At 36.8% G+C, this 72,089-nt stretch overlaps 1 protein-coding gene across 3 annotated transcripts; it reads left to right on the plus strand.

The window, feature by feature from the left end:
- The first annotated feature begins 3,337 nt into the window (after window positions 1-3,337).
- LOC149777609 (uncharacterized) lies at window positions 3,338-33,004 on the plus strand. 3 transcript variants are annotated; one of them, XM_089942263.1, is made up of 6 exons: window positions 3,338-3,623; window positions 11,638-11,774; window positions 12,734-12,828; window positions 16,774-16,860; window positions 21,692-21,821; window positions 25,155-25,220. In XM_089942263.1, exons 1-5 carry the CDS (start codon window positions 3,603-3,605, stop codon window positions 21,745-21,747), a joined length of 396 nt encoding a protein of 131 aa, XP_089798389.1. In that variant the 5' UTR covers window positions 3,338-3,602; the 3' UTR covers window positions 21,748-21,821; window positions 25,155-25,220. The 3 variants fall into 3 exon arrangements, with proteins under 3 accessions (XP_089798389.1, XP_089798388.1, XP_089798387.1); XM_089942262.1 differs by lacking the exons at window positions 3,338-3,623; window positions 11,638-11,774; window positions 16,774-16,860 and adding exons at window positions 27,786-27,890; window positions 30,019-30,152; window positions 32,262-33,004 and having other exon boundaries at window positions 12,736-12,828; XM_089942261.1 differs by lacking the exons at window positions 3,338-3,623; window positions 11,638-11,774; window positions 12,734-12,828 and adding exons at window positions 27,786-27,890; window positions 30,019-30,152; window positions 32,262-33,002 and having other exon boundaries at window positions 16,775-16,860.
- The last annotated feature ends 39,085 nt before the right edge of the window (window positions 33,005-72,089 follow it).

Below are 72,089 nucleotides of genomic sequence, written 5' to 3' on the forward strand. Positions count from 1 at the left end.
CACAGTTGTTACTTAATTTAATAATGAAGTGGATGAAGTGTGTCAAGTTGTATTTGGTAGCACCAAGTGTAGACGATCAACGATGCTACAAAGATTTTAATGAAAGTGCAAAATCATTAAATGAAAACGGTGATGATGTTGTTGAATTTATAACTGACATTAATGAAGCGCCAAGTATTGATGATATTGATGGATTCATTAATAATTTAGTCGTGTATGATGATGTGATGTTGGATAAACAATCAAATCCTGCCAGGATATTTTCCAGAGGTAGGCACAAAAACACAGATGTGATTTATGTAACCCAAAGATACACCCAAATACCGAAAGTGATCAGGGATAACTGTAATATTCTTGCAGTGTTTAACGGAGTTGATACACACACGTTACGAAATATACATCAGACTTGGTGCAGTGGTGATATGGATATAAATAAGTTTAGAAATTTATTTAGTCATGCCCAATCAACCCCGCACGGATTTATAACAATACATTTACATAATCCTCGAACACGATCTCGAGTCGGGTTAGATACGATTTTTGGAGGATAGCAGCAGCAGGGCGATCTTTTTTTTTATTTTGTAAAATAGTTTGTTTACCTTAGTGGTCAAAGCCTCAGTTTGCGACGCGAAGGTATGTAAGAATTTATTTTGTGTACATGCGACTCGAAGGCCTTTGTAAAATGGTCTGTTCAGCCCCCTGCTGCTAGCATACACACACTATAGCATACGCATGTAGCATACGTGGGACATAGGCGACCTCTAGCAAAGGTCAACTACATAACTAGGGAAGGAATTCCGAGAAAGGTGATTAAAACCTATCTCGGATGAACAACCCTAAATAATACATTCAGGAAATGGAAAAAATATTCCAACATTTTTTTTTTTGATTTCTTTTTTTTTCGAGCAATGAGAGGGACGTTAGGTCGACTTCCTTGCATAATCAGCCAATGAAAAAACATGTACTAAGTTTTGTACTTAGTCTGGTGCGCGTTTTGAAATTAGGCCTAGTTTTGTATCGTTTTCAAATTTATAGGATTCGACGGTAAAATTCTGCCTCATTCTTGGATGAAATATTAAGATATATAATAATAAAATTATATAATCAACTTCAGTAACACAATCTGATTGTAATCAGATCTAAAGAGTCGTACGTATAGTTAGTACTAATATTAGTACCCATACTCCTACCTCGTGGACGGGCTATGCACTCTATAATGGAGACCTGAATTTCTGATCGGCAGTGACAGAAATTAAGTGATAGTTGTCAGAAGTATCATACGTTAGCTATGTTTTGGTCTAACGTTGTAGGACTAAGTGATAAATGCAATGTAGGTCGCCTCCCTGATATTTGTGTTTTTGGGGACGCGATCCCCAAAACACTTACTATCCGCAGGGAAGGCATGTAGTCCTACATGTAAGACCTCGACGCTGATATTTATGCTGTTGGCGTCAAGCACTAAAAAAAAAACCAACATGTGCTATGTCTTACACTGTAGGACTGGGAAGGCATGGTACATTTTGTACACAGGGGTTCGTTACAAAGAAAATTAGGAGTTTACGTCAATGAATTGATGGCTGTAGTCTAACCTGTAACAATATAACACGGGTTAGACCCCCCACCCCATCGATTCATTGACGGAAACTTCTAATTTTCTTTGGAACGACTTCTAGCCTCTGTGATTTTGTAGGACCATTACAAGTGATCACATGCGCCCTCGCTCTGTCTAAAGACCCCAAAAACTGTCCCAAAACACTTTCAGCGGATACATTTATGCATTTTAATCCTACCCCCAAAGCCTACATTATTTACAAAATTAATGAAATTCCTGTACTGTCTAATTATCAAGTAACTTCATGCAATTGACTTTCGTGGCTGTCTCTCTTTTTAGATAATAATACAAGTATTCTACAAAATTAGAAATGAACCAGTTCAAAATGAACCATGCTTATATGACAAAGAGCGGTACACTTATTTTAGAATCATGGAATGGCTACCTTACTATTTCAGAAAGCTATTTTATAATATTTGATATGACAAATAGCATATGCTGAATAAGTTTGCACCAAAGAGCACTATGTTTATACTTCTTAAATTCTTTATGGAATTTATTAATTCATTTTATATGATGAAGGTGCAACATTAAATTTCTAATTTTATTTTTATTTACAAAACTTAGAACCTTTAGTGACAAAGACAGGTGGGATATATGCAAATTATGTTGCACTATATTAATAATACTTAAATTCTTTATAAAATCTGTAAGAATAAATGGTGAAGGTTAATATGCAAGAGACTGTTTTATGAATGAGAGCAAACTGCTATGCAGAGCACTATCACAGTGCACTGCATATTGTTTTCATCATCTACAAATACAGTTCCTGTAGGTACAGGTAACATTTAAAGTTCAATGGTGAATTTTACATTTGACAATGAAAATAATTATGTATAAAAATCAGAATTATATGCCACTACATTTATAATTATCATTCAAATGGTCAAGTGCATGAGTATCATGGTGTCTGATGCACTGTTCAATCAAAGTTTGTTTCTTGATTTTCTACTACAGTTTGGGAATGTGTAATGCGACTTTAAATGGTTAATGTGTATTACAGTAATCTTATATGATATCGAGAAGAAAAGGAAAGAAATTAAAAAGAATTAAGAAAAGTAAAATGTAAATACAGTACTTATTCTAATAGAAGCCTGCCCCCTCTAATAAAAGCATCCCCCTCTTTTTTTTTCCAAAAAAGAAAATCCTACCTTATCAAGGCTTATAGATCCATATATATATCCATTATAATATGTCCAATAATTAAAACAGCACACGATTAATCCAATGACTGTTAGAAAAAAATCAAAACAACTTCATTTGCGAATGTTTCCAGTCAAACAGTAATATATGGCATTTAAAAGAAATCAAGACATTCCTCTGCAAATTTCTCTGTCCTCAGGGTATCTATTAAAATAACTGCAGAATATATAAATATATGTTGAATTCCAGAAAAATGTTAGCATGTATGTACAAAAAAGAAAAAAGGAATGCAAAAGAAAAGAAATTAAAGGGCCATGGATGGAGTGCATCCTTGTGGTTTGGTCTGGATACATGTACCTAAATGAACAAAAAAGTGTCTTCCATTACTTTGCAGTGCATTTGGTATTCATTTATCCACATATAACAAAATGCTCTTATTCAGTACATAGATACAGATACACAAACAAGTGTGGCACTAGGTAATCAGTTTAAAAACATTTCTTAGATTTTGAATTGTAAAGTTTTGGGTATTAAAGATTCAATTGTGATTTCTGTTCATTTGGATAAGAGAATCTCAACTGTAAAACATACCTAAAGGTGTTTTTTTTTTTTTTCAAGAGACTTGGAGTAATTAGGCAGTCCCAGGAACACTTATCATTCTTTATAATTATCAGATCTTGAGATGGATGAAAGAGAGAATAAAAGGGAAGAGGGAGGAGGAAGAATCAGGTGAAAGTGTTGATGAAGATAATGAGGAGGAAGGAGAAGTAGATGAAAATTTCAGACAGGCAGTGAAGGCAGCTCTGGTTGATACAGCTGCTGGCAGTTATGATGTTGCTGAGGTACCATGTTACCCAGAGATCCTCAGGTGCCCATCTCTGATTTCCATTAAAGTTTTATCTGGTGTATACCAATGTAAATGATGCATGCATACAAAATTTAAGTAAAATAGTCCATTTACTTATAAAGTTATGGTTGACTGAAGTGTTGAGTGCTAGCTTAGTTTTTCCCTTGCAAACTCATTGGTTTACAACGAAGAATCTTTATCTGAGCTACAAATTTTCATTATCTTATAGAGATATACACCCCTAAAGTTCATTATCGATTTTTACTTCAGATATTAAGGTAGCACTTTTACCTGGTCATCCATCACAAAGTATCATTTTATTTTGAAAACTATATCTCAAGAGGATTGTGCCAAATTAATAAATATGAGATTCAGGTTCTTTGTTAAGCTGTACCTGAGGTCAGACTTGAGACAAATCACAGAATGAAAAAATTGTAGCCTCATAATAGAGGTGGTTTGACCATGTGGGCAATTATCTGGCATAGACCATGTGGGCAGTTATCTAGCATATACCATGTGGGCAATTATCTGGCATAGACCAGGTGGGCAATTATCTAGCATAGACCAGGTGGGCAGTTATCTAGCATAGACCAGATGGGGAATTATCTAGCATAGACCATGTGGGCAGTTATCTAGCATAGACCATGTGGGCAATTATCTAGTATAGACAATGTGGGCAATTATCTTGCATAGACCATGTGGGCAATTATCTAGCATAGACCATGTGGGCAGTTATCTAGCATAGACCATGTGGGCAATTATCTAGCATAGACCAGGTGGGCAATTATCTAGCATAATGATTTTTAAAAATATGATCAGGATGCTTATCTTAGCTGCATTTGTTACAAATTTCAACTATGTGTCTTGGTGTTTTCACCCTTAAATCATTTTGTGTTGGTACCCCCTATTCCAGGATGGGATTAGTACTGAAAATCCTCATATGTAGTACCACAAGAAAGCAGTCAACCCTTGTAATTGTTTTCAAATTAGTAGTTTCTTTTTTATTTAATTACTTGCATGCATATTAAATATAAATAAGGATATATATTGATAAAATTATTACAATATATGCATATCAAATCCACAGATGTGTATGATGGCCTCTCTTAGCACCATTTTATTGCCAAAGCTCAATCCAGCTGCATCAGCAAACTAAAGGAAGATTTTGATAAAGCTATTATCTTACTGGACTTTGCTGAAAACTACAGCATACAGATTCATTTTCCTGGATGTTGTACAAGGCCATCACTGGGACAGCTGACAAGCCACACACTACCCATTTGTGGTATATTAGAGAATGGAGGGAGAGCTAAAATGCTGGAATGTTTGTATTGTTTCAGATTACTTCAAGCATGGCACTATGATTGTATCTTCATTTATCTCAGCCCTGATATTCAGTCTCAGGACCATGTTAACATCCATTAAGAAGATCATTTATTTCAGTAATGGGGTAGGTCGCAAATATAAAAATGTCAGGAACTTGACTAATCTGTACCAGCACAAAAATGACCATGGACGTGAAGCAGAATTATGTTTTTGTTTTGGCTACAAACCATGGCAAAATTATCTTTGATATACATTAGTACAGTTTGTCACCTAGTTCCGTGAGTGACCATGCAAGTAAGGGCAAATGGAAACATTCATGGGGTGAAATTTTATTATGTGGCTGCTGATGATGTTGCAAGCAGTGCAACAAAGTTTCATTTGTCTGAGTGCTGTGCTTAAGTAAAGACTGTTGCAGGGACCCATTCTCATCACTGCTTTATTGCAATGTCTGAAGTGGAACTGAACATGAATAGGATCTCTGCAGACTGTGATTTTACCCGAGTCACTTTAGATAAAAAGGAGACAACAGTAATAAAAAATTCACCATTGTGATGCCAGCACAACTAAATGGTTTACTTCATACTTAAATGAGATAAAACAACATATTTATTATATAAATGATATTTTGTTAGAACCTGGAATAATTAGATAAGGAGTCCTGCAAGGTCCATTACTATCTATATTATTTATTAAGGACCTACCGCTAGTTTGGGAGGGGATTTGATTTGATAAAATGATTGAGATGAAGCTGACACAACATTATCGGACACCAAAACATACAGCATGAATTGGAAATTTCTTTACAGGCTGTCCTAAACAAACTGGACAACTGGTGCACAAATATTGGCTTGGCAGTTGATGATGGTAAAAGAAAAAATTACTTATATCACAATGGCACAAAAAATAATATTGGATGGCAATGAACTTTCTTATAAGAATGGACTGTTATGATAGAGTACCAATTTTTTTTGTAGATAATGATATATCTTGGCCTGTCAGAACAAAAAATAAATAAATCAGTAAAACGTTAGTTCAAGTTTATGGCTTCTCAGTAGGATGAGACATTTTCTCCCAGAAAGGCACACAAAACTACTTTATAACAGTTACATGTATATACAACCCTGTTTAGAATACTGTGTGTGGTATAATTTAATTCAGATGATAAAAAAATAGCAAAGATAGCACATTTTCATCAAAGTTTTCAGGTTAATATCAATCCAAACAGAAAACTTAGTAAGTTCAAAAATATTACCAATTAAAGACTGAGTCCCTTTGAGAAAAGTTAAAGCACAAGCTATCCAATATCCAATGTCTGTTTGCAATCACTGTTCCGGTATAGGCTACGTGGTATAGTAAAACCTGTCACAAGCTATCCAATATCCAATGTCTGTTTGCAATCACTGTTCCAGTATAGGCTACGTGGTATAGTAAAACCTGTCACAAGCTATCCAATATCCAATGTCTGTTTGCAATCACTGTTCCAGTATAGGCTACGTGGTATAGTAAAACCTGTCTTGAGTAACTTCTGCTGTGAGTGACTACCTGTCATTTACAACCACAATTGTCATGCATAGATCAATTTTATTATATCAATGCACTGTTGCCAGCGACCTTCTGCAGAAAGTGACCAGCAACCATGATTTTCTTCCAAAAATGCACTTTGACACTGCTATGAATGATCATTTCACAAAAACAATTGAACACTGCTGATCTCTATTTAATCCATTGTAACAATGACTGCTTAGAGGTGTCTGCAGATGAAGTGTAGATTGTTCTAAAACAAAATTACTATCCTTGGCTGCATCACAATAAAAACATAGATACCACTTACCTTTATTTAATCATTTTGAAGTCTCTCTCATTAAAGAGTGATTGTTCTATCGAAAAACAAGAAACAAAGGCAGTAGCAGAGTCTGGTTACCAGATGTAGATGGTGCTGTTGTATGCTAAAGACCATAAACCAGGCTAAGGTACATGTCATTAACTGCCATTGCTGAAGTCCTGCACATCCCCAGTTTGATTATCCATTGTTTCTTTAAGAGGAGATTTCACATATATGCATAGTCAATTCAGAAGTTTACATTGTGTATTTATCTTTTATGAAAACCATAAAACCCCGACATTGATCAGATGAGAACTCTTTTGAAAGTGCTGAATTGTAGCAGTCAAATTTTGTTGTAATTTGAGTCCATCTGTAATGGCTGGTGGTGATTAATAAGTGACTATTGTTTTCTAGATTTGTTTTGCGTTGTAATTTTTTTTATATGACTGTTATTCAAGCCCATGCCAAGTCATCAATAATTCACAGCGGTGTAGTCCTGTTGCACCATTCCTGTTACAAGCTTTGTTTATTGAGTTAATCTCTTGGCGTTTTCAGTGAATTAAGTGTTTTTTTAACTTTAATAAATTTGTTTTGTATCTAGATGGGTTAATTATGTATTTTGATTTCATTCATCAGTATATATACATTCCAAATTATCAGAAGATTGATCAGAGTTGCTGCTGGTAATTCATATACAGGATGAACAGGTGTCATTATAATCAACTGTTTAGTTCTTATGCTACCACTGAAGTACACCTGAAATTTATGGATCTGTCATGGTAACTTATGGACAGGATAAATAAATATATCCTCACTAATTTGCTAAGTCATATGCTAACCTACATGTACACATCATTATCAAATATAATTATAAATGTTTTATGAAAAATGTATGTCTCTTTTGCTATACAAAATTATTTTGAGATGAAATAAATGCAGAAACTATTAATAATGAATAAAATGCTTGTACAACAATTGTGAAATATTTTCCTTTAAACCAGTACTTTCACCTTGAAAAATGTTAATCTTACACAAACCTTTTATTGGAGACCACCTGTCCTGAGAGACTGCTTGTTGTTGGCAGAAGTGGTGGTCTCACAAGACAAGTTTTACTGTAACACTCTCCACCTGAGATACAAGTCCCCAAGCAGTAGAAAATTCTCAAACAAAATAAGGAATTATTCATAAGAACTATCCAATACTCAGTCCTGTACTTTGCCCTATAATATAGTATTCCAGTTGAAATTAGAAATATCCACTCTACTGCCTTCTTCCAAACTCATTATATCCAGTGGCTTTAGAATGTTAAAATGAAAACTGTATTAGCATTCATGGATGCCCCTGAACATCATTAATATACTACCCATCTATTTGTGGCTTCATAGGTATCAATGATTGTTGTTTGGTGGGGGGGAGGAAAGGAAAGAAATTTAATGTATTTTTGTATATTCATGTTGCTATGTATTTTGGATGCATATGTTTGTGTGTGTGTGTATATATATATATATATATATATATATATATATATATATATATATATATATATATATATATACACATTCCTTTGTATGAGGGACTGTATACACACATTCCTTTGTATGAGGGACTGACAAGGTAGATTATTTCTTCAGCTAATTTTGGGTTACCCTCATTCTGATAATAATAATAATAATAATAATAATAATAATTATTATTATTATTATCATTATTATTATTATTCCCAGTGTACTGCCTGATTTCACACACCACATTAGTTTGCAGACAAGTATAATTAATCCCAAATACTTGAAACTTGTGACTGTTTGCAGCTTCTGTCCACTGACCTTTATTTCTGCACTGAAGCCATTGGTGTTGTTTGGCATCAGTTTTTTTTTCCCCGGTGCTAATCTCGATACTGTATGATATTGAGGCTGTGTTGAGGCACTCATCCAAGTCAAGCAGTTTCTTTTTCATCTCCTGCTAACCCATCAATATCATCTGTGAAGTGAAGGTTGGTGATTGTTCTTCCTCCGATGCTGACAGTGTCCTTGTGGTCGTGCAAGACATCCCTGTCTGACTCCAACTGTTATTCAGAACCAACCTCCTCTGCTGCCATTGATGAGGACAGCACTTGTAGCTTTGTGCTCAGAAACCTACACCAGGTTTGAACTGATGTACTTCCTCATAGTTACCCATAATACCACATGCCATACCCTATCAAAGGCTTTCTTGAAATCTATAAAGACATTCCTTTGGTGGCTGATCAGACTGATGATTCGGTGGTTTGCTATAGCTGTAGGTTTACTTCTTGGGAAGCATGATGACCAAAGATTGAGTCCATGTTGTGGGCCATTTGCATGTATGCGATATCTTGTTCCATCATGTAGTTATTTCAGGGCCAGTCTCACATTTTCTTGCACAGATGAGATAATGTGAATATTTACTATTTAATGCAAGTTTTGGAAATAAGGAATTATTATTTGTATTCTAACTTTTTTATCAGTTGCTTTAATAATAATATTTGTCCATATCATGGATTTACCTATGTCCTGGTCCAGAGTTAGCCTTGCAGTTTGTTAGAGTGCCAACTTGGAACAATGGTTTTTCAAAGATTGTTTAGAAGCATGTCCCCGATTTTATGGTTAATAGGTATTAATAGCTAAAAATGCAACTTGTGAGAGTTCTTTGATAGGTCTGTGTCTGGAAAAAAAGGCTATCATCACCAATTATTAACTACCAGGAAGATTTAGTTCCAAGTGTGACTGATTTTAAGAAAATGTAGCACCCACATCTGGAGTTTATGCTATGTTGTTTACATGACAATTACAGGAAACTCGATACATATTGTTTGGCAGGGCCTTGGGTGGCTGAGTGATCTAAAGTGCTCACCTTTACTGTTTACTGCAATCTCGCCTCTGGGTGGGTTTGAGTGTTTAGCTCGACCATTGTGGGTTTTGTGAGAAAGCTGCCAGTAGCTTCCCATGGATCAGTGGTTCTTACCAGGGTTTTCCTGGGTTCTTCCTCCACCATTTATACTGGTTGCCATGTATAGCCTATCGTGTGCTGAGAAGTGGCATTAAACCCCAAAACAAAACAAACATATTGCTTGGCAAACAATTAAATGGACAGAAAGAATTGTTCTGAAATTATTCTCTTTTGTTGATTTCTCAAATATTTTGATGCATGTCACCAATTTGAAGGTGACTACATGGTAATTGTTTAGTAAAAGAATAAAATATTGTTCACAAGTTTTGAGTATAATAAATCATTATAAACAGTCTTGCCTTAATTCTCTCTCTCTTTCTCTGTGTCTCAAAGTTCTGTTTCCAAAATATTTTCTACCCATGTCCATTTCTATACATGTACATACCTGGTTTTGCTCTTCCAGCTATATCTGTATTTTAACTCATTCTAATCTATGTGTATATTTACATATATATTTATGGATAACTAATTATCGGCATATGGTTTTAACAGTTACAAAGGAAACTAAAGTATCAATAAATAAAATGCAGTTTCTTTGACATATACCATAGTTTATCTTCTTAATTTACTCCTTTTGGGACATTATATTTGGGGCAAGCTCAAAATTTCCCAAGGACAAATTCAATTTTCCAGTCATTACAAACTAAATTTGTAAATCCCTCAATGTATGTGTGTGTGTATGTGTGTATATGAGTATGTATATATATATATATATATATATATATATATATATATATATATATATATATATATATATATATATATATATATGAATGTATGTATGTAACTTTTTAACAAGTTAAAAACCTGTACATGAACAAATTTCCTTTAGAATTTCTTAACTTTTCATTGTATATGTGAGTAATGAAATTTACCTGTTTTGACTGCTCAGGTGTTTTTGCAATTCTCATTGCTTTTTATGGCAGCAAAAATGTCCCTTGTGCAAAATATATTTTCTCTGGCCATGTTTTGCATTTATTGAATATAAAGTCATTCTGAAACAAATTCTCATTTTTGATCTGTAGTTTTGATCTTCATGACTGCACACAATATTTGTTAAAGTTTGCTGAACATCTAAAGATGATGGTGGTCCCATCTTCAACGGCATACAGACCCAACAATGATAAGAGTCAGATTTCTCACTGGGCAGATATTGACAGTGTAGTGAAGTTGGTAAATGAGTTTCGAGAACAATATTCAGGAGAGAGTAAAAGATTTTGGTACAATCCAGATTTGTTACATATAAAATGAATAAATAAACAACAATTATTTCATTGAAAATGCTTTTACAAGATAGGCTTAAAACAAACAACGAAATAATGAAAATGCTTTTTCAAGCTAGGCTTAAAACAAACAACGAAATAATGAACATGCTTTTACAAGATAGGCTTAAAACAAACAAAGAAATAATGAACATGCTTTTACAAGATAGGCTTAAAACAAACAGATTCAGAACTCACAACAAGAAAGCATAGTTTGTGTTTCATCATTGAAGAGTTTGCTTGGAAAGACGTTTTAGAGATGGCCTTGAATTTTTGAATTGTGGAATTAAAATTTCATGCACAATGAATATTTGGCACTGTTTACTTGACAATGTTAAGTCATGAAACATTTGCTGAAAATAAAAAGAACAGCCTAAAATTTTTGTAAATAGTCTGTAATGCCAGCATGATTGAAGACTTTGTATGCCATGTGCTAAATATCAAAACCAGACAGGATGTTAAATAGATCCTAATTGCTTCCTTTTGTAATAGTGCACACAGTTGTTTCTCTTTTGAATACATTCCCTGATCACATTTTTGTTAGGAATATAAGCCCTGCTACCTCTCAAATACATCCCTCCCAAAGATAAAAATGTTTTATTTCTGTCTGTATTATGTAGACAAATGGCAATAACTCTCAGTAACCTTATGTGTTATTCAGGATGAATCAGATCCGAGTGACTTGGAGATGTGTAAATTTGATGCTGAACATGCTGAAGTGTTCAAGAGCATGAAGAGGGGAAAAGGTGACAAAGAACAGAAGGAAATTTCTAAGCTTGTGACAGACTTCAAATTAAGGTTTGTGGAAGAGTAACGTGTGAACAGAAAATGTTCAGTTTTATAATGCAGTTATATATTTAGTACATCGATTTGCAATGTAACCAAGTGTATAGTATATCTGTAATTATAATCTTGGTTAAAACTAATTTTGGACACACTTAGAATAGAGATAAGTTGATAAAACATGGCTGATCATTTTTTCTCAACCATTTGTTTTCCCACCTGCATTTTCATTTGTCCCATAATTCCAATCTCTTGCCTAGGTTCTTCAAGATGTTCTATTTTAATTAATATTAAAAACAAGGGAAACAATGTCAAACATGTTTATTTTCAAAGTGCTTAATTTATTTTTATTTTTGTTGCTGTCAAGTTATCTTATATAAACTATTTGGTTTGATACTTTAGTATCGGTACTTCCATAGGCAAGATGAATTCAGACCTATGTATAATCAGTTAAAGAAATTTATAAAGACCGATTACTTTCATTTGGTCAGTTCATAAAGGAAACAGACACTTGTGTTGATAAAGTACCTTTCATTAATTTCATTGTATTTACTCTCTGGACTGAAATCAAAAGGTGATCGACTCATGAGTTTTGAGTTACATTAACACAATATTACAAGCTAGTTTAAAGCACTGCTAATTAACCGTACCAGATTTGCTTTTTTGAAGTGTTTTGATTTGCTGATAATTTGTTTGCATAACCCAATATGAAGTCAAGCAGTGTGTTAGAACTTGTGCACATGCAACATTTAACTATGACCACTTACAGTAGTACCACAAGATGAAGATATGGAAGTAGATTCAGAAATTCAGTTTGCCAAGAGGGCATGAATGTCCAGATAAAGTGATTAAAGTATGAAAATTAGTACTTGTCTGACTTGTTTACTTATCAGAATTAAAACATATTTAGTCTAGGACATAGGGTTATGGGATGTGATTAGCCCTACCAAAGCATATTTTTTCTTTATTTTCAGTACCTGCATTGTTGTCATGAGCAACGTCAGTATTATGTGCCAAAGTATTAGAGAAAGTCTGATGATGCACATTCACAGCACTGCATGCAGGGGAGGTAACTTATTCTGTAGAATCCTTGTATTAACTAAATTAAGTACATTGTTAATCTTAACTATCAGTAATAGATTTTCTACATCAGGAGACAAGCATAGAATATATGCACTGTTTGCACAAGGAATATAAACTATATTTAACTGCATGAACTATAAGCTATGCACTTAAATTAAAAGTTAATTTCAAAAAGGATTCAGTTTTCATTTATCCAGTAACCTCCTATCTTACTTTACCCTCCTGACAGATGTATTGTGGAGAAGAATGATATTCTATAGCTGGAGATACAGTTGTTCATCAGCAAAGGGGTGAAAACCACAATCTAAATTACTATATCAAAGACTTACCTTAAGGGACTGGAGATGGGCTTTCTCAAGGGAAAGGGGATATAACTCCCGCTACCACTTGCCTATTTTCCAGTTATACTCTAAAAGGGTACCATTCCACAGTCTCGGATACATCGCATCACCACAGATGCATTGTTGTTGTTGTTGTAGGGTTCAACACCATTTTTCAGCCAAATATAGGCTATACATGGTGGCCAGTATAAATGGTGGAGGAAGAACCCTGGAATCTCCCAGGAAGAACCACTGACCCATGAGAAGCTACTGGAAAGCTTTCTCACGTACCCATGTTAGCCGATCCCAAGACTCAAACCTCTGCAGACAGAGGTGAGATGGCAGTCATCCGTAGTGCTTTAGACCTTTTCAGCCACTTGGAACCCCCACACATATGGGAGGATATAGGACAGAGACCACTCTGATCTTCTTGTGAACTTTGATTCAACACAGCCTGTGCCTGAAATGGAATCTATCATAAGTTCTGACATGGATGAATAAGACACCATTTGTACTTCTCAATGGTGTATCATTGGATAAACTTGTTTAGGACCAGCTTCCTACTGGTTCTAGCTGTGGCAGGCAGGAATAGTGAAATATATGTCATACATACATATGTTCCATTAGTATGGTTCGATTTCAGTTATTTATTTTATTTTCTTGTAAGTTAAATGGTTTGGATTGGTACTTTACACAAGCTACACAAGTAGGTGATTTAATGCTGAGGCAGTTGGGGTAATGAATCTTGACAAAGATGTACCACTGTAGATAATCTGCATTGATCTGATGATAGGATTGGAATCTTCAACTTTAGTTGTGAGTACAACATGATAACCATTGAGCCACCTTCAGATTCTGCAAAGAACTGTAAATTTTCTGTCAGAACGTGTTTTAGTTGATTCTAACGCAAGTGACTGGAGATATATTTGGTCACGCAAGACATAGATCCCAGGAAGTAGGAGCATGTGATGTGTTAGTATATTTGGAAGGCCTTCTCTTTCTGTATGGGAGGGCCAAGGAGTGTGGCTGGAGGGACTGCAATCATCTCCTTTCGAGGATCACTCATGAGAGAGTGGTACATCGCATTAGCTTCCCCCCCCCCTCTGAAACATGCAAAGGACACCATCCATAAGCAGTCAATTATAGTCTATGAATCCCATCCCTCAGGTTATATTATATCCTGTCTTTTTTATTTAATAAATTGAGTTATAAAGTCTGTCAGATCATTATATATTAATGTGTCAGTTACTGTGCATAACAATTGTTTTGCATCTGTTCCCCCGTATTTTTATTTAATTGCATTTATAATTCTATTTCAATAGTTGGCAGTTTCTGCATATCTCAGAATAATGTTTCTAGGAGCATATATGTTGTCTGCACAGATGGCAAGATGGTATCATGAATATTATCTCTTTTAAATGCTATTTTCCCTGTTAGCCATACATCGTGTAAGCAAAATAACATAAAGGATCATTGTTAGTGGACATCCCTGTTGCGGTGATCTCCCAGATTGAAAATCCTGGGTTTGTGCTCTATTAATGGAGATTTTTTGTGGCATTGATTTTTCTCATTTACAGAAATTTTCCTCAAAACCACAATTATTCAAAATAGTTTCAATGAATCTATGCTGTTATGAGTCTATGCTCTTAAAATAAGCAACAGAAAAGAGTGAAAGACAACAAGCTTTGTTGTTGTTGTTGTTGTAGTGTTTAACGCCATTTTTCAGCACACGATAGGCTATACATGGCGGCCAGTATTAATGGTGGAGGAAGAACCCTGAAAAACCCAGGGAAGAACCACCGACCCACGAGAAGCTACTGGCAGGCTTTCCCACGTACCCACGCTAGCCGAGCCTTGGACTCGAACCCACGCAGACAGAGGTGAGATGGCAGTGATCCGTAACGGAGAGCGCTTTAGACCACTCGGCCACTCGGGGCCCCCAACAAGCTTTGTAAAATGTAACAAATATAATTTATTTATCTAGAACACCAAGTAAAAAGGAGAAAGATGAACTTAAAGTATTATGAATTAAATCCCAAAATAATCCAAGAATTACAGAAACAAGTCCTAATAAATTAAAGTCCTGAATAAAACTCAATACAAGTCCCGAAGAAATCCAAAAACTGAAGGTGATGACGTTTCTGTTATAGCTTATAGAGCGTTGATGTGTCAACATTCTTTTGTTGAATCACAGTAATATAAGTCCAGGTTTGAATTCAGTATAAATTCCAGTGAATGTCTTTATCCAAGAATTATATTAGAGCACTTTTGTATTTCTAGAGAAAATAATCACTATTACAATAATTTGAAGAAAAATATTCCTACACCCCCCCCCCCCCAAGTACTGGGCACAACATGAAACTTGACTCTGCTAAAACTTAAAGCATGAATGAACAAGTCCTCACAGTTGCAAGATTATATAGTTCTCCACTTGACCTCAGGTCACAATTAGCATTTTCTAAAAAAAAACATTACCTAATGGAAAACAACATTCTAGAATGATTCTGATGTTTACAAAACAATAACCTAGATTATTTATAATTTGCTTAGGAAATTCCAAAACTTTGACCCACATAAACATTTGTACTTCTTCTAATAATAATAATATTAATTTTTAACCCATACACATAGAGAATAATTTAGTTATCTGTTAGTTGTTTACACTGAATAAAATTAAAAAAAGTCAACTTGGGTTAAGCAGAAATGAACTCAATTTTAGACAAGGTCAAGTCCAACATACAGTGTTACATTACAGTAGCATGTAATAAAAAAATTAAAATATAACTAATTAACAAACAAAGCAAATTAAATGCATAACAATGCTCTATTTGATCAAAAGCTTTTTCTTGATCGATCAGTAGTATGACACCTTTCTCCCTTTTCCTGTTTATTAAGTCAATAATGGAACTTACTGTAAGAGTGTTATTTGACATATTTGTATCGCATAGGGTGATAGGATGCCAGTTCTTGATATCTTCACACTCTCCCTGTCCCTTAAAAATTATTGTAATAATTAATTTTGCAAAAGAATTGATGTAATAATTTATTCTCTCATTGATTTTGACATTTGGCCTTTGAATAATATTCAATAAAATGGACTGGTTTATTTTGAAATATAATGTAGAAGTCAGTGGTTTTTGATAGCTTTCCTTATTTCTTCAGAAGTTATGAACTCCTCACACAAGTTTTTGTCACTATCTAAAATTGGATTTAAGTGTGTTCTTTTGAGATAATCCTCAATAATAGATTGGTCACTATTTTAAGTTGTGTTCATCTCTGTAATAATTTCGTACCTTGTTCAAGATTTCCATTTTGTGTCTCTATGTTGTATTATTAATTCTTATTTTATCATCTTTCTTTACCCCTTTTAACCTAAAATTTTCTATATGTACCTCTTCCCTTTGTGTATATTTCACCAAATCTACAGCTCTTATTTTAGCCCCTTGTGTCATGTAATTTTCTATTTCTTTCATTTGTTCTTAATTAGTTTATCATCATCTGATTTAGGCCTTGTTTTATTTTGTAACTCCTTATATTTTGTCATAATCCATCTTCTTTTTAACTGCTTGGTTTTCTATAACTTTACCATTTCTTTTTATTTCTTCTTTCAGTTGTTCTCATTGATCCACAATGTCTACATGTGAGTTGTCTAAAACTTGGTCTTACCTTTGGTGAATTAGAGAATCTGGTTGATGCAGGTGAGCATTGTTCATCTTTCATATACTATCTTGTCAAATTTACTTATACCATTTCTCCATCTTGTCAAATTTTCTTATACCATTTCCCCATCTTGACAAAGTTTCTTTTACCATTTCCCCATCTTGTAAAATTTTCTTTTACCATTTCCCCATCTTGTCAGATTTTCTTATACCATTTCCCTATCTTGTCAAATTTACTTATACCATTTCCCTATCTTGTCAAATTTACTTACCCCATTTCCCCATCTTGTCATATTTACTGTCTTTATTATTAGTTTGACCAGTTTATGGTCAATTGCCATATCTCCCAATATATTGCAACATTGCATGTTTGCTTCATTTCCTTAAGTTCTATAATGTGTCAATACGTGTATTATCCCTGTATTATGTGTGTGTAGTCCATTTTAGTTCCAATTATGTGTGTGTAGTCCATTTTAGTTCCATTTATGTGTGTGTAGTCCATTTTAGTTCCATTTATTGTCCTATAAGTATCTGTTAAGTTATTTGTTTTAATAAAGGTCTTGGCTAGGTGGAATATGGCCCTGTTGGCTTCTATAAACTCTGTACTTCTGTCAATTTCATTTACTACCCAGTAAAATACCCCCCATCCACTCTGGTGGTCTAGTGGTTAGAGCATCCGCCTCTGATGCGGGAGGTCGTGGGTTCAATCCTTGTCTGAGTCATACCAAAGACTTATAAAAATGGTACTAACAGCTGCCTCGCTTGGCGCTCAGCATTTAGAGGTTATTGTTAGGACTGGTTGGCCTGGTGTCAGGATAATGTGACTGGGTGGGACATCATGCTACATGTCTGCGGCATGATGCCCCAGTGCTAGACGTCACTATAAACTGCCACACTGCACACGTCATAGCGATATGACTGAAAAATTGTTAAAAATCCAAATCCCCCCCATTATACATCATTCTAGAGCATACTGCAGAATTTGTCTTTTGTGTTAAGTCTGTTATTCAATTGCTTTTCCTTATGCTAAAGCTAGTTGGAAGATAAACGTTAAAGATTTGCCAGTTGTTTAAGAGTACATGCATTAGTCTTGCAGACATAGTTGGTGGGACTTTCTTTTCTTACCAGTTTTGACTCGTAGCTTCACCTCTTATAACTGAGGCAACTCTGGAGTTTTGGCTTGTTTGAAAATCATTCACTATAACTAGAATGTTGAGCTTCTAGTACAGTTTTTAAATGTTTTTTTTATAGATGTGTTGTGGGTTTCCTGATTTAAAATGATGTCTTGATATGTTAATAAACGTTTAATAACTGTTCTCCCTTTAATACCATTAATATTCGTGGTCAAGATTTTAATGTTTAATCCTTCCATCATGACTTTAAGATATGCTACCTGTGATAGTCCATAATATTCTTACCATTAAGTGATTGTTTTGTTTGAACTAATTTTAAGTCTTAAGATTGTTGCTGTTATTTTGCCTTTTTTATTCTATGTTCTTCTAGTGAGAGCTTGATTGTAGTTGTATCAGTCCTTGCCAGGGGTGCTGTTCTTGATCACTCTGGGGAAATTTGTATTTTGACAAATTCGGCTATTTCTTGTTCTATTGGTGGATAGCATTCTTTTTCTTTTTTGGGGTGGTTTAGGTGTGGATGTTTGCAGTGAGAGGAAATGGGACGTTTCCTCCCTCAATATCATATGGAAGCTTTGTTCTTCCAATTTGTATCTTTATTTTCTGTAGTATCTAAGAAGTGGTATAAAACCCATTGGTTGGCTGCTTCAGATTCAATATTTAATATATTGGACTCCAAATCATCCAACTCCTGTGTGGTTTCAAGTTCGGAAGGTTGGGTTTGGGGAATTAGTCTCTCTTCCAGGACCAAATCATAACTGGGATTCATTTCCTGTTTTTTCTTGTTCTGAGAGCTTGGGATCCTAGCCCTGGTTAAGTCCAGATGAGGCTGCAGCCTGAGGTCCTGTTTTATAATTGAAGTTCGATTTTTCAAGGACATAGTAATTTAGCTCCTTTTTCTCTAATTATTTGAGCTGTTTTCTTTTCTTTTGGATGTTTTTCTTTTCATTGCTTCTACTTTCTTTTGTGCCTTTCTTTTTCTCCACATTCACCTTTTTCAGATCACAACAATCCCATTCAAAGGATTTTATAGAGGAGGCATCCACCTCATTGTTCACCTCAACCTCATATTGTGCATTCAGCACCGGATCTTTAGTCGGTGTCTCGCTGTGATTGAACAGGGTCTTCTTGTTGGTTTCATTTCCCTTCCTTGTTATTTCTTCAGTTTAGGGTGTTAGGGTTCTAGACTGTCATGACTTAGCTCCTTTTCATCTGTAGGTTCTGGGATATCTTGGACTTTCATGTTTGTCACCTTGTCTATTTTAGCTATTTTAGACACATATGTGAGATACAGCATTGGTTCTTTACAGTCTTTGGTACATGGCCGGTTGTACTGAAGTGGGCACATGGACAGTGTTGAACACAGCCTCTATACCATGATTTCACCAGGAAACCCATGATATACATGGAAGCTGGGATATCCTAACATTTTCCTTACCAACCGACAACAGTCTTATGCTGGTGTACACTGGGGAAACCACAGAATGTGGCTTTTATTTATCTGATAACTTGAATCCCACATTTTTTCCACTTTTTATTTTGAGTTTCTTATTCTGGATCTCTAGGGGAAGACTAGAAAAATGGATGTCTACTAGTTTGGCTTTGATAGCTCTCTTGAAAGGCAATGGTGCCTGAATAACAATTGTTGTTCTGCTAATTTCGAGGAACATCCCACTTGGTAAGAGTGGTCATCCTCCCAGTGCATATAGGAAGTACTTTCTTTCCCTCATTTTGCAAGTCTTGTATATCACTGTCCTTAGCCAACCTTGCTACAAGGTTCTGCAGAACCTCAGCTGGTCATGTTCTGGGATCCCTGGTAGGTCTAATACTTGGCACCCAGGTTTTCTATATGCAAGGAGGAAGCGACCCTCATTCATTGCCTCTATTTCTATATTAAAATATGATTTTAACTTGTGACATTTCTCTTCCATTCTCTACATAAGAGAAAATATGATTTTAACTTGTGACATTTCTCTTCCATTATCTACTGAAGGTGCAAAAGAGAAGTGTGAATTGATTTAAACCTACAATGTATTATGAAAGCTCCTCGTAAGGGCAGAAGCCTTGGGAGCACCAAAGCAAAAAAGTAATTACAGAATTCAAAATAAATCATTCGTGTAAAAAAGGAAATAATTAACAATGGAAAATTAATATACATTTGGCATAGGATTCATGAAAATTACAAATAAACTCTTTGGATTCGTACTTTTAAAATCAAATTTTTTAAAATAAATATTCAGCCTGGATTGATCTTCTCCTTGATGACTTGAGCCAGTGCTTTTCCATAGAATGACTGGTAGCCCAATAACTGTCATCCAAAATTAGGTCTCTTCAGGGATCTTTAAGTTCTAGTATAAGTTGGAGCTGTCTGCTAATGTCATTTATAAATAAGTTTTGTTCTTCTGTATAATCCAGGTAATAGAAAGGCTATTTTTGTCTTAAAACCAAATGCCATCTTATTAATTCTTGTGACAAAGATGTTATGAACACAATAATCAAGTGAAAACTAAAGTTGGTGAGAGTATTTGATTGATAACCACCATTAAAAACAAGTCACAGCTCTCAGCAGAGGTATTGAACACAGACAATAAAAAAGTTTGTACCAGCTTTGTAATCTTGATCAGTGTGGTTATAGTAATTGTTTTTTTTTCACCAGATGCTTTCATTTTCTTCATTTACTGACCTACAATTTTTTCACATAGAATCATAGACTCAGTACACTTGAACTGGCTGCCAGTAGCCATTGATGGTGTCTTATTGTGAACGTCATTGCTGGTGCCATTACGTGGTAGCCAGTGACCTACTTATCACACTCCAGGGATTATATAATATTTTATGTAATGTGTTTTGCATTTAGCTCAGTACCACTGACACTTATGTATGAGCAGCCATAAAGTTTGATTGTGCATTCACTTTATCAGGTACTACTTTACACAGGCAAATCTGTGTCGCAGTGACCTACTTTTCTAGTTCATACCCAAAACATCAAATACTCGAGTTGTTTCAGTTTGCAGAACATTGTTGTGTTGAAGAAATATAATGTTATGTTCCTTTCACATTTGTTCCCAGGCCACACATCAAGCTTATCATGAGTCTGATTGTCTGATTGATTGATACATTGTGTAATCTCACTGTTGATTGATAAATTTTAGACTTTAAAAACTTGAATACCATTCCCACATATTATGTTCACAGCTTACAGTATTTCCACCAATATACATTTTGAATTTGACAGGATTTCTACCAAGATTTGGTTATGTTGATGAGAGATTTTTTGGCACGTATGTATTATCTTAGATTTTCTGTTGCAATTGTTGCATTGTATAAGTGACATTAGTTCCATGAGTCCGAGTATTATTATCAATTAAAATAATTTCATATGGCTATGTGACTTCAATTGCTGTTTTTTTAAAAAAAAATTCTCACAGGTTTCACAAGCTTATTTAGATCAATGACTGTACATAATTGAAATGTCACCTGTCATATGTCCATTTTATTTGGAGTGAAATCTACTCTTGCCACCCTTACACAATACTTTCTAATTATCAGGATTAGTGTCATTGTCTTCAACACTTTGATCTTATTTATCTGAGTCTACCTGGGCTTGGGGTCAGGGAAGTGTTGGGTACCTGGGCTTGGGGTGAGGGGAGTGTTGCAATTTAAGCATTGTATTGGCTTCCTGTGCAAGAGAAGAGGTAAAAGGGAGGTGTTAATTACTGAATTTGTATCTACCTGTGCAGGTGAATATATAAGAATTGGGATCTTGTTTGGCTGTCATTTCCATGGGTGGCTGTAAAGACAAAGTGCTGATGTTACATGTTTATACTTTCCCGCAGTTCAAGTCTAACACCATTTCTTGGAATTAAAAAGGTATTTATAGATGTCATAATAGTATTAATAATTTTTCATGTTAAATACTGATACCAAGTTACTCTGTATATCTGTTATTATTATTAGTATTAGTATTAGTATTATTATTATGGTCTATTGCATTATCTCATTTTCAGTATGCATTTGTTTGTTTTAACTGAGGGATTGTAGTTTTAGTATAGTAATAATAATAATAATAATAATAAATTATTATTGTTATTATTATTGTTATTATTATTATTATTATTTTCAGAGGGCACAACTCATTCAGCTAAATATTAGCTAATATAACTTGTAGCCGTAATTGACATACAGTATCTGTAAATTAAAATAATGCACTAATTTGGAAGTTTCACACAGATATCTCACAAAAAATGTATTGCATCATTGTATTATTTTATAACTGAATAATGGAAATTCTTTTGTCAGAAAAGATACCAGCTTAAGGAAATATGCCAGCAGATGGTTTAATTATTCAGCATCTTGTGCAATTCTAGCTGTAATTCATTTAGCATTTGGTGCAATTCTACCTGTAATTAATTCAGTATCTAGTACAATTCTACCTGTAATTCATTTAGCATCTAGTACAATTCTACCTGTAATTCATTTAGCATCTAGTACAATTCTACCTGTAATTCATTTAGCATCTAGTACAATTCTATCTGTAATTAATTCAGCATCTAGTACAATTCTACCTGTAATTCATTTAGCATCTGGTGCAGTTCTACCTGTAATTAATTCAGCATCTAGTACAATTCTACCTGTAATTTATTTAGCATCTGGTGCAATTCTAGCTGTAATTAATTCAGCATCTAGTACAATTCTACCTGTAATTCATTTAGCATCTAGTACAATTCTACCTGTAATTCATTTAGCATCTAGTACATTTCTAGCTGTAATTCATTTAGCATCTAGTGCAATTCTAGCTGTAATTCATTTAGCATCTAGTACAATTCTACCTGTAATTCATTTAGCATCTAGTACAATTCTAGCTGTAATTCATTTAGCATCTAGTACAGTTCTACCTGTAATTAATTCAGCATCTAGTACAATTCTACCTGTAATTCTTTTAGCATCTAGTACAATTCTACCTGTAATTCATTTGGCATCTAGTACAGTTCTAGCTGTAATTCATTTAGCATCTTGGCTAGGTGGAATACGGCCCTGTTGGTTTCTATAAACCCTGTACTTCTGTCAATTTCATTTACTACCCAGTAAAATCCCCCCCCCCCATCCGCTCCGGTGGCCTAATGGTTAGAGCGTCCGTCTCGGATGCAGGAGGTCGTGGGTTCGATCCTCGGCCAAGTCATACCAAAGACTTACAAAAATGGTACTAACAGATGCCTCGCTTGGTGCTCAGCATTAAGAGGTTAGTGTTAGGACTGGTTGGCCCGGTGTCGGGATAATGTGACTGGGTGGGACATCATACTACATGTCTGCGGCATGATGCCCCAGTGCTAGATATCACTATAAACTGCCACACTGCAGACATTGTAGCAATATGACTGGACAATTGTTAAAAGCTATGTTAAAAATCCAAATCACACACATATTTAGCATCTAGTGCAGTTCTAGCTGTAATTCATTTAGCATCTAGTACAATTCTAGCTGTAATTCATTTAGCATTTAATAATACTTTTCAAGATTTATTACTGTGTGCATGAACCCTATTTTGTGCAGCTGTAGTCCATATTAGGTAATACATAAGTTGCATAGCGTACATCTGTCAATAATGGCAGGACCGCTCTAGTGGTTAGGGTGTCCGCCTCAGTTGCGGGAGGACTTGGGTTCAATTCCCGACCGATGCATACCAAAGACAAAATGGTACTAACAGCTGCCTCGCTTCGCACTAAGCATTAAGAGGTCAGTGTTTGGACTGGTCGGCCTGGTCTCAGGATAATGTGACTGGGTGGGACATCATGCTACATGTCTATGGCACGATGCCTCAATGCTAGACATCACTATAAACTGCCACACTGCAGACATCATATCGATATGATAGAAGAATTGTTAAAGCTACATTGAAAATCCAAATCACACACACTCAGTAGTGGACAGTCTTGGGAAAAAGGCCAAACTGGCCTTTGTACCCAGGTGACCTCTGCTACAAGTTTATCTTTCAGACTTTTCAATAAGTCAGATTGTTACTATTAATATAATTTATATTATTTGTAGTTCCTTGCATGCACTTCTTACTTTTTATACCTGCTGTTTCACAAAAGCACACTTTTAATAAGACAAATTAGTACTACATTTGAATACTACTGAAAAGAAGAATTTTGATTTTAGTTATTTTGAATGCATTTAAATAAAAGGAAATGCTGAATGGAAGTGTTAAATGAGTGTGGTGAGATGGCAGTGATTCAACCAAGAAAATTCCTCCTCATCACCTATAAAGAGAAGGTACCACAACTTGGGGGGGGGGACTTGATTATCCAGTTGCAAAAATTTATTCCAACATACCATTAAATTGGGGTTCTAGGAAAATAGTTGTCTTTCTTTTCTCCCTCTTTAGCATGTGTTAGCTTCATCATAATCACAGTATTTTGATGTACCCCCTTTTGGAGGGGGGGATATCAGTCATGGTAATATAAACTTTAACCGTGTTGTTTGTCCTGTTTATCAGCTTCCTCGGCAGTTCCCTCCCCTTAACGTGGTTTTACATTCAACTGTATTTGCAGATGGTGCATTTGCACCACGTGCTGACATATTGGGAGGACATTTATATTCTCCCCACAGTTTATACTCCATAGGAAAAAGTTATCCACTTCATTTAATGAGTTATATCCCTTGGTGGGCCCTAAACGGGGCCACTGTCAGTATATTATTATAAATATACAAGTTTGGGAATGTAATTTAGTTTTCTACAAGTGTTTTGGCACTGGATTACTGGTTCTGTTCTTAATAAATAAAATCAACCTTCCCAACTGCAACTAACTTACACTTCTGCTTTAACTCTCTGGAAATTTATTATCTATCTTCATCCTGTCTTCATTTAACGACAAACCTCGGAGTTTTATTTATGCCAATCTGCATGCTTAGTAGCTGATGGTATAAGATTAAAACATGAAAGGTCATGTTTTTCATTATGCTAGGGAAAATTGATGAAGTAATTCCATGTTTTATTTTTATAATGTTGGCATAAAGTGTGGTTACTTTACCATGTGACTTAAGGAAAAGCTAAATATGGTAGATGTGTAGTTACTTGGCCATGGAAGGTTGGTTTGTGTTAAGACACTGAATGAGAGATTTTTGTATGGTTTTATTGAAAATGTTGAAAAATATTTTACATCCAAAAACTACAATAAATATATTTCCCTTTCTGATTGCTAGGTAGTCAGCATGTTACGTGAAGAGTGGAACATATTCTTGGAAAAACTGAAGGTTGCTGTCCACAAGGTATATTCGCAGACATAAGTATTTATTTACTTATTTATTTATTTAGTTATCTATTTATTTTGATTTATAGACACTTACAATGGTACCTTCAAAAGTACTTGAATTTCATTTCATCCTTGAAAGTACTTGAAAATCAGTTTTACCTTGAAAAGTACTTGAAAAATATAAAATTAATTGACAAACGATCGTACAGGTTTCTTTTGATACCATTAGCTATTGGGTGGTTGACAACACATGACCAATCAGATATTTATAATTGCTTGTGGACCTGATTATAGAGAGCATTAAAAAGTGCAAAATCTTTTCCAATGATCATTCTTCTTCATCGATTTATTTTCTGTGGCAGTGGTACATCTTTGAAATTTAAATCATGGTGAATCAGCTGTTCAAACTCTCGAAACAAAAGATAATGAAAAATATACACAGAAATGGTTACAATTTGTTTTCATTATACATGCAAGCTTTTGATGTTCGGCATATGATCTAAAATTCTGAAGTCTGCTAGAAGTCTATTATTGACTTAATTAGCATCGCAACCAAGCTTTGGGCATAAATTATGGCCATATGCCTGTTAACAGAAAGACTGCTTTCTACACAATGTACTTACATCTACGTGTAAATGTACCTGTACACTTTTTTTGAGGTATCCCATGACAGCAGATTAAAAAAATGAGACGTGGCAACCTGTAAATGTTCTTCATATAAAGAGGTGAATTCATTTGTTTTTCTTCGAAATAAAGTGTTGTTATTCTCCTAAAATTTAGGGTATTGTTTATTTTCTATTATAGTCTCAAGCCTATTGCACAAATATTAGAAGGCCCCTTGTCATGAAATTACAACATTTCCACTAATCCTTTAAATGGCCATTGATAAATATACGTAAAATGCACTGGGTCCTTGAAAAATTTGCATAAAGTCCTTGAAAAGTCCTTGAATTTTGTCACACCAAAAGTTTATGAACCCCGAGTTAGTTCTTGAACATTGAAGCCATTTCCTTGTGTATCGGTATGATGAAGAAATTCCAGGTGAAGAAAAATTGTGAGAGCCAGGGCTTGTTGAAATGCTAAGACACAATCTTAACTTTGAAGGGTTTGATTTTTCCATTCCTGCCTAGATGCAGAAACTGAAACTGGTCATTTTACTAGTGAAACGAAAGCATAATGATTGTAAATGGAACAAAATTAAATTCTGAATGAAGCAAAACAATGCTCCATTTTGAAGCAAGTGCAAATACAGCATGATGATTAACAAACAAAATGGAACAAATGAAGAAAGCATTTCATGAGTGAATATGAAGGCTAGTTAATTGTAAGCTGCCAATAAAATCCCATGGTTGAAAGCAAGATTATCAAAGATCAGAATCTTTTTGCTGACATTTTTCCACCCATTAGAAACTGTGATATTCTTGTTGAGGCTGGCATGGAATTACAGCTACCATTGATGAGATGACATCATCATTTGATGTGATGACATCATCATTTGATGAGATGACATAATTATTTGTGGTTGTTATCTGTACAACCTTGATTTTAATGAAATGAAATCATAAGCATTAAAATCTGCTAACAAATACCATTCGACTTTATTGTTATACTTATTGCAATTTATCATTCACTGGGGGCTTTTGCACTTGAAAGCTATAGAAATCTATGCCATATTTGTCAAAAACAGCTAACCTAGCAAGTTTAATTCCATTTCATTCCAAACAAGAGAAATGAAAAAGAACAGAATTATAAGCACAAAATCTGAATGCATTCGCTTTGACTATAATGAAAAATGGCAAGATGATGCATTGAATGCAGAAATTGCAAGTGGAACTTTAATGCAGATCTGTTTCTGGGTTAGTTGATATAGTAAAGATCATTTGATTCATGCATTCAGAGTTTAGCTTGCAAAGTAATGGGGGGCAATTTTATGACCCCTGCAGTTTTGTCAGCATTGGCACATATAAAAGCATTGACAAATATACATCATTGCTGAATTTCAAAGATTTTTTCTTCCCTGGTGTGGATTTCCATCCAGGGAAAGGGCTAAGTTAGCTAAATGCCATTCCAGTGACATGTTTTACATGCTTGGTCAAGTTTTATGTTTAGCCAGACTTGCTGACGGTATGTATCTGAATGAATATTATGCTATCATAAAAGAATAGGTCGCTATGACCTATACTTGACACTAACTTCAGTTATATTTTGGGTTTGGATATTCATTTCACAAGCTTTGTTCATTGTAAAATCATCAAACTAAGTGATTTTATGCATTTCCATTAGTACAAAAGCCTTGTACCAAAAAGTCATTGTAATCTACATTTCATAATATGTGGACCTGTGTTAAGTTTTTGCATTAAACTGATGACCACATTGATTTGTTGCACCATATATATATATATATATATATATATATATATATATATATATATATATATATATATATATCTATATATATATCTATATATATATATATACTGTTCATAATCATCACAAAAGTTGGTCACAATTATTGATTTCTCAATGATCATTAAATCAGTAGATGTCATTGTTATGAAAGTTTCTGGTCTATATTATTCAGATGTTTAGAGACTTGAAAGTGGAAGACCTGAGGCAAAAGTACACTCACGACCTGCTGCTGATAGTTGTAAGAGTTGCCGGCGTATCTATCGAGGATGCACAAAAGGTTGGTCTTGTCATCATATCCATTAGTTTTTAGTTCACCCTGTACTGAGGGTAAGTGAACTTATGATATGGCTTGCATACATCTTGTCATCAACCATTCATTGTCCATCCATCAACAACTGCCGTTTTAAGCTCCTTTTCCAAAACCATCAAATCAACTACAACCAAACATGGCAGCAGTTGGGCATTAAGACATTTCAAATTTGTGCAAATAGTACTGATCTGATATAGAGTATGGTTGCCTTTACAAAATATAATGAAAAACATTTTTTAAAAATGCAGTTTTGGAGCAAATGGGACATTGGATCCTGGCATCAAGTTGTAAAGTTTTTACAAAAAGGTCAATGTTAAAAGTATCTGGCTAAATAAAGTGGTGGGGGGCTTGAGAAAGGGGCAGGGATCACTTGTATATTAGTGATCATGGTTTGCATCAAATATGTTCACTAAAATTGAAAACTTTTAACATGACTTATGAAAAGGCACCAAAACAGAATTGTTTTCAAATTTGATAGAAAACATCATTGTATGAAAGCTTCTTGCTTCCGTACAAATGATAATGTTCAATTACAATAAAATAGAAAAAAATTGAAATGTCTTCTCAAGCTGCAGAACAGAATTTGACCACATTTTGCAGAAAGCATCCAGGCATATAGTCCTTGAAAATATTTTTGATCATGCCAATCTGTGATTAAATATGGATGTTGTTACTAAAACTTGATAAATCTTTATAGAACAACTCCAAAATTGCATAGCAGAATTTCATCAAGTTTGACAGAATTTTGAATGATGAAATACAGCTAATTCATCATTTAAGATCGCCATCATTGCTAAAAGTATGAAATCATCCAAAGAGCTTTTTTTAATTAGAAAAAGTCACAGAATTTGAAGAAGTTATACAATAAGCAAATTTTTAAGTGCAAATGATCGCGATCCACCATCAGATAAAACTGCAGTAGCAAAAAATAGATAAACCTTAAATGCTTTTTCATACTGCTGAACAAAATGTGTCCAAATGTAATAGAAAGCATCCTTGCTTGAAGTCCTTTACAACAAAATGTGACCAAATTTAATAGAAAGCATCCTTGCTTAAAGGCCTTTACAACAAAATGTGACCAAATTTAACAGAAAGCATCCTTGCTTGAAGGCCTTTACAACAAAATGTGTCCAAATGTAATAGAAAGCATCCTTGCTTGAAGGCCTTTACAACAAAATGTGACCAAATTTAATAGAAAGTATCCTTGCTCGAAGGCCTTTACAACAAAATGTGACCAAATTTAATAGAAAGCATCCTTACTTGAAGGCCTTTTCAACAAAATGTGATCAAATTTAATAGAAAGCATCCTTGCTTGAAGGCCTTTACAATAAAATGTGACCAGATTTAATAGAAAGCATCCTTGCTTGAAGGTCTTTACAACAAAATGTGACCAAATTTAATAGCAAGCATCCTTGCTTGAAGGCCTTTGCAACAAAATGTGACCAAATTTAATAGAAAGCATCCTTGCTTGAAGGCATTTACAATTGATGCAATGATGTCTGTCCTATCATTAAATATGGTCACCATTACCAAAAACAAATATATTTTCGTTTTTGGCAGAAAGCATTCTGTCATTAAGGCCTTTAATGTTGGAGAGATGATGCTGGTGTGCCATCAGTGTATGGATGAAGATGCTAAAGGTAGAAAAATCTTGAAACTGTCTTCTTGCATTTTTACTGTTAGGCAGATGTCAGCCATATGAGACATCTGAGGCCTCTATGGGCCACTTGTTCATTTATCCTCATATTCTTGCTGCAGAGACTTAGTGGTTAGTGTGCTGGACTGGTGACCAAAAAGGGGTTTGTATGAATCCACCTAGCCTGAGTCAGCTGCCACGTGTCCTTGGGCGATGCACCTTACCTCGATGACCTTGGCACTAAATAACCAAGTTGTGTTGCTATGCTGTAAAACACCCCCACCCCCAATCTCTTTCTGGCTTTTTTAAACACTTGTTCTGAAGTTTTTTCTAGGTTTATACCTTTTTGCATGTTAACTTAAAAGGTATGAAAATGTTTGTCAAGAAGCAACATCGCAAAGTTGAGCATGTTTTCAAATTCAGAAGCACAGTATATATTGACAAAATTGCATGTTGCAGGTAATCACAGTCGAAATGATATCCAGACTTGAGAGTCTCAAGAAAGCATTTGGGAGAGATCTTAATAGAATACATCAGCAATTGCAGAAAGTACACGGAGTAGTCATTCCAGAACCACTAGAGACAGACCAAGGGTACATCCTTTCATTTGATGATTTCCTCATTTGTTCAACCCACTGTTGTGAGAAGTGAGACATAGTAATGCGTTGTGCATCGTTATAATCAACAGTTACGGATTTGGTTAAATGTTTTTATTGCATATATTTCTAAATTCTCTTCATGCTAGGCATAAATCATTATGAAGCTGAGATAGTTTCTTAAATGACAGCTAGCATGTCAGTTTATCTTGGGGTTATGGTTTCAATTGTAGAAGATGTTTTGATCAAGGTCATCTCATTTACTAATATTTTTATCCACTTGATACATCTTTTGTATACTTTGGAGTGTTTGTGACATATTTATTTGTCCCTATGACCATGTCACAGTCATAGAAAATTTATGGTAGTGTTTTGGAGAAAGATATTCAGTTTGGTTATAGATTTAAATCTGTCGATAATGGTCACCCACAGGAAAACTCAACTGGCCTATTACATACTGGTGACCTCTGTACTTGGTTCCCGTCAGAATTACATACACCAAAAAATATTATTATTATTATTATTATTATTGTTTTATCAAGATTGTATTCTGTGCACTATTTAATAGAATTATAAAATATCATATATGTTATTCTTATCCAAATTTATATTCTACACAAAATTACTATGTCTTGCTCACTTTAATTTATCCTATAAATAAAATTGTTACTGATTTGAAGTAATCTGGAGTTTTTGTTTTGTGCACATGTCACTTTGGGCAGCCAGCTTGTACCAGTTTCACTTGGGAAGTTTGTCATGCTTTAAAAATATCTGGATAAACAAGTTGCTGAACTAGCCAAGATAAAAATATAGTTGGCTTACATGATGAATAGGAAATCAAAATAAACCGTACATGGCTATTTCTTGTTTGCCTATGAACCGAAGCTCTGACTGTATGACCTGATGAAAAGGGATGCAACTTGTACCACTTCATCAGAGATTGCTTAATTTACAAGTGAATATATTCAAACGTCAAACTATACACATCATACTGTCACATTTGGTGACTTCCATTTCTGCTGCAATATCAGGACTACTTTTCCCATCATCCAACAAATTAGTTGCTTCTATCCTCTACCCTAATGATAAAAACTTACTTGCTTTTGAATTTGACTTATCAACATATTTGAGTTTTGTTCGCAACATCACTTGAGTACAAGGAATTTTGTACACATGATCCTCATATTCTTTTTTTAAACAATGCCTTACTCATGAAGGTAAAATATAGTTTATGTATACTGAATAGTCACTTAAAATACATACTGAATCGCATGGCTGCAAATCCTGGAAGAGAGGTTACTGTTTCATACAGAACATTTCTTTTGGAAATTTGCCAGGGGAAATTAGGCTTATGAACAGGTGAAAGCTGAGCAGAGGAGACCATTCAGATAGATTTGGCTGTATTTCCTTAACTCCTTGATGGACACTTTTCATTATGCGTTGAATTACTATGATGCTAAGAACATTCATTCTATGAATGGCTTACTCAGTTGTTTGAAATTTGGGATGAAGGTCACAGTCACAAGTTGTGTTCAGTTTTAGTTAAAGTTATGCTTATATTTCCGAAACTCTTTCATGGATTTTTTCTTTATATTTGGCATGGATCCTTAAGAAACTGAGAGTGTTCATTTTGTGTTGTGCCCATTTTGACCTTGGGTTCAAGACAAATGTTTTCCAGTAATGCTTTGATCGTTGGCTTCTTACGCTCACTCCACCTCTTACCTATTCTCCTAAGGTATTATTATTGAGTATCGTATTTAAAGAAGCAACTAACTTTTTTCTAGTAAAATGTTTTTTTGTGAATACTTACCCAATCATGATGTACATACACCCTCCCAGCCTCCCCACAGTTACATCCATATAGAGAGCATGCCTTATGCTCCAGAAGTAACTGAGATAATTAAAGGAGATCACTCTTCCCAAACACTACTTTGGTTGACAAATAACTTGTTGCTCTTTAAGGTCAAACGTGTTTTTGTGGGAGGTTTGGATTTCCTAGATGGTATTATGATTGGTTAATGTATTTAAAGAAGAAAAGATATTCAGAAATATTTTATGAAGTTCATAAAATAGTGGTATTCAATAAATTGATTTGTTTGATTGCAGGAAGAAGAGGAATAGGCAGAAGAAGAGGAAGCAAAAGGAAAGAAATGTAGAGGATTTCCCACATGATGGCGCTAGTCATGCAAAGCATGCAAAGTTATAGCATTGGATGATAGGAAACTCATCAGAATATGGGCCTCTTACCCCTGTCAGCAGAGTGCACTCGTGGTGAATGGGGAATCAGTGAAAATTCTACACAGATTAAGAAGACAAAAGATAACAACTTCAGAGAACAAGGGACTGTAGAATATGGAATCATCTGCCCCTTCTCCCAAGAAGAAAATGAAAGGAATGGTGATTGAAGATTGGGATTTTTAAAATCTATGATAACCTGATTGGAGGTTGATCTCCTACAGCTTTCTAAATATTATTTTAGCAATGATAATAATTTTCATATGCTCCATGAATCTAGAAATGACCACTACTTGTCAATGAGTGTGCATATATTCTTCTATACATCTGTCTTAAAATATCTATAGAATTAATGCAGTTGATTTTTATTCTGAAATGCATATATATATGTATCTATCAAAAAGATATACTTATAAAAAAAAAAATGGTTTGTGATTATTTCCCCTTATAGATCTTCCTGTGTGGACACAAACTCAATGTTCTGTTCATCCAACTGTTGTCAGTTTCATTTATGCATAATAATTTGATTTGTCCACTATCAGCAATTTTGTGGATGGCTTGGGTAAGGCTATAAGTCAAGTTACTGATCACTATGATGAGTAAATTGAAAATGGTTACTACCGGTATCCACCATCTTAAGTTAAAAAACAGCGTGGATGGCTTGCACTTCTGGTAAGATAGAATACTATCAACTTGGATGCCAAATGGTCAAAGGCATGATTACCAGGCTACCAGGAAATCAGAAAAATCGCATACACTATAAACAAGTCCCTCAGACAACAGAGTGATGTAGTTCATCCTATTCTGTAACTGCTGGTTAATTTCATAAATTACCATAAGGTTGAGAGTTTAGAGTTATAGCCCTTTGCACACATGTACTTAGAAATTACACGGCTTGTTAAATCCACTTGAAAGGCAAATTTATGGTTTATTCTTTTCCTTTTCTTGATTTGACATTGCAGATATCATAAGCAAATGACATGGTTTTTACCATGTACATACATGTGCAGTCATACATCTACCCCTTTGCTGAAAATAGACTTGTCCAGGAACTGGAAATGACCGGCGAGCAGGGTCATCTTTGAAAATTTTTGTTTGGTTTGAAACTCGCAGATGACAACGGTGTTATAGCTCCCTGGTCATAATCAGGTTTGAAATGATAAGTTAATCTACTAACTAAATTCTATGCATCTTTTAGCTCATTTGTGCTTTTATATTTTCTAAATCAGTAGAGGGGTACAAACAAACAGGAAGGTATATTCAGACTAGAGTTATGTATATACCCCTTCAGACAGCAGTCTTCGAAAATAGCTATCAGCACAGAACAGTATTCATACACGGATAAGATGGAGATTAAGCTCAGAAAGAATCAACAGGTTAATGATTTTACAGCTAGAGGCGAGAGCTTCTAAGATATTGATTCGACAAGGGCTCTAACAGAGTGGAGCAGTTAGAAAGAGAGATGGATAGTGAAAGGTTAGGTAAATATTCCTTCTCCATTCCTATATTCTTCTTCCCCCTTATATTTTTTGTGTGACAAGGGAGATGGAGAGTAAACTAACCCAACCTCCCCCGCTGATAAAGTCCTGTCAGCATCATTACATTCATTTTAGCCATTTGCAGATCCTAATTTATTTGTTTTAACCAAATAATTTCATTTTTTTTAGTCTTGACTAAATAAACTAATTAAAAATAATTCATTTATCACATTAACATGAAATTCACAGGCCTTTATTTTTTCCTAAATTATTTGGCTTATATGTGAATATATATAGTAAGGTAGCAGATACCTGTACTTTGATAATAATATCTATATGTATGAATGAATGGAAATATTCACTTTGACAGTAGGCTAAGCTGACACGATAAAATGTGTACAGGTTATATACTGCTCCCTTTGTATAACACAAATCATTGGATAACACAAATCATTGGATAACGCAAATCGTGGTATATTTTGACCATGCTACAAAACTTAAGGTATTTAAAGATTTGCGATCATGTTAAATTAGGTTGGCGATGGTCGAGAATTAAAATGAAGTTGAATAAATCGAGCAACAGCAATAGAACTACATTCTGCCAATGTAATGGCATCCATGACCAAATCTTTGAAATATGGTTGGACAGTGGAAATGAAACCATATTGTTGCTTATGACAAACAACCCACATGGCTAGATGTCTAGTTTAGGACTTGAAATCTCCGAATTCCATATTTTTGCAAATTTTATGACTACAAGGTAAATAAGAAAGTAAAAACTAAATATTTATTCCCTAATTTTCAAAACTAGTAAATATTCTTATTATCATGTATACATGAGAAAATACAAAACTGGCCTTGACATTGAATTTGACTACAAGATTGAAATGACAGACTTTGACATTGTCATGAGAAAGAAATGATCGAGATATATAAAAAACTGTATAATAGAAAAATGGGTATATATATACACAAAATAAAAGGTACTGATATATGTGCTGAGGCAACATCTCCCCACATTTATTTTGGACTTGCCTTTGGGCAAGTGTTTTGAAAAACTTGAGCTTGCCCATGCAGAATTTGAGCTTGTTCTTTGGTCTGAAATCATGAATCCCATCTGTAGCTTTCCTAGTGTTGCTTGTTACTCATGTAGCTGGAGACCGGAATGTGGCATAACTCACTGACTGACTGACTGATTTGAATTTACTTCATTTTCATACTTATGGACATGTACGAAGATTTAATACCTACATAAAAGGCTACTTAGTTTCTCTTCGGATGGTAAGCAAGCATGTAGTCACTGCACAATATGTATCCACTGAAATACCAATAGTCGACTAGGAAATGGAGATAGTCACTTATAGCAGTAGACACATTGGTTCAAGGCAAGTAGAATATCTCAAAAACTGCTAGGATGCCAACTATTTTGAATTGCATCAGACTATTAAGCACACAATGTTTTTCAAAATTACCACCCCTGGAAAGAGCTTGTGTTTGCACTGTGAGCATCATGTGTTGTCAAAAATGGCCTTCTGACATGAAAAATGCATGTATAAATTTTGGGGTGGGGTGAATCAACCTTATATTTGATGAATTCTGATTGACTTGCCAGGTCAAGAGAATGATATTTTTATGTTTGGCTTTATTTTATCTATCCAAACATATGGACCTTTTTGACCTCACTTGTGTATTTTATATTTTATGACTGTTTACATTATGCAGGTGTATGCAACATTAAATTCATGCATAAAACTGTCCCTTGCACCCATATCACCGAGAAATAACTATTGCTTGGGATGGAGATGTTTGGTCTGGTTGAGACGGCAGAATTTTGAAAGAGAGACAAAGACAGATATCATATTGGAAATTCTCGATAGAGAGAATGATAACTATTTAAAATAAATCAAAATTGTAATGAGCTGTCAAAATATGCTAAATAATAATAATAATAATAATAATAATTTATTGTTAGTAATAGCTGTATTTTCACCGATATTTAATGATATCTACAATATTATTTTTGAATGTGTGACTGGGCCTGAAGGTTTTAACCACCTTGTCTCATCTTATTCGAGGGAGTTTTGATCTTATAGAGATAGAGGTGCTTCATTTAATATTATCTTTTGGGGTTTTATGGCCTTGTGCTCTTGGGCCTGGTGGGTTGGGTGTATACTACCTTGTAATTGCTAACTATGAGGTCAATTTTGCTGGACCCTAAAGTGAATCGTTTAAATAATCAATTTAAAATATGCTGGTTTGTGCAGTGTGGCCTGATGGCATGGGTATAAGTCCATCTTCTAATTTCTTAGTTCAGATTACATACTTCTACTGTGCATATTATTTAATAGTTCAGTCTTGTGGAATCTTGTTCAGCTAGACCTTGTATTGAGTTGAGTTGGGCCATGTTATTTGGATATTTCACTAATACCATGTTGTTTGGATATTTCACTAATGCCATGTTATTTGGATATTTCACTAATACCATGTTATTTGGATATTTCACTAATGCCATGTTATTTGGATATTTCACTAATGCCAGTGCAAGGTGTTATTAACTAGAATGGAATAGCAGACTGGTTATTAAGGTTTTAATAATAATTTTACATGATATTTTGGAATTTTATATTCCCAATCTTCTTATTTGTATTATTTTATACTTTTCAATGTTTTGATTTAGAGACATTCCGTATTAGTCCAATGGAAGAGGCAAGAGGGTGACCTCCTACTCCCAGGAGTTGGTCTCTCCTGTATTAATGCTGCCACCCCATATTGGAATGACTAACATTTAGATTTAAACTCTCACACCCTGTCTAGACTAGTGGGGACTATCACTATTTGTATGATTTATTTATGTGTAAGTTTATGTGGTTAGATTTGGGTTTTAATCTATTGCTTCATACTTATTACTTAGTGATTTGCTAATTAAATTATTCTTTTGTTTAATGCTGGGGACTTCATTTTCCCTATCTTTGAAGTTTACTCTTGGATATTTTAGTATATTTTATTGATGTCTTTGTTTCCAGAATTTAGGAATACAGGATAGTTTGATGAGTCTCTAGGTTTATCTGTTTCCATGGAATATGTTTCTCTATATTGAAGAGTTCGGGGATGCATTTGTTCAATTGTTTTGGGAGTGGGACAGTGGGGGCAGTTGATGCTTGCTGTATTGTTACATGGTAAGTACCTTTCAAAGCTACATGCTAAGAGAGATTTACTGGTTCTTAGTCTTGTTGTAAATTTGGGCCGTTTGGATTTATCAGTACTGGGATATTGATTTTCTGGCATTCTTCCTTTTAGATGTTATACAGCTTTTGGCCTTTATGACTAGTGTTCCATTCCAATTGCCATTTTTGGTTAATCTCATTTATGATGATGCTATAGATTTCCTGTATGCTATTTATTTTTTTTCAGGGGGTGGGAGCTTCTGGTTCATTTAGCTTATCTTCGCTTGTTCTTCTGCCCTTTCATTTCTATATGTGATGGAACCCACATAAATTCCACTACATAGTTGTTTTTTTCCAATGTTTTAAGTGCCATATTAACTTCTTTGAAGAGATTTTCCCCTACTAGACGAGTTACCAGATTCCACTGAGTGCAGCAAACTGATGATTTGCTGATTATTACTGCCTTAGAGGTTTTGGTGTTTTGAATCCATTTGATGGCTTGATTTGTAGCCCAAAAACTCTACTGTCAGGCAGTCTCACCCCCAATCTGATGATCACCCATGGGATCATCACAGCTGCTGTGGTTCTTTCTGGGTTTTTGGTTTTGGAGCAGTCTGTATAGATTGCTGTGAATCCTTGGTAATTGTTGTCTATGTCTTTGAGTTTTTGCCCTTGTTTCGATTGACTGGTCTTTTTTATCCATATTCTAGAGCCTTAAGGTTTATTTTTGGTTCTGCAGGTCCATTGTTCAGGATTGGATAGTTTGACCATTTCTACCTTTTTATGTCCCTTATGTTACAGTCTTTTTTTGGAGTTCATGGATTTTTTTCCCCCGATAAAAGTTGGGACCATTTTATGTTTGAAAGGCTTATTGCATCACATGATCATAGTCTTGGTGTGATGTGATTGGTCGTGGATATAGATTCTAGCTGCATACTTCAGGAGTGTTTCTTTATGCTGAACCTAAAGTTGTGGTTCCCCATCTTTGATCTACATTTGTTCCCCAGAGGTACTTTGTAGAACACAGGTGTAGTTAGCTAGAGCTTGGTGTTGAATAAAGTCAATTAAAAAAAACAATAAGATTGATCTAGCCGAGGAATATGCCAATATAAATATAAAATGTTTGATTGAATTAATGTCCTGTGTACAGTGGAAAGAGTGTTTTGATCTGCTCATCCGCCATTGATTCATTTCAGATTCCTCATGAGCTCAGGTACATGTCTGCCCAGTGTAAGGTGCTTGACAAATATAATCTTCAGGAATTTAACATTTTTTAAAATTGATTAAAGTGTTATTTAAGTATAATTTAAGCAGCCTTATATATTTATTATTTCTGGGGTAAATAGTACTCCGATAGTTTTCCCCATAGCTAATCTGAATACCCATCTCAGCCCATTCCCAGTTCCATCAAGTCTGCTCTGGCACTTTATATGCCTGAGTATATGCTAAACAACCATTTAATTCAGTAATCACATGTCAAATGCTATAACTTGTTCAACTCCTGAATTACACATGTATTTCTCTTACATAGCCATTTTTATTTTATATTCAACTTCTTAAAGACACTGACATCATGGGACATGCCCTATAGATCCTCTTACTATGTAAGGACTTTTCCACTTGTCATGCTTTCAGTTGTCAGGTTTTGAAATATTAATTAATTCTCTATTGTTTTGGCATTTTGATGCTTAGAAGGTGATTTTTGCAGAACAGAAATCAACATCGACTTGTAAAAGCACTGATAAAAAGAAGAAACCGAATTCCACTAAATCCTTCAAGATTATAATAATGGATGAGGTAGAAGATTATGTGTCATCCAATGCCTTAGTATTTCATGAATCGATAGTTTCTCTGTTAAATTTCCCAAAATACTTAAATATCTTTTGTGCAGATTTACCCTCTCTACTGCCTTGCTTCCCATTTGCCATAAGGTACACTGTGATTATCTGTGAAAAACATAGCAAGCTGTTTGTCTGATGAGTGACTTTCTTTCTGATGTGTCTCTTGACTTTTTTCACTGCAGCCTGAATGAATTTATGAAATACTGCTATTTTGTACAAGATCGAAGAATAAATAGACAAAAACAAATATTTCACATGCCAATTTTTTGTCTGTTTGGTAATTTATACTGAACAATGAAGTACTAATATAACCATGAATGTGGAATAAAGCAAAGGCAAGGCTAAAAAAGGATATCATGGAAAAACAATTGCACAAAATCGGTCAAATAGTTGCTGGTATTTGACGATTGTTAACAAAACTTGTGTATGCAAAGTGACAGTTAAGTAGACAAACTATCAATAGACAAACATCACTATGTTAGGGCTGTAAAAATTATAATTGGGGTCAGAGATTTATCTAGGATTTATTGGTATATCTTTGATAATGATTGCAATCAAAAAAGAAAAGTCATTAGTGAAAGAGAATTACCCTTGGCCTCATTGTGGATTATCTCCCCAGGTATAAAATTGCACATTATTATACTGTTTTGGGAGAACTCCATGTTGAAACAGCCATTAATTCTGTAACAGTTACCATATAAAGATATTCAGGATTGTCCTCAAGGCAGCCATTTATGTCGTTGTATCGGCAGCATTTTAATATCGGACCAATTATATATTACAGGGAAGAATATTTTTTAAAAATTTCATTAATGGTTATTTGTTTATGGGATGCAGCAGTAACAAGATTTCTCACATTTAGGGAGCTCACATTTGCATCATTTTCAGTTTTAGCAAATTATACATTATGAGACGTGTCTTGATAGAAACTCAGTGTCAACATTGACATACATTCAAGAGGTGTTGTGATAATTTTTAAGATGGCCGCCATTTTAGAGGTGATTTAAATGCACCATTTAATTTAGTTCCGAGTACATATCGTAAGAGGGGCCCCGAGTGGCCGAGTGGTCTAAAGCGCGCACCGTTACGGATCACTGCCATCTCACCTCTGTCTGCATGGGTTCGAGTCTCGGGTTCGGCCAATGTGGGTATGTGAGAAAGCTTGCCAATAGCTTCTCGTGGTCGGTGGTTCATTCCGAGGTTATCCTGGGTTCTTCCGCCACCATTAATACTGGCATCCATGTATAGCCTATCCTGTGGTGAAAAATGGCGTTAAACCCTACAACAACAACAACATATCGTAAGAAGTCTATAAGTGAAAACTCCAGTTCACTATGACTGTCTGTCTGTCTATGTGGACAAAGCAGCAATAGCAAGATGGCAACTATGTCGACTATATTGGCGCTCAAATCTTTTCATATGTGGCTAAATGGATATCGTACAAAAGTCTTTTAATGGCAACCACGTGCTGATGTCAGCAATTAAATGCCATAAATTCTTTTAGCGAAAACCACCATGATGCAGTGGATATCTTTTCATAAGTAGCTATAATAACATTCTAAAGATGAACATCGTAGCTTTCTTATTGAAGATATGATCGTTACCATTTTTTATCTGGGAGCAGCTGGATATTTTGCGACTAATGAAATCACACTGTCGATAAGACAATCGGTTCATAATACGTAGGTATGAGAGGATAGCTTTAACGGTAGTAGTGTTAGACATCGAAACAGCATCATTTCATTAAGGATCAACTAAATTAATAGGATGTATTAAGTGAATAATGTTGATACGACGATCTGCTTTGGAGAACTAGTGATACCAAGACTGCAGATGTCCCCCGTTTCACACATCCAGAATGTCATTTAGAGCCAACACACACACACACACACACACACACACACACACACACATATTACTGGAAACCTTTGTCAATACGACCATCCATTCAGGAGGTATATTGAAAGCAAGATTTGTACATTTTCCGCCATTTTGGATGTCCGATTGGTGTCATTAATTATGTTTTAGATTCAACTAGATATCATAGTGAGTCTTTTTTTGTGAAAACGCTATGTCGGTATAACCATCAATTCAGGAGGAAATTAAGAATATTTTGAAAACGGCCACTTTGTCAGCCATATCGAATACATGAGGTGTACTATTGCTATTTGGAACCAAGCATTCCTTGAGATGAATGAATGTTCCGAGTTTCATTGCAATTCTCCCAATCGTTTAGGAGACCAATAAACTTCTGCTATCGGACAGACGACAGCTAAAAGACGGAAGATGAAGCTCTTCTGGACTAGGAGAAAATAAAAAGAAACTCTGGCAACTCTTGAACAGCATCACATGTATAAATTTTGGCCTTATTTTCACCTGATCCGGCCAATTTCGGAGAGCAAATCCGGGACATTAGCCATACCAAAATATGATGGCATGCGTTTGAGATTCTATCCTGTTTACAAACTACGTTATGGGTGTGTACTTTATGTACTAATTAAGTGATTCGTTAAGAACACCAGCGATGTAGATGGTGGAGAAAATCGTTTTAATTTTGTAGTCATACGATTAATGATCAAGGCCACGACAACTGAACTAAACATAAACAATGGTTTTCGCAGAAGCACCAAATTTAATTAAATTGATTTACAAGGAAGTACTACTTGAGAATTTGTCGTCGTAGATTAATTTGTGGTGGGAAATTGTTTGATCACGGACAGGACGTAAATTTCCTTCTAGAGAGAGATTCTCTCCCTCTCTCTCTGTATCTCTCTGTCTGTCGCTCCTGTTCTCACTGCATTCGATCGTAGTAGATCTCAGGTTTATTCTGGTTCATTCCATCGAGGAAAAATTAAGTAGAAATCTTCATCATGGCATATCCGATTCTTTTGCATCCCACTCGCTCTCTCCAAACCACCACCTCTGCACAGAAATGCCACAGTCCTTCAAATAAAAGAAATTGTAGTGATGTTTCAACTCTATCATCGAATAATTGAATTCCTGAAGTTTCTGGTGATTAACGTAAATTAGAATTTGTTTCATTAACATGAACTTTATTTTATTTATTTCTTACCAGAGGGACATATTCAAGCTATTTTGCATCATATTTTGTTTGTTGATTTCATTGTTTCTTTTCCTGTTATCGAGTATTATTGTTATTATCAGGCTTCAGAACATTTTATTATTTGTACCGTTAAAGAAGTTCTAAATCACGGACGTAACATGTGTCCTTTTAATGCTATGAAAATTCGCATTATAAGTAGATCTGTGATGACACTAGGTCCAAACATATTGTTATATGCAGTCTACTATAGGCACAATCGTTGCAGCAGATTGACTGTAATAAATCATAAGTTCTTTTAAAGGCCTGTGTGTGTATGATTTGAATTTTAACGAAGCTTTAACAATTTGCAGTCATATCACAACGATATGTGCAGTGTTGGGCGCCTTACGAGGCAGTTTAGTACCATTTTTATAAGTCTTTGATATGAATCGGTCTGGGTTCGAACCTGCGACCTCTCGCATGAGAGGCTGACGCTCTAACCACTAGACCACCGGAGCGGTCACTAGCTTTGTAAAAGATGAGAAAAACAGTGTTAGAATTAACAACACATCCGCCATGAGGGTTGGTAGAAGATTATTGTTGGTTTACAGGTAGCAACAATTGTGCACTGCAAGTTTACTAGTTTAGACCTTTTGAGAGAACCAAAAGTCAGGGAAGGAGAAAATGGACAGGTATATAGGACAACTAATATTAACTCGAATAACATGCACTATTGTTTTGCACGTAGAAATTGTCTATAAATAATAAAATGTGAAAAGATTGAATATAAAATCAATTAAGAAAGTGCACGCCTGAAATGACATGAAGAGAAAAGAGAAAATACATACCCCCCGCCCCCCAAAACAAACATAAGCATTAGGGTCTTACTGGATAGTTTCGTATTTTATCACAAGTGCACACGAGCACACACACACACACGGCCTCGGTATTAAAATGAGCAGAAAATAACCTTTGATCATTTTTGTTATTGCAAACGTTTTAGGCATTCGACTCAAAGGCATGGCCAAGTAACTCATCGAATCCTTAAACTACACTCGGCTTACTTGAATCGAAATTATTTCGGATCCGTTCAGAGTCACTTTAGGGCGTTCGGTACTTTGCTCCTTATAATATCTCATAAGAAACTGTCTATCGTATCCAGAGAAATTTTGAGCCATCACCGTGGCATGGTGATGACTATCTCCGTAATGTTCGATGTCCTCTTGCCTCTACGTCTCTTCGATGGGGTCTAAAATCCACTGGGCGAAATCAGCTAGCGTGTCAGGTAGCCGAAATGGTTTTCCACGTCCTTCAGGAATCTTGCTGCAGTGAGGGCAATTACTACATATAGGCTCTTTGATGCACTTCTCGCATGCTTGTTGTGTCAAACAGGATCGTCACACAAGTTGTGACTATAAAAAGATTTTGGGTTTTTACATTGGAATTTCCGACAAGTTGTAGCTAAAAACAAATATTAAATTTTTCCAAAGGAATTTCCTACCAGTGGTGACTATAAATAGATACTGGCGTTTTTTCATTTAGTATTTTTTTTAGTGTAAGAGATACTCTATTTTGTGAGATTGTATCGTCTTCTCTTACATTTGAAGCTTAAACAGGGAGTTTCGATAGTGAGTATGACATAATGTATTGCATATTGGATGTAATGGATAGCATTTTTGTGGATAGATATTTCGTGAGATTTCATTTCCTTCTCTATCATTCTAAGCAAATACATAACGATTTAAGTGTGTGTGTGTGTGTGTGTGTGTGTGTGTGTGTGTGTGTGTGTGTGTATGTTTGTATGCGTTCGTGTACGTTTGTGTGAAGAATAGAGTGTGTGTTTGTATGCGTGCGCTTACGTTTGTGTGGATAATATATTTGGGTTTGATTTTTCTTCTTCCCGTGTGTGGGTAGTATATTTATTGTTTGTATGTGTTCGCCTACGTTTGTGTGGGTAGTATATTTGAGGTCTGTTTTCCCACCACTCTGTGTTGATAGTTTTTTTGGGGTTTATTTTTTTCTCCTTGCCGTGCGTGGATAGTATATTTGGGGTTTGTATGTGTGTACGTCCGTTTGCGTGGATAGTAGAGTGTGTGTTTGTGTGGTTAACAGAGTGTGTGTGGATATTAGATATTGGTCTTTTTATAGTAAATATTGGGGCATTTTTGATAGTAGATATTGGGTTTTGTAATATTCCTTTCTGTGTGGATAGTAGAGAGTGTGTTTGTATGCGTGCGTGTACGTTTGTGTGGATAGTATATTTGGGTTTGTTTTTTTCTTCTTTTCATGTATGGATAGTATATTTGGGGTTTGTATGTGTGCGCGTACGTTGTGTGGATAATATATTTGGGTTTGTGTTAATAGTAGAGTGTGTGTTTGCATGCGTTCGCGTTCGTTTGAATGGATAGCAGATATTGGGGTTTTGGTAGTAAATATTGGGTATTTTTAATAGTAAATATTGGGTTTGTAACCTTCCCTTCTGTGTGGATAGCAGATTGTGTGCTTGTTTACGTTGGCGTACGTTTGTGTGTGTAGTATTTTTGTAGTAGTATATTTGTGGTTTGTATGCGTTTGCGTACGTTTGTGTGGATACTATATTTGGGTTTGAATTTTCGTCTTCCCGTGTGTGGGTAGTATATTTGAGGTTTGTATGCGTTCGCGTGCGTTTGTGTGTGTAGTAGATATTGGGGTATTTGATAGAAAATATTGGGGTATTTTTTATATTAGATATTGTATTTTTTACCCTAACCTTCTGTGTGGATATTAGGTTGTGTGTTTGTATGCGTTTGCGTACGATTGTGTGGATAGAATAATTTTTTTTTTGCTTTATTCTTCCCGTGTGTGGATAGTATATTTGGGGTTTGTTTTTCCTCCCTTCTGTGGGGATAGTATATTTTGGGATCGTTTTCCCTCTCTCCTGTGTGGATAGTATATGTGGGTTTTCCCTCTTCCCTCTTTGTGAATAGTATATTTTGGGTTTGTATGATGTTCATCAGTCTATGTATATGTCTCCACTGTATCTGTTTCTACCTAGGGTAGCGCGTATTCAGGTCAGCCACTTGCAACATTGTTGCCAATGTTCCGCCCAGTTGAAGTGTGTCCCTTGCTATATTGTTACCTATCTCCAGTACCGTGACGTAACCTCACCTGTTACATTCCTATTGTCCCTATACAAACCCCAACCTTTTGTCTTATCGCTGTAGTGGCCCAGTGTGATTTTAAAAATGTTGTCGCTATAGTGGCCCGAAAGGAGGTCTTGTAATGCTAGTTCCCATTATCACTTACTTGGCCCCATTCACTACTTATATGCGACAGTGAAGACAAGGAATTTGGCTCTAACGACTATATTACAGATGTGTACTAACATAAATTAGTAATAATTACGCAAACGAAGGCACTGATGATTAAATGATGACAGCAAGAACATTACAACAGCATTATTAAAAAATCATGAACCATGACACAACAATTTTGATGAATTATGTTTTATAGACTTTATCTATTAGTTTATCGACTTCAAAATATTTTTTCATTTGTTAATAATTGGAAGCAGCTTCTAGATGAGGATAATCTGCAAACCACAAAATGTGTAAGTTTTAAGGATTTATTATAGCTCTGTTTAACACTTATTAAAATCTGAATATAATCTAGTATCGCTTTTTATAGCTCAGAAGTGGTTGTCGTTCCTATGTATAGTCGTACGATAAAATAACTGTGCACACTATCATCTCTATATTAAGTAATTCATTGCAGCTAGATAATATATACATTTCCAATCATGACAAAAGAGGCAAATGACTAGGAATTTCGTTTAAAAGTAATGAAATATATTGCTGTTTATTTAGAAGCATTACTAAAGAGGATACGTATACGTTATATTTTTTATTTTTAACATCATTATAAAGTTTAGTTACATTCGAGCGATTTTTCTGAGTTTCTGCTACATTTGTACAATGGTACCGCTAACCATTTTTGCAATCTAACGGTAGGTATCATTGAACAATCATCTGAGTAAATCGAACTGTCAGACCTTATACAAAGTAATTACTGTCATAGATAAAACGTCCACTGCAGATTCGATGATCGCCAGTAGTCTTGAAATTTTGAGACCGTTTATAATTGGTTCTACTTCATTTTCACTGACACTGTCATGAAAGAACTCGGAATGATATGTGTCACCTTGCCGGGTTTCGCTTAATTCTCTCTTTATAAATACATCGACGACTGCGTCAAAATTAAAGTTTTAGTTTTATCGTTTGAAGGTCCTCATAAAATAAGACACTGACAATTATTCTTAATTTTTTTTACCTACCTTTAAACTGATGACTATCCAAAATGCATTATGTCACATTCACTAATTTTTCCAGTGTCATTATAAATTTCCAATATATATATATATATATATATATATATATATATATATATATATATATATATATATATATATATATATATATATATCTCCAAAGCTAATATTTGAAGGTTTCTAAACTCTCCCTTATTAGTATTAGATTTCCTGTAAGAATTATATTCTTTATCCCTTGACCTTCCCTCGCATGTCCAATGAAACACGTACCTTAAGTTCATATGACCAATGCGGTTTGTCATGATAAATGAATTTAATCATCAGGAACTTGAATGCTTCTATATATAAAGCGATGGTTCCGTTTAGTGCGGTCCTGTTTCAAGATATTAGTACTACTTTATTGCAAGCTATGTTTTGTCTCTTCATAGAATATCTGAAGTCGCTCCCACATAGAACTGTACGAAGCAAAGCCACCTAAAGGAAGGTTGTCAGAGATCACTTTCTCTTTGTGCCATAAAACAAAATGCAAACTCCGTAAGCAGCCTATGGATTGAAATGATCTATCATCGTTTAATCTGGCATGAATTTATAACGGGAACTAGTGGACATTTTGACATGACCAGAACTCACAAGGTTTTTAATTGTTATTTCCTAAAAAATAACCTCGTGAAATAATCTATCCTTATAACATCTGAAATGTATTGCATTGAAGTCTCCAGGAAAATACGCGATACGCAACTGGGAATATACATCACAAAGCGCTGGATAATCTCAATTTGAGGATTGTAAAAATGCTCCCAAAGAAAACAACAACCAAACAAACAACAGATGGCCTAAAATAAGATGGGAATGTATAAACAAAATATATTTATTTTGTGTTTCTAGAAAATTGAATTTGATGCCAGTAATTCTATCACGATATAACATTTTCTTGCTAACAATGCTTATAATAGCACACTATCTAGAGAGGATATTTGTAAAATAATAAAACTTATCGTTGGAAAATAATTATTTCCAATTTAATTACACAAATTACGTCAAATGGGTAGTCCTATGGCTTCCTCATACGCTTCCCTTTTCATGGGTAAATTAGAAAACGATTTTCGTCTAAGCAAAAAGTTTAATCCATCTGTTTAGTTTAGATTTTTAGATGACATCTTTATGATCTGGAACCATGCATCAGAAGAACTGAGAAAAAAAATCATTGATCGCCTAAATCATTTTTACCCGACGATTAAATTTACTTATACTGCATCTAGTACGCATGTTTTATTTTTAGATGTAAATGTAATACAAATATTCATAATAATGTCTCTACAGATGTTCATGTCAAGGAAACTAATATCCACCAGTGTGTGGAATATTCTTCATGTCATCCCATGTCATGTAAAAACGGTACAACATATAGCAAGGCCAAAAGATACCGACACATTATTTCAGATGATTGACAATTACAAAATTCGTTGAATGAATTAAAAACATATTTCTAAAAATAAAAATTAGCCTACACATATAGTTGATTCTGCGCTGAATAAAGCCGTTAATCTTACTCAACACAAAGCTTTAAACACAGCAGAATGTAAAATAAAGAAAAATATAATCCTTTATTACATAACATAGGCCTTCTATTTAATAAATATTGGTGTCTCCTAAATTTATGAAATAGAAACAGCGTAAAAATACTTTACAAAATTAAACAAAATCTTGCTTATAGAAGACGCAATCATTTGCAGGATTTTTTAAATTAGAACTAAACATACAGATAATAAAAAAAAATATTTTTGGTCATTTAAATGTAACAGACACAGGTGCTATTAATATACAAATATAACAGAAAATACTTATTTTAGTAGCGCCAATACAAAATAAGTATTTTCTCTACGTTATAACATTAACTACATATCAACTGATGTGATTTATTTGATAACCTGTAAGAAATGTAACATACAATATGTTGGACAAACACTTCAACAAGTTTCTAAGAGAACAAATAATCATAGCTTTCATATAAAAATTATAGAAATGCTCAGTTCTCCTCTAATATTTCAATACATTTTGATACTAATAATCACCCTCTACTCGATTTTTCTGTCATGTCAATAGATATTGTACATAGAGACATGAAAAAACGATTAAAAGAAAGTTATTGGATTCATAAATTAGATACTTTGCATCCTAATGGCCCTAATACCAAGGTACTGTATAAAATTGCATAAAATATTAATGAAAAATTGATATGTTGTATATCCTTTATAAAAATATAGTTGTATGTGTTACTGTTTGCCTCTATTTTATTATACTACTGATTCAGTTTTCATTAGAGACTCACGTTTCTTTTCGATCCTGTCACACACACACACACACACACACACACACACACACACACACACACACATATATATATATATATATATATATATATATATATATATATATATATATATATATATATATATATATATATATATATATATATACCACCATGTCAGCCAATTCTGCGCGTCGGGTAATTCTGCGCAACGATACGTCATTTCTGTAAACACTGGATCACGTGTTATTCTGGGTCAAAAATCCATTTCGTCTCAAGAAAGAACGATCGTACTTTAATAAAGAAAAGTGATATTGATAAAGTGTACAAAAATATCACGCACTTCGACTCGAATTGCATATAAAAATGGGATTTCTAAATGTCAACATGAAGACACTCCATGACCTTCTTGAACCTGTAACCCAAAAAATCCTATTTACCATGTATCTATTAGAATCATGCAAATAAATACATTATTTAAAAGATGGAAACGTATACCTTTAAAAAATTCTGCATCTTTATCCAAGTTTCCAATTTTGCAACAAGTTGTCCCACACGTACAAAATCGCTTGCTACCCAACATATCAACTTGCGGCTAGAAAGGGACTCTTAAGAAATTCCCAAGCGTATAGTCTGTTTCTAATTTTTTTTTGTAATTTTTCCCCATAAACAAAACGTTGTAAACACATTACATCCTATTCATTATTGTTTCTCTTCCACGTAATAGCTTATTTTGTTAATAGAATGTTGGACCTTACTGAATTTTTTACAAGACTGGTTTAGTTTGTTTAATATCTCTTGCCATTTACTGGCATTGTTACGTTGAATTTTGTAAAACTAGCTATAAACCTGACCTAATTACTTGACCGAAATAATGACAGAAACATATCAAAGTAATGTATTTCAGTTCTGTAGCCCGATGGATAAACATTACATCTTTTCAAGCTGTGCGAAAAATAGGCTGACATATCGCGAGTATTGAAAACACAGGAGTGGTATCCCTTGTTACAAAAATAATCATTATTTTGAACAGAATATTCTGATGACAATTGCCTCTTTTCAAATGGTAAGCATTGCAGTATTTTATTTTCGTCAATCGGTCGAATTCGGTATGCGTTTTGCTTCAGCGTTGCAATTGTTATGATGATGCATATTATTTATGACGTTACGTAATGACCTAATTGTTATTCTAAAATATAAAGACGTCATCCGTTTCTTTCAACACATTTTGTGCCTGAAGAAACATACAATTAACACGAAAATAGTTGCACAGAATTATCGACGTTTGCGTTTTTTCAAAAATGCCAATTTTTAATATTTATAGTGATTTATTTTGTTTCTAAATATATTAGTAATGGTAGTAAAAGTAACAGTTATATGCATTTGTACATTATCATATTTTTCACTAATTAAAGAAGAAACGGGATCACAAGTAAATGAGTAAAATTTGCTCTAAATTTCATGGCCTTGTTTTTGATGTACGATAATACCGCTCATTTACTAATTGCATTATGTTTCTCATAGTTTACCCATTTCCATGGTTTCAACTGTAATGTAATATATTTCAAGTATTTACATGTTTATAACCTCAGTAATTGTTTCAAATTTTAACTGGAATCCATGGCATTCACTTTGTATTTTCGTTGATATTTAGTTCAACTATTTTGTCATTTTCAAACATACCTCAGTTTCATAATTGTTATTTTCAGTTCGACTTTAAAATATTTGGGTATACTGCTGCTCAAACTATTCGGAAAAAGTTAAATATAAATTTGTGTATGAACAAATATTTGAAGTTTACCATATTTGTTATTATAATTAATTTAAATTATTCTGTTGGTTTTTTTTGCATCTCTTTGAAATACATGCCCAAGAAAACTAACATTCCTCTGCCGGTACTGCCTCAACCGTTAATTATTGTTGATACAACACTTAATTTCACCTGTACTCATGACCAATGCGTCGTTCACCTGATCAGTCACTAGGCGTAGACATTTGAGCACTCAGACGAGCTGCCACCATCTGTATTTACAGGTCCATGTCCTCTGGTGTCTCATTTTCTCAAACACATGTACATATAACCCCTATTCAACTGGTGTCGAAGACACAGAAACACTTACTCTGCTAGTATTCTGTCTACAACATTAAAATAATCTTTGATATGGCTCTATCAAAGAGCTGCATGTTATTTCTAATTGTTCTCTGAAGCTTTTCTACATGGTATCAGTTTCTGAATTTTGATTAATGCAATACTAGAAACCGAGATATGTGTTTTTGAAAATGAATGTTGAATTCCCACCCTTCATCAGTTTGCAGCATTCCAGGTGTTGATTCACTTTCAAATACTGACTTCATATCTAGTAAGATAGACTAAGCCATTTTATTTTTTCAATGACCCGTTTCCTAATAGCCATCACAAAATAAATTAACATCAGTAAGTACCGCACATCATTCCTTTTGATCGATAAATTGAGAACACCCGTACGAGCACATTCCAGTGGTCATGTATGCATGTAACTGGAACCCTCCCAGTCTTAAATGTATGTCGAACAGTCTGCTGCAATAAATGCTGAAGCTAAAGTTGGATGGAGTTGTCGCAATGATTGTCCTAAATTACCCGTCCATTTTATCCTTCCAAGACTTCTCGTTCTCTCATAAACTTATCCAGGTCATAAAGATAAGATTTCGGTCAGTCACTAAGCCCTTGTCAACTCGATATTGTCAATAAATGTAAATGGGATTAATAGAGAGAAAATGTTAAAATTAAGTGATATAAGAAACTATGACGTAATGTTTCTGCAGGAAACACATAATGGCTTTACTAAGGAGCTAATCACACTTTGTGAAGAAAAAATGAATGGAATTGTATTACTAAATGATTTTAAAGGGAAAGATGTAAGAGGGGGAGTCGCCACATTAATAAGAAATACAAAAGGGGTTAAATGGGAAAGGAAGCAGGAAGGGGAATTTTTTAAAGGGAGGTTGATACATGTATTTTTAGAAGGTGTGCATTTTGTTAATACTTATATTCCGGCCAATAAATACCACAAACAGCAATTCATTGAAAAATTATGAAACTATATGGAGAAATATACTATGGAAGATCTAATTCTAGGGAGTGATTTAAATTGGGTAATGGACAATATTGACAGAATAGGACCTTTAACTACCAATGATTTAAGATTTAAACCAGAAATGGAAAAATTTATAACAAACCATGACCTGGTAGATATTTACAGACAACTATATACAGAAAGTTCTAGAGAAACTTGGGTTTGGAAACAATTTCTAAAAGTGGACTAAAATCCTGTATAATAAAATAACCTCAAGAGTACAGGTAAACGGAGCAAGCACAGGACAATTTGACATTAAAAGATCAGTGAGGCAAGGCTGCCCACTATCCATGCTATTATATGTAATAGCAATAGAAATTCTAAGTATAAAAATATGACTAAATAAAAAGATAGAAGGCATTAAAGTTCCAAATATTAAAGATAAGGTAAAAATGCTACAACATGCAGACGATTGCACAAACTTTATTAAAGATCCTAATTCCTTTAAACATCTTGAGAAGGAATTTCAAACATTTGGGAAAGCTTCAGGATCCAAAATAAACCATGACAAAACGGAAATTTTAAAGATAGGAAACTGGTGGGGGAACTATCCTGGGTTACCACCACAGCAAATCAAAGACAGAGTTAAAGCATTAGGTATATACTTTGGGAAAGATGAAGAAAAAGAAAACTGCAAACAAATGAAAATAATATTAAATGAGAATGTGAAAATCTGGGCGATTACGCCATTATGCGTCATGGAACGGGCCCAAGTAGCCAAAAACATACATGTACGCAAACATTAACTACGTTTTAAAATCAATTGATATAAAAAATGAAATACTTCACAAAACTGATAGAGAAATCATCAACTACATATGGGACTTTAAAACCCATTATGTTAATAAAGAAACTATATATAGAACAAGTGTGTGTGTGTGTGTGTGGGGGCTAGTAATACCTAGTCCCATACTAATTAAACGTGCAAACATACTAAACAGATTTAAAAGATTGCATGCAGAGCCGAAAATAACATGGGAAGGGCTATACATTTATTGGTTCGGGTTTTTCATGAGGAATAAGAAGGAAATTTATCAGAACAATAGATTAACAAAAAGATTAGAGGTAACTAGGAAATTCAGGAGTATCAAAGAACTTTTACAGAAATACAGGGACAACAAGGGATTATGGGATACAAATGAAAAACTAACCTATAAATGGATAAGAGAGGTAATAACCAGTAAAATTAAATGCAAGGTAGAGCTAGAGAATATTCATGTAAACTGGGACAGAGCATGGGGGCACTGGGTCAAACTAGGCTCCCTAAAAATCCAAAGCCTCTGCTTCAAATACATGCATAATGCATGGTTGACAGGAGAGGTTGCAGCGAGACGGCGTATGGTCAGAGTACCGCCACTATGTCCACTGTGCAAAAAAGCCACTTTTAGTAAACACCATACAATAATCCAATGTGAAAAAAGGAAATTACAGACATTAAGAATAATAGCTGAAATAAGTAAAAAAAGATACATATAACATACAGAACATCTTGTATTTAGACGGCAAATTTTACAAGAAAACACTCTATTTGATTACAGATTATATAATTGAGACAATGAAAGAATGCGGACAAGTCATTGTTATTGGAAGAGACTGAGTGCTGGGGGCGAGAAGGGGGTGTGGAGGGTTCCAGGGTATACTACCCCATAAGGATGGATACCGGAAACGGACCTTGGCACCCCAACTCACCCACCGGCTTAGACCTTAGTACTCGTAAATAAGAATCCAATCTCATAAAATGCCTTAAGTGAATTTTATTAAGAATGATAACTATTAACATAAATAAAGGAAAATTATATATAAATAGAGAGAAGGGACAGGGGACCTATATGGGGGAAAGTACGAGTCGAGGACGCCATGGGGCTAAGTCACAAGGCGCTAAGCGAAGTGGACAGGTCCATGGAAGAGCTTGGAAATACACCCCATATAGGAAACTATGCATACGCACAGAAATAAAGGTGTGTTATAAATATAGATTAATAGGGCTATTACTTACTTTCACTATACTATCCTTTCTAGACTATACAGCTCCCATTTACTTACTTTCACTATGCTATCCTTTCTAGACTATACAGCTCCCACTGTATAGTCTCCAACCCCCCTTGCGGGGTTGACTCCAATAAAATCAATTTCGGCCATTTTGTTTCCTAAATAAAGTAGACTCGGCCTGCTCGAGCGAGGAGAAATACGTACAAATAAATGAAATATGGACCCTAGCATGAACCCAGTCAGTCTTATTCTAATTTATGCGAGAAACAGCACGAATGATCACACACATGAGACACCAAGCCCTTTTTTTTATTCAAATATTTACACCGTTTACTCGCCAAAATTAAAAATTGAAAATACGTTTAAAGTAAATCATTGGAGACTACATCCAATAATCATATAATAGGACAACTGGGATTTTGAATTTGATTAACTGATGCTGTCCCCACATGAAAACGATATAGCATACACACAATATAGCATATACATATAGCATACATGGGACATAGGCGACCTCTAGCAAAGGTCAACTACATAACTAGGGAAGGAATTCCGAGAAAGGTGATTAAAACCTATCTCGGATGAACAACTCTATAGAAACACTAGGGAATTTTAGAAATACCCCAACCAAAATATTTCTAAAATAAACTTTTCATTCAAAATTCTTTTTATAAAATTAAACAAACAACACACCTTTGGTGGATACAAAAACACATAAAACAACCTTTATGTTTTTGGGACAGGTGGTGGTGGTGGTGGTGGGGCATCTGTCTGGTGCCCCCCCCCCCCCAAAAAAAAGACAATAAGGTGATTGTCTTAGCGTTATGATTTACGTTACTCGAGTCGACTCGATAATAAAGTGATTGTCGTAGCGTTATGATTTACGTTACTCGAGTCGACTCGATAATACAGTGATTGTCATAGCGTTATGATTTACGTTACTCGAGTCGACTCGATGATACAGTGATTGTCATAGTGTTATGATTTACGTTTTTTAAACAAATAAAGGTAATGTAAATGCAAAACATTTAATAGCATGTATAAAGATTTAGAACGTCACCAGACAATATATATATATATATATATATATATATATATATATATATATATATATATATATATATATATATATATATATATATATATATATATATATATATATATATATATATATAAGTAGTGAATGGGGTGAGATTAGCGACAATGGGAATTAGCATTAAAAACACCCCCTGGGTAAGATTAGCGACAATGGAAATTTAACATTAACCACCCTGGGTAAGATTAGCGACAATGGAAATTTAACATGGGCAAAAAACCCTGGGTAAGATTAGCGACAATGGAATTTAACATTGGAGAAAGGAAAAAAAAGGAAATATCCATTTTAGCGACAAAGGCATTCGAACAATGGAAAAAAATATCGATTCTAGGGACAAAGGCAATTGAACATGGGGAATAGAGTTTGGGTCTGTCTAGGGACAAGGAGAATTGAACATGGGAATAGAGTTTGGGTTTGTCTAGGGACAAAGGGGAATTGAACATGTTAGAAAAAAAAAACAAAAAAAAACTACTTTAGGGACAAGGGGAATTGAACATGAGATTTTTTTTAAGAAAAAAAAAATTAAAAAAGGGGTAGGCAATGGAAAGTTAGTCTCTTTTCGAGAAATGTGGGTGGCCCTGAAAAGGGCCTTTGGGTTTCTTCTTCTTCTTCTAATTTCTTCTATTTCTCCACCAACTTCTTATTTTCTCTCCTACACTCTTTCTCTTCTTTTCTTTCTTTTCTTCCTTCTTTTTCTCTTCTTTCTGCTTCTCCTCCTCTTCTTTCTTCCTCTTCTCATTTTCTTTTTCCTTTTCAATTTTCTCGTTCCATACTCTCATCCTTATCCTTTCCTCTTCATCCTCCTTCTCCTCCTTTATTTCTTTCATCACAGCACTTATCATTTCCTTTACTTTTCTTAAGTTGTTAATCTCCATCTTCACTCTGTGTGGGCTATAAGAATAGTGATCCTCGTTTAACCTCACTAACATTTGCTCCATCATACCTAAATTGTCCAGGACGTCTTGCAATGTTTTCATTTTATCGAGCTGGTTCGAAGCCATCTTCTTTTTTTATTCTTTGTAGAATGGTTTGAACGACGAATACTGTGGGTTCTTATAGTGAAAGCGCTGACGTGAAGGAAAACATCCCCCTACTTTCTCATTTCATATAATATACTATTCACATAAGTGAATCAGCAATAAACTAACCCCAAATCTACTATCCACACAATCGTACGTGATCGGTTACAAAACCCAAACTATACTCTCCACATACGCTAAGAAACAATAAACAAACCCCAAATCTACTATTTACACACGCAAATCATTAAAACAAAATCCATAATCTACTATCCACACAATAGTACGTGAGCGGTTACAAAACCCAAACTATACTCTTCACATACGCTAAGAAACAATAAAAAAATCCATAATCTACTATCCACACAATCGTACGTGAGCGGTTACAAAACCCAAACTATACTCTCCACATACGCTAAGAAACAATAAACAAACCCAAATCTACTATCCACACAAACATACGTGAGCGCTTACAAACACACACACACACACACACACACACACAAGAAAAAAAAGAGTCAGTGTTTATATTCACACTACTCTACCTACACACATTGGCAAATCGATTGTTATATCTTTTCTAGAGATTGGGGTAGCCCTGAAAAGGGCTGTTTTTTAACTCCAGATGCACCTATCTAATGCTGGCACCTTCCTGGTCTGGCACCACACACACATCTTCGACTCCAGTCTCCTTGCCAATTCACCCTTGTTGCTGTAAGCGCAGAGGGGGTTGAGTGGCTTCACTATTCCAATCTTCTGTCTCTGGAGTAGTGAAGACTTCCCTTTCTCTTCTTCTATTTCTTATTCTAGGATGAATTGGCATCCTTACCTCCTGTTGTAAATGTGGTGTAGCTACAGGTTGGGGAGATGTTCTTGCCTTAGGTGTCACCTTGCACACAGGGTTCATCATAGGGTGACACCTGATCTCTCTCTTTCTTTCCTCCTCTTCTTTCATTTTTCTCTCTTCCTCCTCCTGTTCTATCCTGGCTTCTTCCACAACGGCCTCCGCAGCCAGCTCGTTCAGGAGGCATCTGGCATATTCCAGGTGCATCTGGAGTTCAAAAAGTTTTTCAAGTCTGCTACTCATTTTTATTGTTGATCAATCAACAAGGGTAGCTAGACTGTCCAGCGAGTTTCAATTTATAGTGAAAGCGTGGACGTGAAGGAAAACATCCCCCTAAAAACATAAAATTGATCTTACCTAGATCATGACCAAACAACGCGCGGACCTAAAAGAAACACTCACTCACTTTTTTATACTACCCATTTCTATTCTAAAAAAATTTTTCATTAATCACTTCAATATACTATCCACATACGCAAAGCAATCAAACCCCAAATCTACTCTCCCCACACGTCAAACAGCCCAAAAAACATGATCTTAATCTACTATCCACACCAACGTACGTGAGCATTTACAAACGCACAATCCTATACACAAACACATACCCTCACACTATAAAAAAGAGTCAGTGTTTATATTCGCACTACTCTATCTACACACACTGGCAAATCGATGGTTATTTCTTTTCTAGAGTATTGGGGTAGCCCTGAAAAGGGCTGTATTTTTTGTTTTTTTTTTGTTTGCTATGGCAATCTTTTAGTTTCTAAGAATGCGACGTCCTCTGAGTTAGTTAGTTAGTTGGATTATAGTGGTTTTCGTTCTTTTGAACATGTACCACTTTTTTATTCACGCACTGCCTGATTTTTAATTACTCCTGGGGGAAGGAAAAGGAGCCTCATCCCCCAGGCTTTTATGTACTCAAAGAGTACTTTTTAATTTAGCCACTCAGGTGTAGGACTAACTAGTCCTTAACAACCTGACTGAAAGGCTAATAGACATGAGTGGGAATAGTCACACCACACACTCGTGTTTCTTAGTTGGATTGAAATGCCCCAGGTGTCAAACCAAGCAGTATGTGACTCCCGCCACGATTGGTCGGCAGCGATGACGTCACATTAGGACACCCGGTCTTGTGGCATTGACGAAGTGGCCCGCTTTTTTGATATCATCAATTGCCTTTCCCAGTCCGATATTCCGGTAGACAGACCCTTCCTTTTTTCCACTCTGTTTAGATGGTGCAGGTTCATCAGCTTCATCGCCGCTGGATGATGATACTTCCAGGGCCGCTGCCAGCGTGGAAGTTTCAAATTCTTCAGTGTCGTCTGCCAACATTGCCTGGATTTGGCTGAGTATGTTAGTAGAAATAGCTGTGGAAGCTTGATTTAAAAGTTCAGCCAGATGTTGTTTTAAGAGACAAGGAGACGGTTAGGAGTATTTTTTTTTTATTTTTTTTTTTTTCGTTTTCTTTTTTTTTTTTTATTTATCAATTCCTTATTTATTTTGATTCCCTATCTTATTGGTTTGGAATGAAAACTTGTTTTTATGGTTGTTTGTATGTTATTATGGAGTCCTGTTTTAATTAATTCCTATTTTCCTATTTTAATTTTTTGTGGCCTTAATTGGTTTTTATTATTCGGGGTATGAACGGCTGTGTCAGTTTGTGAACCTACGAGACCTAGCAGGCCGACATAATTCCCAAACAGTGATTTTGTAATATTCGTCCTTAACTGGTTTTTATTATTCGGGCTATGAACGGCTGTGTCAGTCTGTGAACCCACGAGACCGAGCCGGCCGTCATAATTCCCAAACAGTGATTTGTTATATTTTTAACTGGTCTTTGATTTACTTTCTTAGATTTTTTTGAGTAGATTGGATTCGTGTATAAAACTTATGATATTTTTGAATGTTAGATTAATATTGTGGTTTGTGTTCATCAAGAATTCTGGGTATGTTGTAGGGGATCCAATTTTATGCTGTTTAACTTTAAACTTAGCCCTTTCTTTTTCAAGTGTATGGCAGTTGTTAAAAATATGCTCTATGTCTTCTGGGACCCTGCAGTGGTAGCAGTTAGGGTTATGTGGTTGTGGTCCTATGTACCTAACCCTAACCCTAACCCTAACCCTCCTCTGAGGATAGACTTTCTGACGATAGGTCTGCTTCTTCGGAAAGAGAAGAAGAACTCTTTGGTGTCGATACGACAATCGACAAAGCCTCTCTCAGGTTCAGGTTCCTGCTGCTGTTGCTGCTGATGTTGTTGATGTTGTTGCTGCTGTCTCTGGAGTCTGTACTTCTCTGTCCATTCCTCTTTCTCCCTGTTCACTTCTTCTCTGAAGAGCTCTTCTATCAAGTCTTCAGTGACTTTTAGCATTCTCACATTCTCTATCTCTTCTGGCTTCGGTATCAGACTGTGTCTGACCCTATGCAAATTCACGTAGGCTTCGTTTAGCTTAGCTAGTTTGGAGCACATCTTCGTAGGAGGATGAGTCGACAATGGATGGTTAGACTGGAAACTCCCCCCGGTTCTTAAAGTCAAAGCGCGGACGTGAAGGAAAACATCCCTCCACGGTTTTGGAGCCGCAACGTTCAATCAGTGTCATGAGAGGGATAGTAAGAAGTCAAAGAGCATGAATCAACATTCTTATAGCCAAACAAACCACAAAGGCATTTTTTTCAAAACACAACATTTTTTATTCAAAATCACTTAACATTAACCAAGAACTCTAACATTTTTTAACAATAATCCAACAATATAACATCAAACATTTTTTTCAAATGACAAACATTTTTTTTCAATTTACACTCTACTTTAAACAGGGTTGGCAACGTTGTGAATGAAATTGTGATTTCCACTGTTGCAAGTCATTGAGTCATGGATGGACACTACGTTTCCTAGCTGAAGACAACAAAATAAGCATACTAGTCACAAAATCAACGATTTACTTTCTCATCGTTTCTAGAAAAATCATGATCAAAATAAGTCACTTAATGTTCTTTTGCTGATAATAAGTGATCAGTTTCGATCTCGACTGTCTGTTTGAATTTGTCAAAGAGGGCTTTGATGTAATGGATTTCTTGAATCGTTAATGGAGGACAGAAATGTTCACGCAAGTCTTTATACCACCAACGTAACACGTCTTTTTTAAACAGACTTCAAGCTTCGTCCAGATATTCATTGAATTTTTCTTCTTGACTGATGTTTTGACATTCATAGTAATCATGCTTCATCCATATCGTAACTGTGTCTGCCAGGTATGTAGCACAGTAGGAGACCGATTGCTGTTCTTGTTCTGGACATCTCGACTTGATCATGATGTCCTTTTCGTCTTTGTCTTGGGATTCTCCTTCCACGGTCTCCTCACATTTCATATCTAAAGTTTCTCCACTAGGCAAAGAGGGATAACAGTCTTCCATGGCTTCTAATAGTCTAGAATGACTTCTCTCAAACTGTTGATTTCTATGGTATTGTCGAATTCTGCATACAGGAGGACGTTCACTATGTGATCTGGAGGTGGATTTGCAAACTGAAGTTCCACACGAATCTGGCCCGATTTTATAGGGTGGAAATGTCCCTCGTCGCTGCCTTGGTCTGGAGTGAAATCAAAACCCCACAAAGCATAGCCTCCTGCATAATCGTCGTACGAAATACCGTGACTGGTGTTGGTTCCTAACTGTCCCGTAGCTTCGTACAGGGACAAGTACGATCTTAAATAATTCTTTGCGACACCAAAGTTGGGCTCAAAGGGTCGGGTACACAAGGTCTTGCCGTCGCGACTGACTTCAATCTTGGACACATTGTAATGTTGAAACTCAAAAGGATTTTGATCGTGGGTTCCGTTGAAGGCTGAATTCCTGACGATACCAACAAACAAACGCTTGGGAAACTGTCCTTGGAACAGATGATCTTCGATCATAGATCGCTGTCCAGCGGGAATGGTGAACGTTTTCACTTCTACGCGTCGTATCGGATACTTGGCGGTCGTTCTGCTCAAAGTCTGACTGACGTCGTTTCCCACTTTAGGTAACACTTCCACACGACGCACGTGAAGTCGTGCTTCTTGAATGATAGTTTTGTATTCGTTGGCATGGGCCATCAAATGGAAAGCGGCACTGCTACGATTCAGTCTCAGACGGATATCCACCCCGTTCAGCAAATACTTTTCTTGTAACCACATGTCCAAATGCAAACGATCCATCAGTTCTAAACTTCGCCCTTGCAGAATTTTCATACGACGGTCGTTAAACCCCACATTGTGAGGATTGTCATCTTCTGTCAGGACTGTGTCGCTAAACGTGCCTACACCTGCCGTGTCAGGTTTCCATACCACGCAAGCATCCAGATGAGTATTCTTGGCTTCTTTTCCGTACGTCAAGAGATTTTCCAAGTAGGCACGATATGGGTAAGTATCCATACTGCTGCTGACCAGTTTGTTATTCAAGTACAAGTCCACTTCGCTGAACAAGGAATGCATGAAATTGTTGACAGGAGCTACTCTAGCATCGCCTCCTGGATTGGTGTTGTCCGTTTTGATCACTTTCACTTTCAAATACAGGTAACTGCTATTCAGATCGATGTAATCTTCGGGTTGTCCTTTGATTTCAAACTCGATGGGAGCGGAATCCGTCAAAGAGGAGACGGGATGAAATTCCACCCATTGGGATTCTTGCAACGTCATCATGGTAGGGGGCATGGCAAAGAGATCCAGTTCCGACTTGGAACAAGCACAAGACTCTCGGTGCATCATTTTGTTATGTGTCTCAATAATCGAAAACGTCTAAGTCTCGAACGGTTCTTCTTTTCTTTGTCTTTCTCGCTTTAGACGTGTGAAGTCTGGTGAAAGGGTGTTTTCTTCGTCGTCTCTTTCTGCCTTGTCCTTGCTGAATGCTTGACTCGGTAGCGTGCAGAGCATTTATAGGTGTTTCGCGTCGGTCCAAAAGGTCTTTGCCCGTTTGCAGCAAGACATTTTTGCCTGCCCTCATGAAGGCTTCTTTAGGGTTTTGTTTGTCGATGATGACATTTTGGAGAAATTCTTTGCCTTGCGTCAGTGCCGCATCTTTCAAGGCGTGCAATCCGCGTGTCACCATCGGTTTCAACACCGGGGCCACCGAACGAAAGGCCGATTTTAATATATCTCCTAAACCGTGTCCTCGCTGTCGAGCAACCCCTCGGTACACTGGATACATGACTTACGAGTCGTGAGAGAACCGTTTTCGAAAATGGAGTTTCACCGTGACTTTTCCTTTGGTGAATGGAATATTTTGTCCCAGATCTCCTTTTATAGCAATGTTGACCGTGTCCAAATGCGACTTGCTGACAGGCAAATAGTGAGGATGGACAAATTCGCGGTGAACGTGATAAGTGTTTCCACCTTTCTCGTCAGTGACCGTGGCAGAATCCACTTTGAAAGGAATGACACGCAGTAACGGTGCGGAGGTGTGTCCCACCACTTTGTACTCCACCACATCGGAGTACACAAACATCAAATTCAGTCCTTGGTTCAGTTCTACCGGGGCACGAAATAACTTGCTAAAAGACTCGTTGTCGTAAACGATTGGTAATTCGTTTTTCTTGAGCATGGCCATTCTCATGTCCATGTCTCCGCCCAACATGTCAAACAATTCAGGACAAAATAAAATGGACAGGATTTTACTCCCGTCAAATTTCATCAAGAAGCGACGAGCTGCTTTGTGGTATTCCATGGTGACACTTTTTTTGACACTCTCCAAAGCTTTCAGAAACACGACATTAAATCTGGAGGTTATGGTGCTCACCAAATGTTGACCACTAAAATAATAGCCTGGAGGAATGAACAAGTGATAGGTGGTGTACTTTTGATTTTTTGTGCCAGGGGTTTTCTTGTCATATTTGCCATAGGTATCCAAGTACTGTTGCAATTGTTCGTCATGAACTTCTACATCAAAAAAATTTTGATTGGGAAGGACATTGAGGACTTGGGTCGGGTGAATGATTTCTACTAAAGCCACTTCCCAATGAGCTTCGTGATCTAAGGGGATGGTCTGAGGTAATTTGGCCGTGTAACAGCACAACGTGTTCTTGGGAAACACCTCCATGGAACTGTCACTGGGTAAGGTTAAGTAAAATTGGTTTTGGTGACTCATAATTCCAGAGTTCTGTGGCTGTCCGAGGGGTTACTGGACGTCAGAGGCGTGTCTCCGCCCAAAATGGGGTTCTGGTTGTGGTTGTTGTTTGAGTGGTGACTGGCACTGGCACTGGACACAAGGTTCCCGTGGTTCCCGTTCGAAGAGAATTTCAGGGAGGGATTAGGAAGCAGGTAACCAATGCAACTGCTCAATAAAATGGTCCACAATTGTTTGTCTCCTTGTTGCAAACTCAAATTGGCAATGGCTGCCCCGATGACACAATACACCACGAAGATTTGGCAGAAAAAGACGATTTGCGTTTTAGGCACTCGTTCTCCGCACCACACCCACAAGGGTTGTCTTTGTAAATCTTGCAGAGAAGAACTGGGTGAAGGAGTGGTCGACGTAGCTGCGTCTGTGTGAAAGGGCATGATGGTCACTTCTTTTTATAGTCGATGACTTGCGAAGCGTCGATCCAAGAATCAAAACTGGGTGGATATCCTTTCCAACGTACTTTGACTTCTTTGACACGTCGTTTGCCTACTTTACGGGTTCTGCGTTCGAGAATGCGTTCGATGTCGTACACGTCTTCTTTTTTGGTGACACGTTGTAACTCGGGCAAATAAAACGTTCCTTTGAGCACTTCTCCGTTCATGTCTTCCAATTTATAGACGGCAGGATGACGGCCATGCACTCGTCCAGTGACACGAAACAATTCGGTCGTCCAGTTAGGTAAGTAACCTTTGTCGAAAGTGCGTTTGGTTTTGCCAATGCGCACCCAATCTCCTACGGTCAACTCTCCACTTTTCTTGGAGACAGCCCTCGTCGGGGACGTACCAAACAGGCGCTCAAACACCAACACTTCGTTGTCGGGAGTCACTTCTTGCGGGGCACGTCCGATGCTTCGATGGTAAGATTGGTTGTACGCTTGCACCAGCTGCGGTAAGATGTCGATGTACTTCAGAGTGTGGTGATGCGTAAAATATTTCCACATGCGTTCTTTCAAAGTGCGTTGAAAACGTTCCACGATGCTGGCTTTAGTTTCTGGATTCTCGGTGGTAAAAAAATGAATGTCACGTTTCTTTAATTCTTTTTGGAAAGCTTGGTTCAGAAATTCGGTACCTTTGTCCGTTTGCCATCGAAGAGGGTGACGACCACTTTGTTTCAACACTCGTTGCAGGGATCGCACTAACTCGCTGCTCGATTTGGAAGTCAAGGGCACGACCCAGGCAAATTTGGAAAAGACGTCGATGACACAAAACAAATATTTGTAGCCACGATTGTAGCTGGCCAAATGAGAGACATCGGCTAAATCGGCTTGCCATTGATGATCGATGCCTTCCACTCGGGTGCGACTTCTGGCAAACTTGCGTCGAATGGGTTTGTGTAAAGTGTAGGTAGCTTGTTCTTGTAACCATCGTTGCACTTGAGGTAAACGGAGACTTTTCAATCGAGTTTTGGCAGCACGATACAATTTTTGAACTCCTGCGTAACCTGCAGGATGAGAGGGATCATAGTAAATGCTGGCTAAGACTTTTTCCATTTTTTTGTGTTTGTGTGTTAATAAGACACCCACTCTTGGAGGATGCTACTCTTTTTCTCTTGGGGTACTTTCTTGGATTGCAATGCTTTGCGTGTGCGACCGGTAATAGGTGTTGAAGAGGAGGATGTCTGAGCGGGGGATATCGGTTCTTGTTTCACTTCTGTCTTCATTTCTGTCTTCACTTTCTTTTTCTCTTGTGATGAAGAAACCCCTTCTTCTTTTTAATCCATCCAATTCTGGAGGTAGGTGGTGTTGTTACCATGCGTACTTTTTCAGGTGGAGTTTGAAACCCTTCTTCTTCTTCTTCTCCTTTTTCTGTCTTGGTCACTGGTAGTGGTGGTACTGGTACTGGTACTGGTGATGGTGCTGGACTTTTCATCAAGGTCTTAAAATCTTTCAGAGTGGGTACAGCTGTTTCGTCTAAAGCTTTCTGGTGAAAGAGTTGCAGTCGTTGCAAGAGTTGACCGTACTTTTGCGATTTTTCTGTTTCGGACAAATCTTGGCGATCCATCAAGGACTGCAATTCGTGTTGCAACTGGGACATCTCGCTCAAATGGGGACTGGGAGGTAAATGCGGGGTGCGTTGTTCTTGCCAACGATGGTATTCCATCCATCGTTTGTAAGGCACTAAAGCTAGTTTTCGTCCTTCCATGGGGTTGTCAGGGGTCGATTCTGAGATCTTGGGACTTCCGAGGGCCTTTCTATCTTGCTCCCACCAGTCCTCCCAACATGGTTCCCAAGACTCCTTTCAGTAAGGGACCTAACAAGAGGGGTAAAATGCCTCCACGTTGGACCAACATCTTCTTCTTTTGACGAATGGGAATTTTCTTTTGAACCTTTTGGCGAATAACGTGACGATGTTTACCTAAGGATTGTTTCTGGTGTTTGGACAAAGGGATCGTGCCTTTCAAGACGTTCAAACAGCATTCGCACACGGTATCGATGACCTCTTTGGAGGCCGATTGAATGAGTTTTTTTCGTAGGGGTGGAGAAGCTTTGGACAGGACAGATAACATGTCCCCATGTTTAACTAAACGAGGAGGCAGACCTTTTCTTTTCTTTCCTTGGGGCTGTTTAGCAGAGGGATGTTTTCTGGCGGGTGACATCTTTGAGTCTTCAGCACCAAAAACACTGATACCCCTACTTGGTCACAGACCTTTTTTATACTGGAACGCGTCGCCACTGATTGTCTTTACGTCGTATCAGTTTGAGGACAGGCATGACACGTCGTGCAGGGGTACGTAACGGACTAAATCGAGCCAGTTCTTGCCTGGACAAATCCAGTAAACTTTGTAACATGCCCGATCTTTCTTGGACTTTGATTTTGGGAGAAGGTACTTTGTGAGCAGCAGCCACTGCCACTAAATTGGAGGGTCCTGCCACTGGGGAAGTTCTTCTTGGGGTCATCAACGGAGATGTTCTTGGTATGATCAACGTCTCCAAGTACTCTTCAGTTCTTGGTGTCATCAAAGGAGAACTGGATGAACTTGAGGATGCCGAAGACGCAGTCACCGCCGTGGCAGGTCGTGGTTTGCGAGTGTAAAGTTGCGTCCTGGCCGAAGTGCCTCTCTTGCGACTAGTTTTCTTCTGTGGATTTTTCTTTTTCTGGGGGCTTCTTTTCTTTTTCCGGGGTGGCGTCTGGTAAGAGGAGGGTCCCGCCACTGGAGAAGTTCTCCTTGGGGACCTGGTCGTTTTCTTCTTCTTGGAGCTTCGTTTGACTTTTTTCTTGGGGAGAAGTTTGGGGGCATTAGGATCCCATCTTAAGAGAGAGCGAATGATGACCCCTCCTAGAGTACCGCTCCCTCCAGGTTTCAAAATGATTTGTTTTTTGGTTTGAGTGTCGATGCGGGGATCGGCCAGTTGGACCAAAGCGACTTTGTTTCGATCGAAAAAGCGTTTGGTTTGATGAGGAATCTGAATGATTCCTTGGAGTAATTGACGTGCCGTCACCGTGAACCATCGTAAGACTTCTTTGAGACTAGCTTCTAAGACACGAGCTCGTGTTTGTGGATTTTTTTCTCGACTGATGCCATACAAGGCACGAATCAATTTGACGGGAAGATGCGACTGAAGGGACGTCATGTTCAAAATGTGTGTGAGACAGACGAAAAGGGTCTGATGTTTTTATAGATTTTTTTGTGGAGTGAAATTAAGTCGAGGACGAAGACGTGTACAGGACAGGCCCTCCGTCTTGGCACCAGTGGTGAAACAAGTGGGTACGAAATCGCAAATCATCGGGGGTCGTAGGTTTCAAATCGACGAGTAAATAGGCGTGTGGAGTTTGAGTGGCATCGTCGTACGCCTGAGTCAGCGAAGGTGTCCCTAACTGTTTGGCTAAGACTTGCACTTGCGATTTATCTCGAGGGCTTTTAAACAAGACCACGTAATGCGCATTGAGACTGATGGTGCGATGGGCTTTACTTTGTTGAAACAAATTTTGGGTGATGTAAACGACACTGGCATTACGGTGATGCCCTTTGCGCGTGAACCACAGTTTAATTTCTTCTTCGTCTTCTCCTAACATGTCGTCGAAAATGACCAAATGGGTTTGACAGGAGTCAGAGACGATGCCGTCGTCTTCCTTAGGAATGCCTTCCACAAACACGATGGAATCGCCTTGACTTTCTCGCAAGAGGCTGTACGCCGATTGCCACTCTTTGTAACACCACACGATCCGTTGAGGTGGCCGATCGATCAAATGATGTTTATGTTCGATCAAACGTTTGACAAATTCGGTTTTGCCTGAACCGCTAGGTCCAGCAATGAGCATGTTAAAAGGATGGCGAAGATACAAAACCTCCCAACTGGCACGATCTAAGTGTTCGTCGATGACTTTGACAGTGGAGGAAGAGGGAGCAGAGACAGCAGAGGTAGCCATAGTGTCTGGAATGTCACTTGTGACACGAAAACAAACAAGACGAGAGTTTATATACTTTTTTCAGAACACGTTTATTGAATGTTTCAAACATGAATACGAAAGACAAAAAAAATACATAAAAGCCAAAGGCTTAAGTACAAGGATAAAAGGCACATGATAACCATCAACGTGGAATAAACACAAGTGTCTGTACAACATTTTTTGGGTAATGTTCTGACCAGTTCTATAGGGGGTAAGGTCACACAAGTGTCCTCCCGAAAGGGTCTTTCAGACCTGTCCACGACAGTCCTGTCCTGGGTGACGGGTTCTTCTGGCACCGTCACTAACACAGGTTGAAAAGTCGCAAGGCTCACAATCGGATTCGAATTCAGAAGCCCCACACTTGAATTGTGCCTGTCTAAACTTGTTTTGTGTTTCTCTGAAAGTATTCATCTTATTCGCTCGGTCTTGGTAGTCACAATGAACTATTGATCTTGCCTAGGGTTCCTTTTTATATACAGACCAATACCGACGTGTCCATACGGTAAGGTGAAATGATTGGAAAGTCGCACTCGCTTCTGGTACACGATTTGATAGACTTTTTCCAAGGGTCGACTGACGATGTGGTGAGTGGGTAAACGTACAATCTTGTTGGGTTGATAGGTGGTCACTTTAAAGTTTGCATCCTCTCCCGATTGCAAGGCTTCTTTCAATACCCCAAAGTTCACCACACGACTGGTACGATAATTCAGAGTCAATCCTTTCACTTTACACGTCGTGTGCAATTCTCCTTGTGGGTCCCGGTACTCGTAGCCGTAATTTTTGGGACCACCACTGACGAAACTTAGAATCTTGTCGTCGGGATGTTCGTCTGTCCAGGCTCCTAAACGGTCTCCTTCGATATCAAGGTGCTGTTGACTCGGGTGATGGATGTAAATGCAACTGTCCGTGTCAAAGTACAGGACACGTTCCCCTAACAGTTCTAAAGCTTCGCACAATTTTAATCCTCGCGAACGACGTCCACGTGTTTCATGTATTTGGTTTTGTCGTGAATCATCTGAAAGTAGCCTGAAGGTTCTGTCAAATATTCCGTCTTGGGTAAACACGGTCGTTATACCATTTTACCCCACAAGCAGTTTAACATCACTTTGGCAAACGACCGCCTGCCTTCGTTTTTCTCGATGTGGTCTAAAGAGATGCCTTCTTGTTCATAGTATTTCTCTTTGAATGTCTTTTCGTCTTCGGAAGTGTGACCCAGGAAGGATAGCCACTGGCTTCTTGCTTCAGTTTCAAAAAGGCATCCACGTAGTCGGCGAAAATGCCTTTCTGACTGGGATCACCCTTGTGGTATTGTTGTGTCTTGGGAAAGTGGCAAATTTCGTACACTTCTAACAGTTCGTATCCCATGTCCAGAGCTTTGAACAATTCTACGCTGACCCAAGTTCCCGTCAAGGCCCGTTCTTCCTGGGTGTGCTGACAAGGTTGGTCTTGGTTGCACGTTTCGGCACAAGTACGGCACAAGGGAAACATCAGTTTGCCTTGGCAATGGTGAGGTAAGACGGGATGGTATAGGTTCGTGGGAGGCAAAACTTTACACTTGATCAAGCCTTCGTATTGTCGAATGTTTTTTAGGTCGATGTGTTCCGTGAACAATTGTGGGTGCCCTGCAGGAAAGCGACAATATTTGCACACGTAAGGATACAGCGAACACACGTCCAAGTATTTGATTTCTTCTCCTTTCTCTTCGTCGGCTTGGTACAGCAAACAGGTGGCATTGGTCCTTCCTCCGTACAAACTATCCCTCGGGTTTAGGGGGTCCATCAGCTTGTAACTTTTCACGGCACGTTTAAACTCGGGATCGGTTTTCATACGGTGATCGTACTCGTGTTCCCACATTTCCACCACTTGGTATCCTTGCTGTTCTAACTTTAGGCGTCGCTGACAAGTGTCCTGGTACAAGTCTTCCATGGTTCGTTATAAAAACTGATTTTTAGTGCTACGATCAGGGTAACAGACGGGACATCCGTGAAATAAGCAACCGTTAAACTCGTACACGATCTTGGGGTTTTCTAAGTCCCAGCCATCGACCGAATACGTTCCGATGCTCTTTTCGCCTCCTCCGTTGCGGGCATGCTTAATCCATTTATCTTCCTTGTCGCACAAGTAATGTAACCAACGTAGGGCTTTGACCGAGTATTGACGTTTGACATAGTGGGTCGTTTGAGGACTGATGACAGCCACGGTGTTTTCAGGCATGAATCGTTGTCGATACACTAAGGAACACGCTTTGGCAATGGTGCAAGCTTCTTTCAAAGGATCGACCCCTCCGTGTTCCATGAACAGTTCTCGAAATTTTCCACAGCAACGCCGTAAAATGTCCACGTCGGAACGACAATACTTTAGCATTTCTTCCTGAAAGTCGAAAGGGTCGGAGGCGTGAGTCTGGTACCAAGTGTAGAAATCTTCTCGTTGTTCGGTACGCATGTTGTCGGGGTCGTAATAGTGAGCCTCAGGCAAATGGGGTAGAACGGTGTGTTGATTGGCTTCCGTATTGAAAAAGTGTGGAAAGTACCCTTTAGCCATTTCTGTCATTCCAAACGTTTTAGGCATTCGACTCAAAGGCATGGCCACATAGCTCATCGAATCTTTAAACTGTACTTGTCCCACTTGCATGAAAATGATTTTGGCTCCGTTCAAAGTCACTTTAGGACGTTCGGTGCCATGTTCCGTATAGTATCTGAGAAGAAACTGTCCATCGTATCCGGAGAAATTGTGAGCCATCACTGTGGCATGACGATGACAATCTCCGTAACGTTCGATATCCTCTTGGCACCACGTCTTGTCGATGGGATCTAAGACCCATTGGGCAAAATCGGCTAACGTGTTCGGTCCTCGAAAGATTTTTTCACGCCCTCCGGGAATCTTGCTGCAGTGAGGGCAATGACTGAAGATAGGTTCTTGAATACACTTCTCGCACGCTCGATGAGCCACGCAGAAATTAGGAATGTGAATGCCAGTCTCTTGCATGCATTCGAAATCGAAAAAGATGAAATTGCCTTTCTTCTTGTGACCGTCCTCAATCTCTGGTGGGGGTTGGTATTTTTGCACGTAGCATTCGTGTTGCAGGTCCACGATGTGGTGACAAATGTGACATTTTTTTCCCCTGAACATACGTGTGTCTTGGTACTGTTGGTACGTAGGCCTTGTCGACACGTAGGGCACAATCGCAGCAGTTGACAGGCACATTTCTGCTGTGAACCTTGCGTCTTCAGATGTTGTTGGTAACAGGCAGGGCTGACATACGTGCGCAGACAAGCAGGACAATGTACTCTTTCTTGCCCTTCGCTCAGACAGGGTGGAGAGGCCAAACATCCTGGGCATTTCCATCCGCAATGTTTGTGTTGCTCTCGATTGTTATAGCCATAGTCACATTTCTCACAGTAATAACTGTATCCCATGAATCTATTGATAGTGGTAATGGTATCGAAATGGTCATCATGATAATAGACATGAATGTATTTTCCGTCCTTAAAGTCTTTCCCTCGAAACAACAGAGGTCTGCGCATTTCTTGAGGGTGCACTTTCAAGATGTAGAGTGGAGCTAGGACATCTTGCAATTTCTGCATCTCAGGAATGCCACAGGGTGTGTCTTTGGACAGTCCGGCTTGTTGTAACAGGAGTTCTGCTTCGTTTCGTTGTTTGGCTCGGTCGGATCGTTGAATAGTTTTCCAGGCTCTTTTCCATTCTACCGTGTCGTTCTTGTTGGCATAGGTTCGTCCCACAACAATGGCTTGTGAATTTGGACGAGACTCTTTTTGGTGTTGCGAAGGTCGTTCACCAATAACACCTTATTGCGTTGTCCGGTCCCTTGAGGAGGAGATACGTGGGCCATTTTCAGTGTGGCTTTACCATCGGTGATGTCAAACTGGTCATTAGATTGTTGTACGTGTTGAATCTTGTCCATGACTTTGGAAGGGGTTAGTTCTGCGGGTCTGCTAAACTCGATCCAAACAGGGGATTTCAAGCTGTCGTGATCTATGGATAGTGTCAAGCGATCGTCTTCTTTGGGTTGACGATGTCGCTTGAGTGCGGTGAGCAAAGAATCCCACATCTCGGTGATAAACCCTTCTGCTTTCTCCAATGGTACGTCGGACTTGAAATCTTTAAACTTCACTGTGTAGGTGTAAGCCGTAGTTCTAAATTTTCTAGAGGAGCGCTTTTCCGTCTCTCGAATGGAGTAGTACTTTTCAGGGTTGACTAAGGGTGGTGAACTTTGTTTAGAGGGTTCGGATTCTGGTTCACTCATGTCCTCTTCAAAATCACTGGTATGAATTTGTGCCAAGACATCAGCTCTGGTACGAGGCGATAGATCACGTTTCTGCCTCTTACTTTCTTCTTCTTTCTTCTCGAATGAATAGGATCGTTTCATCTTGAGTGCAAAACGTCAAATGACTCAAGTTTAAACACCATAGACTAATTTATAGTCATGGCAAACCAGCGTATATAAAAAGGGTGTGTGTCTTGTCCTTTCACTATTCATTTCACTCTCAAACCGAGCACAACGATGGAAGAGACTACCCAGATGGAACGTTTCATCAGAGCTTTGCGAGGGGTCATTAGAAAATTCTCTTCAGACCAGCCGACGGACTACTCTCCTTCCTTTCGAGATAAAAGTGAAGATACTTGCTATATCTGTCAGAAGAAAGGGCATTGGTCTTCAGAGTGTCCAGACCGTCAAAAAAGAACAAAAACAGGGGCTAGAAAAGACAAAAGTTAAGATACCTGTTATTATTGTCAAGAAAAAGGACATTGGTCTCCAGATTGCCCAAAAAAGAAACAAGAGGAGTCGGAAGAAAAGAGGGATTCTTCAGAAGAAGAGAGAGATTCTTCAGAGGAAGAAAGCAGCCAGGTGAAGAAAAAGAAACAGGAGAAGAAAAGAAGAAGGGAAGAAAGTGAGGAGGAAGAGGAGGAAAAGACTGTGACGGTGAAGAAATTGAAA

The sequence above is a fragment of the Sinohyriopsis cumingii genome, chromosome 18, assembly GCF_028554795.1.
Source record: "Sinohyriopsis cumingii isolate HCF-2022 chromosome 18, ASM2855479v2, whole genome shotgun sequence".
Taxonomy (NCBI): Eukaryota; Metazoa; Mollusca; class Bivalvia; order Unionida; family Unionidae; genus Sinohyriopsis; species Sinohyriopsis cumingii.

Coding starts and splice junctions, on each gene's coding strand:
- LOC149777609 (XM_089942262.1), top strand. CDS start 21,768: ATGTTTATACTTTCCCGCAGTTCAAGTCTAACACCATTTCTTGGAATT. Junction 25,221..27,785: donor TGAAGGTTGCTGTCCACAAG/GTATATTCGCAG, acceptor TATATTATTCAG/ATGTTTAGAGACTTGAAAGT. Junction 30,153..32,261: donor CCACTAGAGACAGACCAAGG/GTACATCCTTTC, acceptor GTTTGATTGCAG/GAAGAAGAGGAATAGGCAGA.